The sequence below is a fragment of the Phoenix dactylifera genome, chromosome 9 (assembly GCF_009389715.1).
Source record: "Phoenix dactylifera cultivar Barhee BC4 chromosome 9, palm_55x_up_171113_PBpolish2nd_filt_p, whole genome shotgun sequence".
In the NCBI taxonomy this organism is placed as follows: domain Eukaryota; kingdom Viridiplantae; phylum Streptophyta; class Magnoliopsida; order Arecales; family Arecaceae; genus Phoenix; species Phoenix dactylifera.
This window is the reverse complement of record NC_052400.1, coordinates 14,304,046-14,375,204: the sequence shown is the minus strand read 5'-3', so window position 1 is coordinate 14,375,204 and position 71,159 is coordinate 14,304,046. Positions and strand designations below refer to the sequence as shown.

The following is a 71,159-nucleotide window of genomic DNA, read 5'->3' as shown; positions in this document are numbered from 1 at the left end:
TATATGATTATTTATATTTTCACAAAATTAAGATCAAGCATGTGTTAGCAAATGATTACATGATTTTAGATACATAGCATCTATCATTATTATTATTATTATATTATGTACACATGATTATGATGATGTAGAAAGATGCATGGAAAAAATAAAGTTTTCAGCATGATCATGAGTTTGATTTAGCATGATGCCATTATTCACTTTCCAAAGTATCTATGAGAAAAGATTTATGAAAAACATGATATGTTTTAAGAACTCTCAGATCGCTATGCACGACCCCCGCCAGTGGGTAACAGTAACTAGGCATACGACCCCAGCCAGTGGGAAAAAATAACTTGGCTTTACGACCCCCGCCAGTGGGTAATAGTAACTGGAAGATGACCCTGCAGTGGTAAAGGCCTTGCCGTGGGAATAAGAGCGGCCATAGCTACACTACCATATGAGAGTATGAATTTCAAAGTATAGAATAATGGCAAAAGTTTTATAATGCATAAATGGCAAAAGTTTTATGATGCATAAATGGCAAAAGTTTTATGATGCATAAATGGCAAAAGTTTTATGATGCATAATTGGCAAAGGTTTTAAGATGCATAAATGGCAAAAGTTTTATGATGCATAAATGGCAAAAGTTTTATGATGTATAATCATATTTATGAAGTTGCATAAATGGACTTGCATAGTTTTATGACTGGTTGGATTATATGAAATATTTACTTTATTACAAGCACAGATTTCAAAGCATGAATAATGACAGCACAGCTTTCAAAGCATGAATAATGATAAGTACGGATTTCAAAGCAAGAATAATGATGAGTACGGATTTCAAAGTATGGAATAAAGACAAGTTTTAAGTCTGGTTCGATTATATGTTGTATAAAGTGTTTACTTTATTACAACCTTTAGTTTCTTAAAATAATGCACTAGTATGAAGAATATTATGCTTGATCCGATAAGATTATGCTTGTTTACTTACTGGGCTTTATAGCTCACATTATTCTATTTATATCTTTACAGATGAATAGGAGATGCTAGGAACAAGGAGCGTAACATGCTCCAGGGTTATGGGAAAGATGAATGTTAAATGTTGATATTGTTTTTAGAAGCTTTGTATGGATTTTAATACATGAACATTTAATAACTTTCATGAATATAGTTGTTTACAATTTGAAGATTTAAAGTGGCTGCATGTTATTGTATGCTTAACTTGGCAATAACACGGCCGTGTCATGAACCGAATTCGGGGCGTGACAAGTTGTACCAAGGATTTTATAATTTAAGATTATGTTATTAGCAATGAATTATTAATTTTGATTAGTTGCCATATTGGTCGCGTGACTTAGAATTAGGGAGCGCTCAAGAAGGGTGGTTCTCTCGTTCTTTTGGTCTTCATGTTAATAACTGTTAGCCTAGGTACAATTCTTCACCACATTGAGTCTTGCATTTGGAGGAATGATTTGTACAGTTTCTGATATGCATAATGATATATTAGTGCTTTGCAAGGTTGATTGAATGATGGAGACTTATGATGGAAAGACAAGGATTTAATGTTCATTCGTAGGCATTTTTTTCATGACTCAAAAACATTCTAAAAAGCATAAGGGAGGCTGATTTTTTTTGAAATATATTCTTTTTCTTTCTCATTTGATAAAATGACTTTAAGTCATTTGGCTCCGTGGACTTGGTTTTAATCATGTTACTGGTATGGTAAGAGTTGATGTTTCACGTAGAAACATGGATTATCAAATTAAATATTGTATGCCACTGAAGAGTGCATTTCATTTCCTAGGCTTCTTAATTTCATCTAATGTTGGATGCACCGAAGGTGATCTCTTGTTTTCACTTAAGTGATAGTTAAGCGCATGGAATCTCGCCGTTGGGCCTGATCATAGAATCTGGTGATGGAAAACAAATGGGTTATTCTTTGTCTAATATATGGATAGATTCCTTAACAATGGAGAGGTTATTTACCCATTTTCAAAATATTTATAGAAATCCATATCAACTTGCTAGACATTCAAAATGTTACCTAAATGTAGAAGGGGATGAACATGGTATCCTGGTCACTCTTTGGAGCTTGTAGAGAAAATAAGTTTCTAGGTTTTTACTAAACAAATCTAGAAAAACACCATGGTTTTGGAGTAATGACTAACTTCCTGCTTTCCAGATAGTGGTTGCTTCACATAAAAAAAAACCTGGATTAGCTTCCCCCCCCTCCCTCCCCCCTCCCTTTACGTCTCGTTACATCATCCACTCAAGTAATTATGTGTGCATAACTAAAAAAGGGTTTTTTGTGCTCGCATATAAAATGTATGGAAATTCATATCCATTGTAACTTGCTAGATCTAAACTTTCCCCAATATCAGTGTTACTTGCAATAAATGAAAGTGCAACACACACATGAAGTACTATAAATCAATAATATATTCAGATTAGTATAATTAAAGTCCCTTTTTATCCTCCAATACTAGCACAAAGAGTTGTACCCGGGCATGCAAGTGAGGCAAGATAATCAAATGATGATGTTCAAATTAAAGTTGATCGTGGGTCGGACCTTGGGCCTAAACATTATTTATTTTTAACCGTGCTTCTAGCCAGACTAATATAAAATTTGATATTTTCTATATCCAAACCGGACCTATGATCAGCTTTAATTCAAACATCATCTCTGAATTTTAAAGACATACGACTAGCCCTCGTTAGAAATTTCCATCATAACGTCATCATCATCTGTGCTAACTGGAATTCTAATGGAAATTCTCACCTCCCTGAGTTGCAATCCCAAAGACATTTCAAGGAACCAACATGGGCAAGAAACCGACCACCAAATTAAGAAATCCATGCCGAACCCAGCCCATATAGATAAGAGCGTGCCCAATCAATTGTGATATGGGAACTTGCCCACTGGTAAACAGAAGAAAGGACGAAGAAGAAGAGCTCTCTCTAATCTGTTTTATGGCTTCCACTGTGCGCTCTAATAACATCAAAAAAAAGGCGTGATCTCATACGTATCTCTTGTAGGGCGCCGTATCGAGAGAAGTGTTTGTCGTCATTATTGGACTCCCCGTACCCAAGAATTATGTGAGAATAATGCGCTGTAATTTACGAAAAAGCTATGCTTAGCCTAGCCTTCAACTAGAGCCAGTCCAAATAGATTTTTGGTTGGGTACATTAGATTATAGAATACTATAACCATCTATAAGAATTATTTATTTGAAAAAAATAGTTACAGATTATTTATTATATTTTGTTAATAAAAAATACTTAAAAATGATATCAAAAAAATACTATATTTAGTTAGAAATCATAAATATTGCTGAATTTCTAACAATATATTTTTAAAAATAATTTAAATAACAATATTTTTTTGGTTTCATTTGTTAGCTATTTATGGCCTTTCTAAAAGCTTTTCTGGTCCCTCCATTCAACAATGACATCATAATATCATTCAACTTGAACTTGTTCCCTGTTATACTTGTTATGCAATGGTAATGACACGGGTGAAGGTAAACAACTCGACAGAAGAGAGAGAAGGGCACCTTTATCAAGATTAATTTTTAAAGCCTTCAATTGCACAGCTATAGAACTGAATCGACCAACATGCTTCCAGAAAGACAACTTATGGACATACATACAGTTCTACGCAAATCTAAAGCCCTTAGGTGTCATGGATATATAGTCGATGCTAGAAGAAAATCAGTGAAAAATCGGAACAAAAATCGGCCACCCCACAAAAGAGAGACAATCAAACCATGATATGGTTTGAAGATAAAGCCTTATTAGGTCTGCCATGTCGAGTATGTATAGCATTCTCTATGGTTACAAATTAAGGTAGTGGCCTGTACACAACAAGTACCATATGTTGTAGGTGGGACAAATTTTGTTAGGTATAGGTGCTTTCCTTCTACTACCCAAGCCTCTTTAGTTTTGGGGTGTATATGATGCCTGGCCCCTCAAGGGAAGGGATGCTAAATGAGGCTATTACTTCTAAGTGACCTTCCACCAACAAATGGCTCTCAATTAGCACTTAACATGGTAAAAGTTGTCATTGATGGATCCAACCGTAAACTCTTTCACACAAAGTTATGTAACTTTTTAGTGTGAGGTTTTTCAACGGTTTTAACAATTTCTAAATTTACAAAATGCACCCAGATGCTTTTTAAAAATATTAAAATATTTGCAGAAGATGAAGCAAATAAGAGAAAGAGAGAGTGAGAGAGAAAAGTAATTTTATTTTTCTATTCCAGCATATTCGGTATATCTCAGCGGCTATATATGCGTGTGGACAGACTCCATATAAGAAAAATAATATAAGATGATATAGGATCATATTAACGGAAAAAAATATTACTCGCTGATATAAGTTGTTATGTGATTTTTAAAATTATTCTGACAAAATTATACTAATAAAAAAGAATAATACCGACAAAGATAGAATCACAATATAAAAAAAAAAATTATAGATTAATATAAGTTGTTCCGTGATTCTTAAATTATGCTAAAAAAGATTTATTTTCGAATGGGCCGAGATTGTCCACAATGCCTTGTCTAATTTAAGCTATAGTATAGCAATTGCACTTTTCTCCAAGGAAAAGAAGTCTCACCCCAAAAGCTCCGTACGTTATTTCCAAGCATTCGACAGAGAAATTTTGAAGGTCACATGTCATCGCATGATTTAACAAATGAAACCTGCAGGTGGATGGTAAAAGTTGGCTTTTTTTTTTTTTTTTTGGTGGAAGATGGTAAAAGTTTATTATGTTAACATGCCTTCATGCAGCATCAAAGGCTAACAGGCTTGCTCTAATGATCGTATCTCTGCCTGGATGAGAATCTAAATAATGCATTTTAAATATCAAAATCTAGATAATTATGATGAAGGTTGAACTCCATATTAAACCAGGGTTTGGAGTCCCAGGTCCATTAAATAACACTTCGATTGGGCAATTTCAACCATAGAGTCAACAAGGCCTTTTCCCGGAGCCAACCGCTGCAGTCATTTCAACACGCCAAAGCTTTCGCCATCCCCTACGTTCACTGCCGCCTTGGTAAAAATTAGATAACGCGGTCTTTGAGGTCGTACGCCGGGCATCTTGCCCTCGTTTTCGCCAGGTCCGGGGAACCCATTCAGTAGGAAGTCCCAAAGTCCGAAACCATGGGCTATCCGGCTCATGGCTTATCGTAGTACAAGCGAGCGACGCGCGCAGTACAAAATAAAATAATGTACATTATTCTATTTGAAAATGGTTAGCCGGAGAAGTACAATTTTTTGCTAAATGATTAATACACGCACAAGCAGGTCCAATGCGAACAATAAAAAAAAATCGCAATAACCTAGGTACCGTATGGATCCATATAAACGTGTATTCAGTCGTAGATTGATTATTTACCGGATAATTTTTAAGTACTTATATAGAATTAAGCAATCTAAATATATTTTCTAATTAGTATTTTTGAATAAGATTCTGAGTTGCTACAAATAATATTGAAGCGGATCTGATCTGTGATCTACGTGGATAGATTAGAACACTGCAGCACATGTATATTTGAGCTGATCGTGATATTCGTGATTGGATTTGAATCTTAGCATAGCCAGAAAGAACTCGTGTGGGCGTGTGTTTAGTCCTATGACGGTTGTTTCGTTGGGCAGATCTTGAGTACTCATACATAATCCAAATAATATTTTCCGACTAACCTTTTTGGATGAAATTTTGGGTTGTTATTGGTATAATAAATTTTTTTTGTTTGTACAAAACATGCTTAAAAGGAAAACCAAAAGTCATTATAAGCTTAATATTCACCAAGCACGCTTTTGATGCTAGAAAAAATTTAAGTTAAACTTTTATATAATTTAAATTAATAGGACATCCATTAGCTGACGAAGTAGAATGACTAGATTCCTCCCCAACAAATAAACGGGCCAAAATCTCCCAATGACTATTATTATTATTAGACAAGAAGAGGCTCTAACCCAATATGCTACTCATATATAGGTGCCTTGCCTTAGTTCGAAGCTTAAGCTCTGAGGTAGGCCAAGCTTGAACTCGCAAAATTAGGACTTTGTTTCATTAGGGATCGAAGCGGGAGTCAACGCCACTTGAAATCGAACTTTCCATCCTTTTGCCCAAGGGGCAAGGGATAATACCACCGATTAAGCACTTGGTGGTTTAGAAGGTTAGCATGAGTTCGTAGCAATCCTGTAAGCCTACAAAGATTTTTGACCGATGAGCCATCAAAACTTGCAAATGCTTGAGACATATCGTCACTTGCACCTTTGTAGAGTTTGCTCATAATTAAGGGGAACCACATGCCCATCTACTTAGGCAATCAACACTAGCTTTTTGAGATTGTGTGGGGTCTCCTTGTCATGATTGGAGTCCATTCTCAACACTAAGATGATAGCTTCCTTTAATTTGTAATAGGATTCATGTACAATTATCCTAACTATTAGTGGAACTAAGCCATGGGTTGCACCCTTCTCATAATTAAGGGGAACCACATGCCCATCTACTTAGGCAATCAACACTAGCTTTTTGAGATTGTGTGGGGTCTCCTTGTCATGATTGGAGTCCATTCTCAACACTAAGATGATAGCTTCCTTTAATTTGTAATAGGATTCATGTACAATTATCCTAACTATTAGTGGAACTAAGCCATGGGTTGCACCCTTCTGCCACATCTGAAAAGTCATCTTTCAAGAACCAACATCTCCCATCATATTCAAGTGCATATTATGGATCTTAGAATAATGATGTAGGTGATGATAGAAGCACCTATCCAGCATTCATGTCCAATTAAAATTGTTGTATTATATTAATTGCATGTGATAATTTGCATTTTTACTCTCAATCAAGGCGAAAACTAAAAATTCAATATTGGCCTTTTTGTTATCATCAATCTAACATTACAAGGCAGACATCAGAAATTGTATACTTTTTGAATTTTATTATTTTTTATTAATTTCATCAATGTCAATAGCGAGCTATGATGCAACATGGGATGAGATTTGTCTCTACGAAACATAATATACAACAAAACTAATGAGTCTTCTGAGGTGCAATCCTCCCCCGAACGCTTCTACTTCCAAGATATAAATCAAATGTGTAATTAATCAGATAAGAAAGCACAAGCGAAACAAAGGTGAAGCTTAATATCAAAAATCTTTTCAATGACATAAAAAAACCAGAGTGAAATCGTTTTTTGAAAAAATTAAACAACTCAGTTTAATACAAGAATGAGCAAATGTATCTAAAAAATGTAACCATGAGATTGATTCTACATGGTGATGTAGAAGGAAGGAAGACTTCAACGAGGAGACGAGAAGAAAATTGGGATCCTGAATTAGAATAAACAGGTGCAGTGTATATCTATGATGTTAGCGAATTTGCAGTAGTTGTCAACAGGATGGTTGTATTATGATACGAAAATTGTGCTGAAAAAGTATTACATTGGGGAACAAGAGGTATTGCTATAAAATATTTATGCATATGTTTGTTTGTCACAAGATGAGGTTACTAATGATGTAGAAAAGTATTGAGTTACGGGCCATTGCATTTTTTGTTTATTTCTGTTGCTGTTTCTGATGGTTGTTGCAGAAAACTAATCCTTAGGATTACGTGCTAATAATAAATAAATGCTTTGTAGCAAATAAACCTTCACATGCCTTTAGAGACAACACCATTGTTATCCTTTAAATATATAACTATTTTAGACATGCATATTAAAATTATCTTACCAAAGCGAAAACTCAATAAACAAGATAGGAAAAGGCAAGGGCAAAGTTGAGAGACGAGACATGGGGGATGAATATACCCATCCAGATGCGCTAGAAATATACCCCCTCATAGATATCTCGATGCATCAGCTACCGTCCGAGTGGGAGAATGGGACCACTATCTCACGGAATCTCAGGCCTCCGCATGGAAAAATCTATGCAGGAATCTTACATCCCACCGTCCATGATGTTCCCAAAGAAATCTACCCATATCCCGCATAAATGGGCGGTAGCAACCATCCGCACGCAAGTTTGGGCCGTGACGGTAGCGTGTAAGAAACCATTGGCCCATCCCGTCGGGCGCCCACGGACCGGGGCCGAAACCACGTATCCGGAAACCGGCCTACAGGGGGCGGCAGTTCCCTGTACGAGTCCGAGAAAACGGGGAGTTTTGGGGGGGCCTTTTCTTGAGGGCGCCCGCAGCGCTGGGTTCCCCCACCCCGCTCCTGGAGATGTGGCGATTCGGCGGTCCCCTGCCACTTGAGCGTGTGCGCCACGCGCCACCTCTCCATTACTCCGCGCCCCCGGACGCCCCACATTCCTCGCACGACCTCCTCTTTTAAACCATCGCACTGTGATAGATTTCACGATTTTATTAACACTGCTAAGGGTAAATTTGGACTGAAGGGTATCTGGTCCCCAGCTTTCTTTTTGGAAGTATACCGCTTTCCAACCCTTTCTAAACCGCCGGTCACTGAGGAAAACCCACGGCTCCGCCTCCCGATGCCATATAAACTCCCACCTTTGCACCCCACCTCTCGCCCCAGGTCCCATCCCTCCTACCGTTCCATTCTATTCTCGTCTCTTTCGATTCCTCCTGTTCCCATCTCCCCTTCCTACATTAGCTATCCAGAGGGTAGCGCCGCCGTCCGTCCGTCAGCCATGAGGATGAGCTGCAACGGCTGCCGGGTCCTCCGGAAGGGGTGCAGCGACGACTGCACCATCCGGCCCTGCCTCCAGTGGATCAAGACCTCCGAGGCCCAGGCCAATGCCACCGTCTTCCTTGCCAAGTTCTACGGCCGCGCCGGCCTCATGAACCTCATCAACGCCGGCACCGACCAACTCCGCCCTGGTCCGCAGAAAACATCCCCCCCTCTCTTGTTTATTTTGTTGTTTCATAAAATTTTGGATCAGATCTGGACCCAATTTTGCGGTTGTGTTTGGTTTATTTCAGCTATATTCCGCTCGCTGCTGTACGAAGCCTGCGGTCGGATCGTGAACCCGATCTACGGCTCGGTCGGGCTGCTGTGGTCTGGAAACTGGTCGCTTTGCCAGGCCGCCGTGGAGAACGTTCTCTGTGGCGCGCCCATCACCCAGATCTCCTCCGACTCGGCCGCGGCCGCCGTCCCACCCACCAAGGCCTACGACATCCGCCACGTGGCGAAGAACTCGGACTCCGCTGCGGATCTACACAAGGTCGCCAAGCCCCGCCAACGCTTCAAGCGCTCGGGCCATGTCATCAAGCCCAAGGCCATGCCCGGCTTCATCGCCGCCGAGCCGGGCGGGGACGATCCGGCCGTGGTCTGGCCCGGCGGGAGCTGCCCGGTCGAGCCGGCGAATAGAGGGGAGAGCCGGGAGAACGGGAGCGTGTTCTCGGCGGAGTCGGTGGAGGGGTCGCACGTGAGCCAGGCGGAGCCGAACGACAGCGCGCCGGAGGCGGAGGTGGTGGAGCTGGATCTGACCCTGGGACTCCGGATGGCGGTCCGTCCGGTTGAGGGGGCACGGCTCCAGGTGGGCGCCTGTGAAGCTGACGCGTGTCCGGTGGAGCTTGGGCTCGGCCTGATCGCGTGAGCTGGTGCCTGCTCCTGGATGCCGATAGAAACATCCAGTAGCCGATAGTGGCTACAGTAGCGGGGGCGCGGCGATTTTGTCTGTCTCTTTTTTTTCTCCTAATCTTTTATTTTCTATAGAAATCCGTTGTAATAGTCTTTTGTTCTCTTTTATTCTCTCTCCTCTGTCAGCATCTTGGTACTTACTTTATAGCTAGGCTTTCAACTTTAGGTTCCTCCGCCCTTGTATAGAGTGGTATCTCGTTATTTTCATTAAATAGAAGAGTCCAAATATTTCCACCATCGTTATCTCCTGTTCTCTCTGGAAATAATTATTTTTCTTATCATTTACTGTGTTATTGTTATCATTGTTAGCGGTGCGGTGCACCTCGTCCACTTATTCATCGTCATATAAGTATAACGTGCGTTGCCATACTATGCATGAACGGGATGAACGCAATAGGTGAATTCTTCCTTGGCAATTGGTTCATGCCATTTCATCGTCCGTGGGATCTTATATGCGCCTTGGCTTCTGCATGCAAGGTGAAATAGTGGAGATAAAGGAAATATTATTTTAGGATTTGTTTTTATTTGGAGAGGGGTGGCATGCGACGGACGTGGAACTCGGCAGGGGAAGACCAGGATATGAACTTGTATGGAGAGTTTTAACCATTGGCTCTGTTCCTTAATTTTCAGCACAACAGGTGCTTTGGATGGGTTAAGGGGACTCGATTCAAGGGCTTCTTGCGATCCCTAGAATGATGTGCGTGCTTGGTGAGTGGGATGATGAGGTCGAGCGTTCCGGAATCTGAGCAGCCGTCGGTGCCGAGGATGAGGAAAGATTCCCAGCTCCGGAGTAGGGAGCATCTCAACATTTTTCCGTTTCTTTTTCTTTTTTGCTTTTATATCTATATTATTGTGATGGATTGAATTTAATAACCTTAAAAAAAATCCAGTAAAAGTAATGGACAGAGCAAAACCTTGCAGTAAAAAAGGGTGCAAGAAGCTTCCTGACCATAAGGAAATCCAGTAAAAATGAAGATTAATTACTTTAAGTATTAAGAAACTAATTAAAAGGAGGAGGTCCGATGAAATTGGTTTCTTGAGAAACGACTTTTGGCGCTACTAGCCGGTTCCGAGATTAGATAACTAGCTCGTTGCCACAAAACTGTTCCAGTCCAAGTTTTGTCTGTCTTGGTGCTTGTATGATTAAGAAAATTTTATGCACTAACACTATAAAGCAGATATGGAGCATCCCCATCACTCTTTCGCACTCTAACATCGTTTAGGATGTTATTATATGCACAAGCAACATGAAGGTCCTGCGCCAATCGAACTTTTAGCAAGAGAATGTTTCTTTTAGTCGCTAATCCATTTCCAGTTTTAAGTTATCAATGATGGTTGATCTCCATACTTTAATAGTGTAAATTTTTGGAGCGGAAACTCCATCCCTATGTTTAACTCTCCTTTTTCTTCTCCCAACCTTTTCTTGGAAGGCACATGCGTTCTACTTTTGTTATTGTCAAGATTGTCTTATAGAAATTGCAACTAAAATCATGCTTAGCTACTTTTCTTTCCATGCAGACGGCAATACTAGAAAAAATTCTTGTGCTAACAATGGGATCAAATAGAATGAAAGCATACTCATATAACGCAAATATTGCTTCTTAAAAATGTCCTTTTAAAATGGAAAGCAGATTTTCAAAAATAAAATGATCCTAAGATTAAGAATTAGAGTTTGTATTTCATATATGTTTCTTCTTAGCATTTATATTTTTCTATCTTAAAAATCTAAGAATGATAAAAATAACGTCAGATTAACAGATTTTACATTGTAATATAATTGGAGGTAGCATGGCATTTAATTATTTCAAGTTTACAATCTGCTGATGATTATTATTTTGTCAACATTTCTTTTTTAGTTACAAAATTTGTTGGCTTATGTCAGAACATGAACTATTTATTGGTTCAAAAAAGCTGTTTTTCTGTAATAAAATAGATGGTTCTATTTTTTTGAGATGAAAAACAGATGGTTCTATTGATCGCCGACCACAATTAGAAGGCACTAGAACTAGCACATGGCAGGTGAAACCCAATTTGACACGACCTATATGCTATACTTGAAAAAGAAATCAAACATCTACTATAATAAAATTGACAGATAATATTCAATTAGTTTTACGTTTTGATAAAGTTAAACTTTGTTTAAGGAACATATAAGTAACTCTTGCATGTAAACATGTTTTGTTAATTATAAAAAAGAGCACGTACTCAAAAGGGTTTGATTGCCTAATATGTATTAACATAATCCTTTGATTAGATTTATAAACTCTCTTAATTAAACTCTAAGATGTGTAGTTCTCAATAAATTTGATGTATTGAAGACAAAAAAAAATGGATATTTTAATCCGTCAAACTAGAAATCTATCATTGTGACCATGTTTCGTTATGAATTAATTTGTAGCCGATCTTTCTTTTTTTTTCGTACAAATATTTGTAAACCAAACATTAATTTCCAACCATTTCATCTAACCTTGGGATCTTTTGATTATATAAATAGCTTGTTTTAAATTATACACTTTCTCAAGTAAAACTGAAGTACTGTAGTTCTTAATAAATTTGATGTGTTGGATATTAAAAAAAATATGAATCATTATTAGTTCAATATTGATCTATCAAACTAGATAGTCTATCACTGCATCCATATTGCATCAAAAGTAATTTCGTAACCAATCCACTTTTCATTTATATTCATTTGTCTACTTAAATTCAATTTCCAACCTTTCCATCTATTTTGGGACCTAGAGCAATGAGAATACTTATGGTCATCACATTGGGCTGTAATTATTGTTTTTTCTTTTTTTAAAGTTTGCTCACTATATATATGGATTCATCTTGTACATGTCACTGGTGCAAGATTTAACTATTCTACTTTAGCTAGAGATTGTGGACATATCATTGCTTTCTAGACAATGGGCATGAAGAAATCTTAGATTTGTCCTCAAAATATGAGTAATTTCTTATTCAATTATAAGTTCAAGTTGTTATTATTAAATGCCAATTGTCTAGTGTGCGCCATTGTCAATTGTCTACTATGTACTCCCCATGCAAATTGTATTAAATTAATTGGAAAACTTTTCCTTTAGCCTAGTGCATGACACATCAAACTTTTTGTGTAAAAATGGGAGAGATTCCAATCAAGGTGTAAGCATTAAGTATATATATCAATCTAGTATATATTTTACCGTATGGAGTAGTTTGGATGTAACTCATAACCCAACTTGCTTATTAATATCCTTTATTACTAAGTTAATTGGACATATAAATATTAAAAAATGCAGTTTAAGAACGAAGTTTAAAAGATTGTATTTGCATCAAAGGACCATAAATTTTAAGCAAAACTGCATCCAATTCCTCACTCAGTACCAAAGAATTTTTCTTTCCCTTTCTTCTCAATTATTGAAATGATCTTAAATATTTTACATGTCCCCTTATGAACTATGGACTATACATCTCCTACGCTCCTTAAAAAAATTAAGCACTTATATTTCTTAATAATAGTTGATGTACTTTTACTATTATTTATGCATTTTATCATATCGAGAGGCGACATAGGATTTAGGAAGTGGCTAGCATTTTGACTTTGGAATCTCTTGCTCTGAGATAAAAAAAATGTTCTACCTAAGATTTCAAGAGGGCCAACAGTGTATATGTTGATAATTTTGCTAGAGGAATTGTATAAGACCGACTTCTGTCTCTGGCCCTCCCACCACCATCACACATACAAACACATCAACATGATTTAGAAGACATCCGGTCAGTTTTACAATTTTAAATATCCGAGTGTACATCCGTCCGCCTAAGCAATGGCATCAGCAAGTGTTATATTATTCCCTTAGTCCATGGAATCTCCATGAACTGTACGGAGCAACTCTTTCGATGCTCATAATCCACAGCCCCTTGTAGGGTTTCTTTGGAATGGTCATGAAGTCCGCGAGCAACATTGACGCTCGCTCGAAGATATTTCCCTTATTAAAAAGTTAGGCGCGTGGTCGCCACAAGGCACATCCCATGTGGCAAGAGTAGCTAAAGCCTCTTTATTCAAAAGCATTAATTTAAAAGTATGAGTCTCCCATCAATTCTGACCGATGAAGCCATTCCTTGAACATATCAAATCACGCAAACGTGTACTAGATTAGTCGTTCCCGATTAAGAAAATTAATCTACGTACGCACAGTGCATGAAAGCACAGTGCATGCAACCTAAGCATGGCACCAGAGCGCATATGATAAGATTCTCCTGCAACGATATATTTTGAGTATGAGTGCTTAATTGGAACTTGCGCTATGTTAGTCCTGGCTTTCATTGGAGTAGCGGCCACGTCACCTTCATTTGATGTGTCAGTTGCTTTTGTTTTGTATGCTCTTCCCAATGTTCGATTTTATATTATATAAGATATGTGCATATGTTTGCATTTTCTTTTATTCTTTGGCCTGCACTCCTCCTTCTTTGTTCCAGGTGCAATGTTGTAACATTATTATACTTCTCAAATTGTTCTAGAATATTCTAGAGTGGGGCCCGGCAAAGGTAGACGCATCTTTTGGGTATCTGGGTTCGTACTTCGTACTGCAGAAGTGGGGACAACCAGCTGTGAAGCAAGCTGGGGCACGTCAGGGGTGACAATTTAGGAAGGGACACTCCTAGCTTAGCGTCAAGCTAGGCTAGCGGTATTTAGGTCAAATGACTCCAAGGAATAAACAAATCGCTGCCACGTCGTATGAACAACCCAAGATTCCTCCACCGTTTTCTTTTTTTTTTGCTGGAAGATTCCTGCATTCATTGAATGATGAAGCATTTGCAGCTCGCGACGTAAGACTTCGGACACAAGTGCAGTCTTAGTAATTCTCGGATGCGATTCACATCACGGAATTATGATGTCCGTAGATAAATCACATGGCTTCAAAAAAGGAGAAGCTTGGATATCTGTTCAAACATAATATGGTTCATAGGAATCGATGAGGCAAACTAATTTGCTTATATTCTACACTTGTGGGCCATTTTTTTTCATGGATGCGAGTTAGCAACACCAGCTAGCTATATATATATATATATATATATATATATATATATATATATGCCTCACAAGTCACACCCATATCATGATGCTTCAAAAATTGTTTTGAGTCACATTTTCCAATTTCATTGGTTTATTCAATGCAATTAGCATTTCCAAGATAAAGCAGGCGGGAGAGCGATGCTGGCAAAACTTTAAAAAAGGACAGATATAGAGAATGACTAATCTAACCTATTTTGTTCCACAAGCATTATATTACTTAGGATTTGTTTAGCTTAAGGAGTAGTATGATGTTTTCTAAAAATTATTTATTTTACCATATTTAATTGATAAAAAATTTATTTTGAAAAATGACATCAAAAAAGATTACTATATTTGGTTAGATGAAATCTGATATAGAAATATTGCCCAGTTTTCCATAATATTCTTAAACAAATTGAGATAACAAAATTTTTTCTCTATCTATTTGTTGGTTAATTATGGTCAGCTAATATAAACATTATCAATATTAGCTATTTCAAATATTAAAATATATTTATATGAGTTAATAAATATTTTAAATTAATTATACATATATTATAAAATATATTTCTATTATAAATTAATTTTAATACATTAAATATATTAATACATTTATAATATATTAATTTCGTATATATTAAAAATATTAATGTAATTAATATAATATAAGTGAGGGTATTTATAATATATTTTCATATCACTGTCACTCGGCAAACCTGTATGGAAAAACAAATACTATTCTCTAGCGGTATTTATTTTATCTTCTCTCTTAGAAAAATGGATATGAACTCCATCATTTATTTTACCATCTTCCATCATTTATTTTTCATGCGAGATTATCCGCAACCAAGTGACCGCTTAGAACCATGAATGTCATATTGATAAGAAAAAATAATGCATTGGTTGTTAGTTGTATTCTAAATCCTTTCACCTTTTATTAGTACGATATATCAGATGAGACCCCAAGTTGATGTTCCTTCCATTGAAAAAGTGGAAGCGACATTGATCGTCCTCTAAATTTATATCTTCTTTTTGGTCTTTCTAGTATTTCTCTAGAAGGCAAAGGTCCTATAATATTTGGCTTTGGGATACCACAATACTGGCTGAGGAAGATATCCCACCTCAGATTACCGATCCACGTTTTGTTCAAAGGAGACAATTGACCACTTCTCTTCAATAGATAAAATACTTCATAAACGGGGAAGTGATAATGCTATGGGATCAACTTGCACTTAATTAGGGGCGGCAAACTTTGTCCAATACATTCATCTGATTGAAGGAATTAGTTATTTCGTCCAGAATAACTTAAAACTGATCAGAAATTTAGGAAATCTATATCATGATAAGGTTATGATTGAGCATGCAACAGGTATTTGGAACCTTTTCCTCCCTTGCAGAAGTAGATAACTGGGTAATGACCAAAGAGTCATTGATCAAAGTGGGTTAGGCCAAAGTGGGTTAGGCCAAAGAGTCATTGATCCGAGGTCCAAGTCTTGTTTGATCTGAAGTTCTAATTGCTGGTCGTTGTCTGATGTAGAACCTGGCTTGGAATTGGCTGGAACCACGTATTCTGCCATACCTACCCTTAAGTAAGAAAAGTTTTGGTCCTCAAGACACCAAATCAGGACTCTCTTTGTGCCTTCCAAGGTTAATTGGCAGACGCAGTCAGAAATATGTGACTCCTTTTTCAGATATCACATGATCCGGTGCTTCCTTCGTTGAGAAAGCCAAATTTTCTCGCTAGTCCTCGGCCTTTGGTATCGAGGATTGTCCGCTTACGTCGATCGAAGACTTTAGGCTGCACTTAGCATGCAGACTCTTAGGAGGTTGCGTTGCAAAGTTGGTGTCTTTGAGATTTCCAGCTGGTTTCCATCACAACAACCACGGCAGACATGAGACCAAAGGGAAAACTATTTTAGAAGAAAAAAGGGGAGTATCGGCCACACTCCATTTGCACATGATATCAGCACAACACTGAGCTCGTTGACTAGGCGAGAAGTCAGTCTTACAGAGGGAAATAGAAGTTTGTCAGAAACTCTCAAAAATAAAATAATTCGACGCAAGCCTCTTAGAATCTAAGAGGAGCTCTTAGAGCTGGTTTAGTCCAAATTATCGAATCAAGAATACTTTATGAACCCACTGCTTGCCACAGAATGCAGATTAGTTTAAAATTAACCTCCATCTGATGGTGGACCATACATGCATTATGGGCTTATTTGGTTCACGGAAAGCATTTTTCCTTTTAGCAATATGATTTCTGGGAAGAAAATTTCTAGGAAGAGAATGCCTGGGAATGTACTTTGGCATGTTTGGTTAAACATGGAAAAGTGACAGATTTCCAGAGTGCTTATGTTTGGTTGACCATCCACTGTCCTGAAAAAGTTATGTGTAATTCCTATTATACTCTTAATAAAAATTAGGTATTTAATGCCTCTTTAATGCTGAAGGTCTTTTTGAAAAAAAATAAAGATGGAGTAATTTCCACCTCATGGGAAAGTTACTTTCCCATGTTTTGAATCATATTTTCATGGGAATACAACTTTTCGATCTCTCTTCTTTGAAAACTCCAACCGAACAAGAGGCATCTCATTACTTTCATGTTGACCACACTTTCCCTCCTTTTTTCGTGAACCAAACGAGCCCTATGATTAACATGCCTATGTATCCTTGCACCAAAGAATTTGATAGTTATTTGATCATTTTGAAAATCCATAGGGATTCCAAGAATGGCCGATGGACAACGATGCATTTATTAATTTGCGTTCGGCATGAACACGGACAATTCGCGGCCACTGATTGCACCGCTTAAAGTGATGGGGGGTAAGGTTTGAGCACGAGCCAGCTACTGAGACGGCTTGCATTCTATGGTTTGGAAACCATCTCTTTTGATGTAAGTTCGGAAACCGCACCCAATTTTAAATATTATTGGAGCAAAAAGCTGGAAACTAAACGGATATTGATATCTCAGTGCAACATATAATTTTGTTAGACGAGATAGTCTTCTAACAGCCGGTGACTGACCATAGCTCGAAATAACAGCATCAAAAGTGGAAAGCCAACTTCCAGAGTGCTTAGAAACTAATGGTTCTAGTTTAATTCTTAGGTGATGTGCTTTCAAAAATTAGAATTAAAAATATTCATAATAAGGTACCAATTTAAAAAAAGAAAATTCAAGTTGGACTTTCTCGACAAATTTTTATTTTCTCTCGTTGTGTTTGACACACAGCCTCAAGTTTACGTGAGGCTCCCGATTGCACGGGCCTTCCGTTTGCCCATCGGCACGAGGCTGAACAGACCATCCAGTCCCAGCTTCTGACGAACGGGCCTCCAGGCCCATGCTCGGTGAAATAGGCCCACCACAGAAATAGGCCGAGAGCCCAGAATTTGAGGACCAAGGCCGGCCTACTGTTGGAGAGGTGGCTCGATTCAGCCTCGAATAGCGATCAAAGATAGGTCTCCATGGCCCCTAGGTGTGGGCATATGGGGTCAGCCCATCAATTGTCCGTGGGGACATGCAATAAAGCGAGACTATATCTTCAACTAATTCGAGTACAGCACATTGATTCAAAAGCCAGGTCTAAGAGAAAACTCCAATTCATCGAACCTGAATTGATACCAAACAGATTGACTGATGTCTAACATTTAAAATATGATATGTCAAGCTGATTTGGGGTGGCATCTTGGCAAGTAGTTCGAATCAAACCAATCTGCCTAACCAAAATTACTAACTGATCTTGAGTCATAACCTAGCCAAACTACTCTCAAGTGGGCAGGATGGCGGTCACTCTAGACCTACAACAATCTCTGTTGGGGAGGGCTGTATGAGCGGTCTTTTATATATATATATATATAATGTTGATCATTGAATCGCACCTCTCGAAGCACCGGAAACTCCTTTATTCAGTTCTCGAAATGATGATGGCATGATGATTCAATGGTAGATTTGGATACGGCCCTTGTCCATCTCAGTCACTTGGAACTTTAATAATAGAAGGACAAAAAGACAGCGACAGCTTTTTAGGGCGCATAATATAGCTGGGTATTATATGGGGGTTGGAGAGGTCTCGCAAGCAAGGGAAAAGAGGAAGTGGACGAGCACAAGGTGCCAGAATGTTCCGAGGAGAAGGCCGCAAGGTTCCAACTATCTGACGCCCAGGCTTTGAGATGGCATAAAAGCTGGGGTATGGGCTTTGGAAGGACACGTAGCCTAGGCTTTAAATTCTGGACTCGGGCTCTCTTTCAAGACCTCTTCTCCATGTCCGACAAATGAGCAGGCTAAAGCGGCCAGAAGACCTCAGCTGGACGGATTCGGTTTGGACGCTGATTTGGTAATATGATTAGGCTTCTTTCCTAGATGAGCTCCTAGAGGCACTCTTAACTCGCTTGAGACCATGCGGCCTTTGCTTACCTTCAAAAAAGTTAAAAGTTTGGCCGCATCCATGTCACCGAGGAGAGGATAATCGAATGTTATTTCTTTGATCCAGTAAACCCAGCAGCAGCCTTCCACGCCATCGGCACATCCACTGCTCCAGACAGAGGCTAAGCACGCCTTCACACAACTGAAAACACACGCTACACAAGAACCCAACTCCACTCGCCACCTAAGACAAGTGAAGGGATGCACAGACAAAGTACCGCTTGGTGGAGTTCGGGAGAGGACAGAGACGATCTACAGCTGCATAGCAGCACATTCATATCTGCCGCCATTGTACCCAAAAAAAAAAAATGCTAACAAAATTGCGGCATTGGGCAACCGCAAAAAGCCCACAATCTTTCACTATTTTTACCTTGATGGATGTGACTTTGAACCTGACCTCACCCATCTTGTACTTTGAGAATGTTGGTGACTATGCCCCGAACATGGCTTGAGTTATGTCTGGCACATCTCAATACTTGACGTCAAGGTCTCTCTCTCTCTCACACACACATTCTGGCCAACTGCAAATTGAGTTTCTATAAGCCAGAGAATGAGTTACCATACTCAGGGCTACCCATTTTTAACCTAATTATATGATGTAATGGCGATGGAGGGAGATCAACGATTAAATTGGAAAGAAGATCCATACCTAATGCAACTTGTCTAGAACTGATCCAACTAGAATTCTACTTGAAGGCTACTAACTAACTAAGTAAAATTATCCTGCCCTCACCTCATTTCATCCAGAATTCCACTCGTCCTATTTCTCAAAAAAAAAAAAGGTACTTAGAATCCCAGGATCGCTAAATTGTACTAGAAAGAGCCCTTTCTGACCTATCCTACCTCCAGGAACAAGTTCGCAGGGCTTTCCAGGTTGCCACCGTGTTATATGATGTCCAAACTTTGGGATTAAACCAGACTACATGCTGAAGTCTTATGATCACCCCCCAACCATTGGCCATTGAGATGTCTCCTTGCTGGTTTGCAAGACTGCTGGCTCTAGAAAAGGGTAAACCCAGCCAAACCCAGCCTAGGGATCTCTGCGGGGATGACTACAAAAGAGAGAAAAGATTTCTAATTAAAAATCCTATATTAGCATCGTAATGTTATAATTACATGCACAGGAAAAGCAAATTCATCATGATCAAATGCATGCTCGAGGAATGGTGGGCCAAGAAAAGAGTGTGAATCACTCACTTCTCTCCCTGATAGAAAACCTCGAAGAAAAATAGTAGTTAGAGAACTATGAGATGCTAAATGCATGCATGAGAGGATTGCATGAAAGGATGAGCACGGCAAAAAAGGATAAGAGTGAGAGAAAGAGATGAAGTGTCTCCTCCAGCTTGGGGACATCATTGATCAAGAACAGCTCCTCTAGTCTCCTCACTCCGTGCGCATCAACAAAACGCTACTATATTCTCACTCCACTCAAGTAATCGAATGCTTTGCCAGATGAGTTCTCACTGCGTGTGGCTATACACTACAACAAAAATAATTATTAGCAGGATTTTTAAGTACCATTATAAGCAAAAAAAAATGCCGCAAATATTTTTATTCAAAATAAATATTGATAAAAATCTCTATTTTAGTGCCCTTAAAATTTCATTCCCAGCATTTTATTCAAATATTTAGCGACAATTACATATACAGATTAAAAGTTTTTAAAAATAAACAGTATAACCCAAAATTTGAATTAAAGGAGAATTAGAACCAGTGATTCCTTATATGAATGGCAAGCAGTTAACCACAAAGATACGACTTGTATTATTATTGCATCAAAATTATTTATTTAACTTATTAACATATATTGATATCATTAAATAATTATTTGATATATATCTTAATATTATATATTTTAATCATTATTTTTAAAAAATCCTTATCTTTTTCATAAAAATAAAAAATGAACTTACTATATTTTATCCTCTTTGATATTTTCAAATTTTTATTGCTAAAAGTATTTAAAAATTAACTTTTGTGTGCCACTACATTCATAAATATTTTTTCAAAACTCACCAAAAATATTTAATTCATGATTATTTTTATTTATGCTATAATAAAAGGTAATAATAAATTTTGATGCAAAAAATATCAATATTCTTGCATTATATTTTATCTTAAGTAGTTTTTGATTCTTAATATTTTAATACAAGTCCGATCAAAGCAGAAACCCAGATATAATAATGCTAAGAAGATATGTTAACTAGTTATAGATATTTTTACCATAAAGGGTTCCAATCATCAGAGATCCAACGACTGCCATACTGTATATGATAATATATTTGTTGGCCTCAGTGTAACGTGATCCAAATTCTGTATAAAAATTAATAATTTAAGGTTTATTGGAAGAGAGCGGTATTTATACTAAGATGTAGCAAAAAATAATTAACGACATATAATAAGGAATGTCATAAGCAATGGAGTGTCCAAAAAAAAGGATCAGGCCGTGAGAGGTCAAATATGAAAAGTTGGTTCAAACTGGACGGGATTAGTTGAAATTAATGGCGTTCCGATGGCAATTGACTGTCATCCAAGAACCTGGATGATGGAATCTTGCTGTTAAAACACTTTGATAGCCAAAGGCTACGTTTGGGGCAATCGAGATTTGTTGCACAGTTTTGGTGCTGATGAGAAGGATCTCAAATCAGACGACAACAGCTCATCGTGGGGATTATGACTCAACCAAAGACTAGAAGAGCTGCTGAATCTGATGAGCTAAGCCGGGTCGAGCACCAGGTTGCTAAGGCTCGGCTAAAAACCAAATGAGTTGCTCAAGCTCACTTGAAATGCGAGCCTAATTCTGCATAACTTGTTTGAACTTGGATTGGCCAAGCCCTAAGCCGAGCTTCAGTCGGGCTAAGCTTAACTTTTCCACTAATTTTTTCTCCTACACTGCTCAGCACACCGATGGAATTCTCTGGACTCGGAAGTCGGATGTTCCTTAGGCATTGAGTAGTCTACTTTCTCTTGATAGTGTTGGCTACATTCACGTAAGATTAGTATGAGCAACTGATATGCCAAAAAAAAAAATGTTCAATCTCGGCTCATTTTTATGCTAAGCTTTGAAATATATTTGAGTTCGATTTGTTTATTTCCAAGCTGACCTTAGCTCAAATTAGTTCCTAGCGAACTGAGCACAGGCTGCCCATGATTAGCTCGATTCATTTGTAAGGGATTGCTAATTGAATTTAATAACTGTTAAATAGCATGGGGTTTTGAATTTGGGGTTTTGATGGCAAAACTCTGCTGTCAGATGGCTTGGACGGCGGAATCCTGTCGTCAGAATGCCCAAGTAGAGGGAATGCAAATGTGGTGCTGAAATGCATAAGCTTGCTATACTTTTATACTTCAAGAGTGCAGTAGATTCCGAGTTTGGGACATCATATAGGAGGACATCCCTTTGTGTGTGCAGGTTGCCAAAAATAAGGTGTCCACACCACCCAAATTGCATGCCTAGCTGCAAAATACATCAGACTTTATTAGGGTAGGAGAATCTCATCAATTAATAAAATTAAATTACCAGGAGGGTTGGAAAAACTTTCATGGCCCTTTGGATTCATGGTATCATGCGTGTTAGGTATTCCCCTAGTTCCACTGCAATAATACCTAACAATATGTAGTGAGATACAAAAAAATTATCTACATTTCAGGACAATACAGATGGGGTTTAAAATCAGGGAACTCGACGCATGCAGATTTTTCAACGATTTGAATAATCCAGTTGGATTAGTGACTACATGCATAAATTAACTCCCTAGTCAATAGAAAATTAATTTATTATAAGTAACATAAAAAGTCTAGAAATTAAAGTATTAAGCTAATAACAAAAGAAAAGTTATAAAAAGTGCATGCACAAAAAAATTATAACGATGATAAAAAAAATTAATATACATGATATGATTGTGACAAGAGTAGGCATGGAAACTTAGCCAAGTTGGATTATTGAATCATACAATAGCTTAAAAAAAGTTTCTTTCGTTGGACCATGGAGCTTCCAAGCTAGATGGCTAACTTGAAGTGACCATAGCCTTTAAACTTGAGTCGGCAAAACACACGTGGAGTCACATGTTAAACAGTGCTCTCTCTGTAGATACAATTATACGCATTCTATGCCTACCCTAATCTACCTTCGCTCGCAAAGAAGCGCATCGTCACCTTGAAATGATGTCAAGATGGACGGACGAGATGTTTCTCATGAGCGAAAGCAACGGCAGAGTCACCGCCCCCATATAAATTTCCGTGCGCTCATTCCTACGTTATTTTTGCAAGCGAACAGCGACGCTCTTGGCTTCTCTCAAATATAACATTACAGACACCGCCCGCCTTCTACGCGTCCGTACCGGCCCGACCCAAAGCGATGGCACGAGCGTTGATTTAATCAAGAGCCAGGGGCAATTGCTTCACCGCCCCCCCTCTCTTAACCAGCCTCCCCCTGAGAGCTGCAGCACTCACCCACCTTTCTTCTTTGCCGCTACGTGGCCGCACCCGAGAAGAAATCCTCTCCTCTCCCTCCGGCGATGCAGCTGGACCCCGGCGAGACGACGAGTTTTCCGGCGATGTCGGCGTCCAGGGGGAGGAGGAGATGGCCCCTCCTTTGTCTGGCGATCCTGTACGGTGTCTGGGTGCTGTGCTTCCACTGCCGGGCGGTGGCAATTCCGATATTTCCTTCCAAATCCAGGGCAAAGTCGCGGGACGAAAAGACCTTCCTCGGCCGCAGGCCCGCCCCCTCCGACTGGGGCTCGCCGGCCGGCGCCGGCGATCGGTTTCACGACAGCAAGCGACATATCCCCAGCTGTCCCGATCCCCTCCACAATCGGTAATAATTATAATGATATATTTTACTATCACTCCTGTTGCTATTTTTTGTCCAGTGCTTTCCCAACGTAGCCCGGATTACCGCTGGGTGAAATGGGTTTGAGACAAAAATATATAGCGGTATTTTGGGCGCAGCAATGTGTACTTTTTTTCCCTCTATTTTCTTTGTTTACAGCTGGAAGAGAGGAAGAGAGGCTCTGTATTGAGGGAATCTCCTGCCTTCATTTTGTTGTTAATAATTTCCAGTAAAACGTGGAGCTATAATTAAGCTGAGATTCTTGGTTAAATGATTAATGATACAGATCTCGATTGCTAGATTTTGTACAAGGAAAAGTTGCACTCTAGTGTGATTTTTCTTTACAATCATAGGTTATAATATTTATGGTGGACATGTTAATAGTTGCATTCTACGCAGAAATTAGACATGTTAATTTCTGCTTGTTTCCAGTTTTTTTTTTTTTTGAAAAAAAAATTATGATATCTAATCTACTGTTGCGGCGTGGGGACGTGGAAGAAGATTCCAAAGTTGGCAACTGCTAAAACGGGTAAAAGAAAGGTAAGAAACTTTGCGCGCTTATCTAACTTTCCATCGATGCCGCTTACATTTCTTTTAAATTGTGGTGTCTCGTCGGAAAATCGAATCAGTCTGTGTCTGAAACATGCATGGGAGGAGGCGCCTGCCAGCTACTGTATTTAAAAGTATATATAAATACAGGAGTAACAAATATAATATACTTTTGTACTCCTCTATAATTTTTATTAAATTTAATATGACTTGGAATATCGACATATCGTTGCTTAATATAGACATGATCAATATGGTATCGGCATTAGTATATCTCTGGAGAGGACCTTTGGATCTTATGGCCTAGAACTGAACTTGACTTGATGGATAAAAATTTGGATTAAATATCAGATCGGATCCCTTTTTACGGGCCTAAGCTGAGTTGGAAGGTATGGCCTTCAACCAACCAGACAACGTTTCGGATATCTTATAAAAACAACAAAGAATACCCATCCATCATGGAACCACATTTGCCTTGAACCCATAAGGAGATCTTAAGGCTGAATTTGGAGTAGAATGGGGTTTTTCTAAATTGCCTAATGTTCTAGCATTGCTCGCATTTACAATGATATATTGTGGTTTATCACTTAGATATATACAATCTTACACTAGGAAATTTCGCCTACATAAGTAATTTTTGCCTTTTATCTATGTGGTTTCACGAAGGTATTTTCAATCTCATCCTAGATATCAGGCAACCGATGATTATCATTTCTTATACCCATGATTTTTCACTCACACCATTGATGTCAAAATGCAAGCTTATGACTCCAATTACTTAGCACTATTTTTACTAAATTTATTGTTTCTTCTTTTATGTGCTCGTCTCAGGTCTTTAGTATTGTGGTTACTTTAAATATACACAAGATAAAGTGCTCAAGCAAAACTATGTATGCTGTTTATGGTTACTTTAAATATACACAAGATAAAGTGCTCAAGCAAAACTATGTATGCTGTTTATATTTTATATCGCTTTGTACGTCAGTGGTTCCAGCCATCAATGTTATGCTGGATGCTATTCAATAATGCACCTACCCCCTTCAAATTAGTACTATCAGTGTAATAGCGCGTAAATGAGTATTTTAATTGCTATTAGTGTAGCACATGTTACGTGATCAAAGTGCACCTCGACTGTTACTTCCTTTTGGCATAAATTTTTGTTTTTGTTGCTACTAAATAAAGAAGAAAAATAGAAGAAACGCATTAATTTGCTATGTAACTTTTTCATTTAAGTATTTTATTTTATTTTTTTATTTTTTAAGATCATTCATTCCCATGGTCCTCCCTAAATTCTCCTAAGGTGGCATTCAAACTCAAAAAAATCTTGGACAATTAACCTTTACAAAGACTTTAATTAGACCCGAGCTTTTTTCTTGGTTCAAGAAAAAGAAATTACCGAGTTACCGGGTCCCATATTTTCGTTCGACATGGGATTTATCGTGCTTTGTTTTCTGTGAAATTTAGTCTGTGCATGGAGTGGTCAGAGACGTGGCTCGAAGCTGCGGCGTAGGAGGGGCCTGAGGGCCGGGGTTGCAGTGTCGCCTAGCGATTCGGACTTGGAATCCCACTAAACTCTCAACCACTCCACTCGCCACCCTCCCACTCGCACTAAATGCTATCATTAATTATCATATCTATAAAAGACTCCTCACGCTGCTCAACGATCATCTCTTTCTTCATCATTCCTTCCTTCCTTCCTTAGGTGGCAGGAGGGTGGTGAAGAGAGTTCGAGTCTCGGCTTTTCTTATCGGGACCTCCAGCTATATGCATTTGAATTTCTAGCACAAAACTTTTCCTTTTCTTTCTGCTATGCTCGAAGAACTTTTCTTTTTCTGCTTTCGCAATAGAATATTGTTTAAGGAGTTTATCCTACGGCCCTGTTTGGGGGAGCTGTTGGCAGTAGAGCTGTTGGAAGTAGAGCTGTTGGAAGTAGAGCTTTTATAAAAAGCTGTTTGCTGTTTGGTAACTACATTTCTAAAGTGCTGTGGCACTTTAACATTTGTTTGGTAAACAAACTGAGAAAGTACTTTTGTATGACAAAATGACCATAAAGGACATCATTAGTATTATACAATAGTGCATAATAAAATATAATATATATTAATACATAAATATATGATATAGTATAATATTAATGTAATGTAACATAATATTATTATAATATAGTACTATAACATTGTATACTATAGGATAATAATTTAAAATAATATTAAATTATTTAACATAACATAATATTATATTATATTATATTTATAGTATAATACAATAATAAATGTATAAAATATTATAATTATTAGTATAAATTAATTTTTTACTCTTTTGATGACCATTTATTTCTCTAACAAATTTTCTAACTAGGTGAAAAAATTGGTTAAATAATTACTAATATTTTTATTTATTTATTTATTTATTATTTTATTTCATTGAAATATATTTATTTATTATTTTATTTATTTATTTATTCATTCATTTATATACATATTTATTTATTTATTTATTTTTCTTTATTTTTCTTTATTTTCCTTTTCTTTTTTTTCTTCTCTTTTTTTCTTTCCTTTTCTTCTTTTTTTTTTCTTTTTTTTTTTCTTCTCTTCTTCTCCTTCCTTCCTCTCTTTCCTTCTTCTCCTTTCTTCTTCTCCCGCGAAGCCGGCGGCGCCGGAAGGGGGACCGGGCCGCGGGAGGGGGGCCGGGATGGCGGGCCGCGGCGGCCGCGGGAGGAGGGGGGCTCGGGACGGGGCCGGGACAGCGGGCCCCGACGGCCACGGGGGGAGGGGGGGCTCGGGACGGGGCCGGGACGGCGGGCCCCGACGACCGCGGGGGGAGGGGGGCTCGGGAGGCGGCCGGGACGGCGTGCCGCGGCGACCGCGGGGGAGGGGGGCTCGGGAGGGGCCCGGGACGGCGGGCCCCGACGACCGCGGGGGGAGGGGGCTCGGGAGAGGGCCGGGACGGCGTGCCGCGGCGACCGCGGGGGAGGAGGGGCTCGGAGGGGGCCGGGACGGCGTGCCGCGGCGACCGCGGGGGAGGGAGGGCCTCGGGAGGGGGCCGAGACGGCGGGCCGGCCGGGGAGGCAGCGGCCATGGCGGCCCCTTCCTCCCCTTCCTTTTTTTTTTTGGCTGTGTGGTGGGTCGCAGCGGCGGGGGGCTCGGGTGGGGGCTGGGGGGCGCGGCCACGGGTGGCCGGCGTGGTGGCTGCCTCCCAAAAAAAAAAAAAAAAAGGAGGGCCGACGGCATTGAGGAGAAGGAGATAGAGAGGAAGAGAGAGAGAGGGGGGGGATGGTGAGAGAGAAAGAGGCGGTGGGATTGAGATTTTTGGAAGGAAAAAGAAACTTTTAAATGGGGGTATTTTGGTCAAAAATACAGCTTCCCGACAAAGCTGAAAACAGCGTTTTCGGAAAGCTCTAAAATTGAGCTTCTGCCAAAAAGCTGTTTTCAGCTTCCCGCAAAAGCTGAAACAGTTTCTTGGAAATTTTACCAAACATACTTTTTTCCCTAAAAGTACTTTTGGAGGGCCAGAAAGTGCTTTTTGGCCCTCCAAAAGCTCCCCCAAATAGGGCCTATGTCACGGCCCATTATTTATTAGCGTATCTAAAATAGAGTTCTTTAGTAGGATTATCAAATTTAATATAAATTATTTTAGCCATTATGGATAGAGGGCCAAATCAAAAAGCCAAATCTCACGATAAATTTTGGGACATCATAACTTGATTATGCAATACTCAATTGAGATATTTTTTTAAAAAAGATGAATAATTTTTCAAAATCTACAATATGACTTCGTTTCCGAAGAGGAGTCACTTTTCTAGCGATTGAGTTTAAATTTCATCTTTTAGAGTCTGATACGGGTTGATCAAGCCAAAAATAATTTTTTAGCAAATTTTTTGATCGGATGTATCTTCTAATTCAAAAGCAATTCGGAGAAATGATAGAAAATAAAATTGATGTAGAAGTCGAGATCTATCTCTTGTACGATGTTAGCTTTTTCGAGCTTATTTCTACTGGTCATATTTATTTTAGAATATGAGTTCTATTAAAACTAAGGGAAGAATCTGACTCAAATTGTAGAAGGATGAATCTCATCATTATAAATAGACTCTATATATTTCGATTTTATGATCATCAAGTAAAAAAAAAGAAGATATGAATTTTACTTTCGCAATTTTTTTATTTTTTTAAAGATTGGAGCTGTGAAAGATTTTTGTTTTCTCATGATCGGATCATTTTAAGTTATTTCATGAATTCAGTTTTGATGCAATCGTTGACTCAGAAGTCTAAGACATAAAAAGCCTCTTTCACTCTCTTTCTTTCATTTAAAAAAGGGGGAAGGGGAAGTTATCATAACCACTAAATAGCACTTTCTGGCAGCCCAACGAGCCAAAAATAGTTGTTAAATAAAAAAAAAACATATTGACATCACTGGACAATAAAATCCACTTTATTGTCGTAGCATCCACTTGGATTTCTCCATCTAGTTCAACACCATCTCCACTGCAGAATGCACCGCATGGAAGTGTGCCAAAAAGGCCCTTAGCTTTATTCTCTCTCTCATCTCTTAGCATGGATGCGTGGGGCTTAATAGCATGCCAAAATTAGTTGAGGGGTTGGGTTGGGCCTACCGAGGCCATGGGGAACAGTGAGAGTGACTTGGATGTAATACTTACACTTCAGAGAGACGAGAGTGAAATAATCGCTATATACAAATTTGAATTAGTTCCAACAGCGTGAGGGGACTATTTCAAGCATTGGGAAAAAAAGCTTTTTACAAATTGCAAAAAACTTCTATTGTGTTTAGTATGAACTAATCCGGCCACTTCGCGTGCCGTTCAAATTTGACTTGGACATTGTTAACCCGATTAGGTTCTCGTATATTCATGGCCAAAAGGAAGTTGCTCTTTTATTGCATGAGAGGTAGAGAGTATAAACCAGAATAGAAGTATTAGAGATTAGTCCCTCGAAACTTGTGAATTGATGAGTTAGAAAGGATAAATATTATTTATTAGCATATATATAAAAAAAAAGCATCCAATGCACAATCTTACACTTATATGCAGAACGATTATTTCTATATTTGAACATATGATATCTAAGTCATAATGGGGCGATCTAATTATTATTTGTCCTTATTTATTATTAAAATATAAATAAAAAATAACATAACGATATTATGTAATTGCATAACTCAATCCTTCTTCCTTTTCAATAAACACGTCCTATATCCTCAAATCAATTACGAAAGAAACCATCAAAAAGGCTTTTTTGCTTTTTCTCATTATAGGGTAAAGTTAGGTGCAGCAGCATTATCTAACCTGGTTTCATTAAGAAACTTAAAAGCTGGTTATCAAGAGCACGCACCCACCTCAATTCAAAAGGACTAAAAGCCCGCAGTCTTATTATGCGCTGCTCCTCACAATTGCTATCGAATTCATAGCTCCATCTGCTTGTCTCCAGCTTTGACAGGTCCTATTATTATCCTTGCGATAGATTTGAGGATCATGGGAGTCCTTGATGATAGGTCTAATCGTTCAAGGATTGGATCTCCACCCTTGGATGAGGGTTGTCAGATCACTCTCAGATGACTACATTTAAGATGGCCTGCAGAGTCACAGCTGTCCGTGCTGTTGCCCTTGCTCGCCATGAATCTACCATTGGATGCTCCGCTAGTCTCCAAAGCTGGTACACGAGATCCTTGTCGGCTCCCCTCAATAAAAAGCGAGCACGTGCTGGCGCTTAGTCCAGATAAAAGGACCCATTTGAATTTGTCTCGATCTAACTGAGGTCGGGTGAGGCCCCATCCATCAACCTCCTGCATTGCCCCCTACCTCCGTTGAAACCAATCATCCACAGGAGTCATAGATTATCCAAACACTCGCTAAAGTATCATTTTTTTGGTTTTTCATGCAAATATTTTGGAAAATATATGGTGGAAATGCCACCATTTAGGTTTTATTTGCTTACCTCCCCTAAATGAAAACAATATCCGCGTCAATTAGTCGGCTCAAGTCATTGTATAAAAATATAAATTACATAAGTAAATCTACTTCATTCTATCAGCTTGAGTTTTTGGGACAAATGGTGATTTTAACATGGTATCAACGCAGAGGCCATGAGTTTTGAATCATATGGAGCCTTTTTTGTAATGCGGGAGTGAGAAGAGAGGTCGTGAAGCTATTATTATTATTTTTATTTTACTTTTAGAGGGAATTTGAGGAAAAGCCGCTTGCGCAATAATTGGCTAGGCTCAGATTTTTATTAATGCACCATTCAAGAATCAAAACTAAAATTTTTACTTACTAAGCAAAGGGTGGTGACCGCAGGACAAGCCTCAATTTGCATCTCTTTTTTATTTTGAGAAAATAATGAGACCCAAAATATTGGGCCTGTTAGAAATTTGTTAAGATCATGAAGGAAAGAAGCATTTGAAGTTTCGAAAGACTGAAACTTACCGTCGCAAAACAATATTTATGCATCCCATAAGCAGTAGATTTCCCTGATCAGCAAAATCCCGAGCCTGGACAAATCCATCCATGCATTTTTCCACCAAATGCATGATGTCCGAAGCCATGTTATGTTTCTTCTGGATTATCTTTCTTTCTGCAAACACCCCGAAAAGAAATTTAAAGAAGGTGATCTTCTTCTTATTTAATTTTATCCTTGAAGAATCTCCAGATTTGCAAAGAACATGGGCCTCATAGGAACAAATGTGGAGCAGCTTCCTCCCTGTTATGACAAAGAACATAAGCTGGTGACATGGCCAAGATGTCTTTATATCATCAGCAGTCAAGATTCTTCTCTCAGAAGCCAACCAGACAAAATATTTAGTCTTTTCGAGGACGAGGACATGGCTTTCCATGCATGATTGAAGCCCTTATCCAACTGCCCACCAAAATTTATGAATTGATAATAAGAGTTTACAGTGAAAATATTATGAGATCTCCAGCTCCATTAAAATATTACGAGTTCATTAAGAGAATCACCGGCAAGAGTCCTTCGGAAAGAAATGATCCTAGAGTGAATATTATTGTCGACAGCGAACCAATACGAGACTACAATGGCAATGCGACATAAATTTGGCAAGAGATCAGAGAGAGAAAAATCATCAATTCGCCTATCAAGCCGAAACCCGATTCTTTGACCATCACCCAACAAGAAAGATGCAGCACACAGAGAACCATCTTTAGACCTAATGAACTACAATATTTCTGAAAAACCAGAAATCCAAAGGATTTTCTTCTATAATAATTATCACTTCACATTTCTTTTTTTTTTTAAAAAAAAATTAATGACTGGTTATGCCCGTGCCATTGTTTCGGTAAATGACATGTTTAAAATCCTAACGTCAGTTCTACGTACCACGGCATGGATTAATTCCAATGGGAACAGGGGGAATCACCGCCCACGTCAATCCTCGTGCCATTGTCACAGTCTACGAGTCCCACGTGGCAGTGCAGGATTGGTGCAGTACACGAATAGATGGGTGACCACTGCGTAGGCATCTGTGGTATATATGAGCAGTGATAGAATGGGCGATCTTTTAGAAGACAAAGGATTGCTTGAGAAAAAGGATAAAGGTAAAACCCTGGTCATTAATTTATCTTGAGTTCCATATATAGTGTTTTGAGTTCAACATAAGATTCCCATATTGCGTCCCCCCCAAGATCATTCCCACCTAGGTCCGCGTTCAATCAAAACTCCATAAGTAGCCATGTCCTAGTAAATTCATATGCCACTTTTTTTGCCTTCAACTTACGCTAGGTTGTTTCCTTGACTCCATGAGACATTGGCCCGTGACAAGCCCGCAGACATCGGCGCTCAGAGTGCAGAGCAACTCCGACTAATGGTCATTGGCATCAGAGACAATGAGCTGTGAGAACACTGGTAGCTAGCCAGGTGGCGCAGGGTGAACAACATCTGCTCTCAAGTTCCAATGAGTAGACCAAGACTTTGAATAAGAGCCGAGGCTACCATACCATCTGAGCCGGAACAAGCGGGTCCTTCTGGCTGAAGCGGTTCAGTGTTCAAGAACCTTTGAGCGAATGAAAGGTTAGAGATTTACCTCACAGAAAAAAGAAAAAGAAGAAGAAGAAGTTATCCTCCACTTGATAGCTAGCTCGTCTGGTAAATGGTAAATCCAATCATAAACAGTAACGTTGCCAGGTCGGTTGCGGCCGAGTAGGGTTTTCAAAGTTCTTTATTGGCCTTGCATGATAAAAAGGAAGTCGTTCTTTATTTGGCCCAACCCATTGGTGAGAACCGCAGCCCCTGCATTCCAGCAAAGAAGCGATAATGGCAGCTATGCTGAGGAAAATGTTGTTGATGGAGAGAAGGGAAAGGAGGAGCTAGGAGACATGCAGTAAGATTGGACAAGATTTTGGGGTAGCCTTTGGAATCTTTGGGATGCGTGGCCATGATTGTATTTGTGGGTGAGATGGCTCGCCTATGATTCGGGTTGGAATACTGCAAACAAGCCCCATCCCCAATGATTGTGGGTGAGAAGTCTCACTGAGGCTGTAATTTTGCAACCTCCTTCCAAATCTAGTCACATGTGTCAGGTATGTAAGTCACACGAGTCAGGCACATAACACGATGATATACTGCAGAACTTGCCATGCCATGCCATGCAAGGGCTCAAAACCTGACAATTGATTTATATCAATAGCGAGAGCAGTGTAATTAGATAGTTTTCCAATTAGATAATAGGTTGTGACCAATATAAGAGCAGCTAAAATCATAAAATACATAATTAAATACTTGACCAAGAAAAGTCCAAATACCCATAAGTGCCGTAGACAACATCTGCGTTACGACTATTCCATGTCTTAGAAGAAATAACTATTACTACTCACATGATTATACTAGATAGAATGTCTATGTCAAAACCGAACTACAAATATAAAATCTAGTCCACACTACAGAACAACCATCTTGACCCTTTGTTACATGCTCAAATCATAATTTCGCCAGCCTTTCCATCTCATTATATCTGGAATGGGGAAAAAAACAAAATATGAGTTAACAAGTTTTCCGCGCACATGTACCCAAAGATATATTTAGAGTCAATTGATATGCATAAGAAAATAATTTTTTCATGAAATACTATGTGAAATATGATTAGATAAAAGAATTTATGCACTTCTAAAGTTCTAAAACCAATACTAAATTCCATCATTTAATAGTACAGATATCAAGTCATATTATAAAAACCATGATGTTGGACTGATAGAGTGTACTGGAGACATGGGTTTTGTCATTAGGGACCATAATGCCAGACTGATAGCGGCTGGGGATCGGTGGATCTTCGATATGTCTATAGTCGGTGCTGAGCTCAAAATTGTATGTGCGAGGTGGGTGCTGGGTGCGGATCACATTCTGCTCGAGGAAGACTCGACCATGGTGATTGAATGGATTCGGGGTCGGAGACTCGAAGTGGACTCTAGCCCGTTGCTACACGATGTTCGTAGACTTTTAGATGAAGATGATCTCTCATGAGCTACACATGTCTATAGGAAGGCGAACAATGCGGCTGATTGAGTGGCCTCATTCGTGGCTCACCATTCTGAAGGCCTCATTTGGGATGACCACATATCGGTGCCTCATCCTCTGTGTTATTTTAATTCTTATAATTTTGTTGCCTGCACTCACGCCCAACGTGTGTGACCAGTCCACGTTTACGCCCTATGACTGTATCCACAGTTCACGCTTTTATGCCAATGCCTTGGTATCCATACTTACACCCCATCACATAGTATCAGCAGTGTCACACTTGCAACTCGTTCATCTTTACGGGTCACTTCCATGCCCTGTGCCTAGGTATCCGTAGATCATACTTACACCTTGTGACTATGTATTACTAGATCATAACTAGATAACAAGATTCAAACCCCAGCCATATACACAATCAAATATTCTCATTCACACTCAAAGACGATCACAACTAGATATCCAATTTACATAAATTGAGTTATAGTTCAGTAAAAATATTAATTTCTTTCAGAATATTCCAAAGTAAATAGTAATTCAAACTGAGAGCTTACTGAATAGTGCAAGCACGGAATAAGTCATTATGGTTTCATCGAGCTGTCGTGCTCTCAATTTAGTAAGTAGTAAATAAAGTTTACTATTATTTTTAATCATTTCTGCTGCTATGATACTATTTATCAATTAGATTTGAAGATGCATTTATTTGCTATATTTACTAGTCATCATCAAGATCTCATTGAGAGTTTATTATACTCTGCACACGAATGAGTCATCCGAAGAAACCTGCACTAACGGGAAAATAATCTAATAGGTTCTTAAGTTGATGAACGTAGCATGCAAGATAAAACATTAATTGGACATTTCAACATATGACTTACCCTCAACAACATAAATATGCAGCCGGATTATGCACAATTCTTCCTCTCTCTTTCAAAATCTCCTTCATCGTTGCAGCCTCAACAAGAGCATACAGGCTGCAACCTAGTAACCGAAAGGACACTAATTCTGGTGCCAACCGATCGAGGAGATGAACCCCAAGAATGCGCATCCAACCCATTTGATCGCATCTGCACCGCAGAATCGCTGATGATGGACGACCTCTCAGTCCCAAACCCATCTGGAGTATGCATCTTGCAGCAAATCATAACAAGCTAGCAATACTTGTGGAAAGGAAAATAAACGGAAGCAGGAACAGGAGGAATAGGAGCCAGAGTAGCAACCCAAAGACACTCAAAGCATCTGCAATTACCGGAATCAAACACAGCCTTTTCAAACTCAGTTGCAGGTAACGAGTCAAATATAACACGATATAAGAGATAAAGATGTAGCATTTGTATAAACAGCTATCGCTGTGCAGTTTGATTTGGCTGCGATCAAGTATAACCAGCCATTCCAACAGTCGAGCTAGCCTTGTTGGTTTTCCGAGCAGCCTGACTTGCAGCTTTCGAAAAGTACATGTAGTAATACACATTAAGTATCATGGTGAAGACCGCAAAGACTGCTCCGGCAATGAATACTCCTTTCCTCAGAGACTCACACGTCCAGTTTGAAGCATAGATCACATGCCTGTACTTTGTGTGGTATGCATTCTTCGTCGCACCAGCTAACAGGCATGCCTCAGCAATTAAGAAAGTCAGCCTGCCAAAGATAACATGCTCATTTCCGTAATGCATCCCAAGGTAAAAGAAAGTTGTAATTTTATAACTAGAATAACGAATTTGTGAGAATATGGTCCCATAAGAAAGGAAAATCACCATGAAGAGGAAAAATATATGATCGACCAGGCTCGACTTCCACCAGGAGCTAAAGGTTTGCCAAAGCACATACACTTTGTGACACCCATAAGCAGAGTTTGACTTGAGAAAAGAAACAAGAAAGCACCAACTCCATAGCCAGTTGCGACATCCGAATCATAAACACAGTAAGTGGCATTTAAGTTATCAGTAACAATGGTGCCCTGGCATGCAAAACAGATAATTTAGTAATGCCGACAAACAAATCCTGGGTTAAATAGCTAGTAGATATGGATGTCAAATTTCTCTTCAATCATATGGTTTGTATGTCGATTGGCATTTGTATCCAACCACAGCTTGCAACTTTTGCAGGAAATGTTAATAAATAAGTCTGGCAAACCTCTGAAAAGACTTGCAATGGCTGCACCCAAGCCCAAGGATGAAAAAAAAACCATGAACTGTATTAAGCAAGGTTTGTTGTATCCGTCGGTACTGTACCATACAGAACGTACCGTACTATACCAGTATCAAACCAATACGCAGTCTCATACCGTACCAACACTCGATACGCTTCACCGTGTTGTACTATATCGCATAACAATACTCTAATAGGATGGTACCGGTATGAGGTTTGGTATCGAGACGGCAAACTTTACTATTAAGAACTATGGAAATGGGCTACTATTGACTATTTGAGTTTCACTCCTTACAGAGAAAAATTGGTTACCAGGGGTGAGAAGGAACCCCAAAACAATGTCCATCCCCAAAGCCAAGGCCCAACAAACAAAACAAGAAAGATAATGAGCATAGAATAGCCAAAAGGCAGTATCAATAATCCAGCAAGTTGTGGAAACATACTTGCTTCCTCATTTTTAATTATTGTTTTGGTGACCACAAACCAAGCCAGTTGTCATCCTCACATGCCTGTAGTGGGATGAACAGAAGCTGGGGCCCAGAATTACATCTACTTTGTGACATCCGCTTTAAGCCCCTCCCTTGTTTTTATACCTAATTTCTAACTTCTGCTGATGTCATATTCTATTTCAATTAAGCTTGCAGCAGACTAAGAAAGTAAGTTCATCAATTTAAAGATTTTTATTCTACATAATTCCTTAAAAGAATCCACTTTGCGAATGATCTCATGTAATTAAATAATATATAACATTGTTATATGATACTTCAATATTCTAAAAGAAGAAGAAATCTATCTCAAGCCATTTACTCTTGAATATTACTAGCATCCATTTAACTTTTAAAGAAGGTTATATTGGTTAAATCAAAGAAAATGTGAAAGCACAACAGTTTGAGTACCCATTTCCATTTGTGCAAGTAAACTATATATATTGGATAAGAAATAACTTGATAATAATCTAAATGTAGAAGTACGGTCAAAAAACATAAACAAAATTTTTTCAACAACAAGACTTACCCACAAAAGCTGAGGTCAGGTAAAACATTATCCTTTTCCAAATCCAGATTCTCTGTGGCTTTCCACAATTTCAAAAATATCAAGCTATTCAAAATAGCCCGTTTTGCCTCACACTGAAGTCAAGCTCCATCACATATTAAGCATGCCCAGCTAGACCCAACAAATAAGCTTGATTACACCACTAGACATCAGTAATTCAGAGGGCAGACTTTAAGCTATAATCGTGATCATTTGCCAAACTGTTTACACTGCTAAACACTAGAAGAGTGCAAAAGGATTGAATTGTCCTATGTATATCTTCATAAGAAAGTGTGAAAACTTCATTCAAACACATATGTAAATTTTGGCATTGCACAAGAGCTCTTGAATGTCTCTTTACATAGATTTATACATGCAATTTAACATAAAAAAATTGTCAGGTGCCCAACCCAAGAAGAGCAAGGCCAGAGAATGATTAAAATAGTCCTAAACCTACAACTGCCATATGATATGTATGCAGGATGGCCTAAAGTACAAATATGGAAGATGAATTCACACTTTCAGAATCCTAATGTGCCAGCATGCACTAGAAATATCACAAACATCCAAATGACAAAGTCATTGCCAGATTCCAGTTACATCCCAGATTGAAAATGGGTACTTATCAATATGCCACAATGTGCATGCATGCAGTAGGGGGGAGAGGTGTTTGGCGGAATCAAGCAAAAGCCACAAATACGATGCAATCTGATGGCGACAAATCCAGAATGACTATTTGGTTCAAACCATAAATCTATCATCATTAGTTTAATTAGGCACAAAAGAACACAAATTACACGATAAATTTGCACCGGCAAAGCCTTCTCTTGGATGTGGTCAACCACCAACATAAAGGTATATGCAAGAGCAACGTATAGCTGAAAGAAAGCACTGTAGTCATAAGTGCAGGCCAATGCACCAGCCGTCAGTACAAAATTCATCTGCTAGTAGGAATACTAACTCAGAAGTACAAAATAGACCTATAGATAACAACTTGTTGCTTGTATTTTATCAAAAATACATGCACACAATTTGCTGTTTGTAAAGGAGTAACCCTATGGGGAAATAAAATAGAACAAAATAAAAATCAGAGAAGATTCAACAATACCAAAAAGTAACTGGAATTCCCTAGTATTTCTGTCAGGTTGCATGGGATGAATCGGACAACTCATACACCAAGCTTGTCCATTTGCTGACAATTAATTACGTTTTAAAATGTCATATCTAAACCTTAATCAGATAGTCTTCTCCCATTTCCCTGGCGTAGGTTTCTAAAAATCCTTGCATAACATGTGTCATCCATTCAATCAAGAGCTAAGTTTCTTGTCCGCTCTCCCCCTTTCAAATGATCATTTAAAATTACAGCCAAGGCCAAAATTTCCATCTTCCATTCAGCAATATTGGAATTTTAATGCAAATTTAAACCTTCTATGCCGATAGTCGTGTTCTGTTACTACATTGCAAATGACCGTAAAAGATCCATATTCTTTTCTAGCCAAGCGTCTATAAATTAGGAAAAAAAAACCAATCAACTATCAACTAATAGATCAAATAAGTACTAAATTCACTGATTCACCTTGTCCCATACTTCCATCTACGGAGACCTTTCTATCCCACTTTAAGAGCAGGGATGGCAAAATTTAAGCTCCTGGTCTAAACCGACATCATAAAACCCAATGGTTATCACCCATCCCATAACAAGTGCATACTCTCCATATCACAGCAAATACATACTTAATATCGACTAGAGTTGCTCCAACTTACAGCGTGACGACCAAAATGCAAGGTTACACACATCTCGGTCTACAATTCTAGAAAATTAGACCTTTACACCCACAACTGGAAACCCGCACGTAATGGCCAAAGAAAGAGACGCAGCAAAATCACACAGATCTTGCTGGAGAAACCCCTCCATCCAACCTCAAGCGAATGAATCCCTACTTTACCATGACAAAGAAGAAGGTAAAACGGATAACAAGAACGGAAATGAGGGATTGGAGGGCTTACGGTGCTCCTGCGGCGTTCGGCGGCGATGGCGAAGCCGAAGGCGGTGAGACTGAGGGCGACCACGAGGATGTGGACCAGCGTAGAACTCTTCCCCTCTCCCATCGCCCCCCGTCTCTCTCTCTCTCTCTCTCTCTCTCTCTCTCAAGAAGTAGGAAGGAAGGGAACCAGAGAGAGAAGAACAGTGTGGAGTGGTGCGCGGTGGGAAGTGTGAGGGCGAGGGACAGCCCGGACAAAGTTCTTTTGGGAATAAAGAGACCGGCAGCAGTGCGTCCTACTTTTTGAACTCCGTGTTCTTTAATTGCCCGTAAAGATAGCAGGAATCTTGGGGCATGCCACTGACCTCTTGCTTCCTGGGCATTCATGCGGTATTACTATATTAATTAATATTTTTAATGGAAGTTAACATTATTTAAACATATTTATTAATTACTTGTATGTTAATGATGTTATAGATCGTTCTTATTCTTAATTTTGGATTGGTTTTATGACTCAAAAACTTGGAACCAGCATATTTGGTGATATGTTTATGATTATTTTTTATAATATTAAATAAGTTTCTTATCTATTGAAAAATTGAAAGTTTATATCTATTATAATATATGTTGTATTTAGAGGATACATTGCAAGGGTCGGAGACGCTTGAAATGGGCTGGAAGCTTCCGTGGGCTGCAAGTCTGAGAAGCAAAGCTCCCGACCCAAATTTTTTATGATAATTGTATTATTTATAATTTTGTCCTTTATAGAGTTTGGCAGCTACCTCTCTGGGAGTGCGGGTGAATTAAAAGCCTTAATATCAGAGATTTTCTCTCCTCTGTTCTCTTTCAATATTAGTGAGCTTTGTTTGATTCTCTGTCAAGGCTAAACTATATAAATCCTAATATCTTTATATATATATATATATATATATATATATATATATATATATATATATATATTCTTTATTTGCTTGAATAATCCTAGATCTACTTTCTTTGTGTAATAAAATCAACCAAACTTAGCCCAACTACTACCTATAGGCATCTCTCTGATCTTGGAAGTGTTTTAGATTCAAACTATAATAATAGTGATGAGGAGAATGTTGCTCATTCCGATCTCATGTTGATTCGACCTTTTTGACATTCACCTTAATTGAGGTAAATGACCTCGGTAATGGCCGATGTACCATTCTGATCGGCTTTGCTCAATAGTAACATTAGAGGTCATCGAATAAGTTGCGATCATAGTTATGGCAACAGTTACACCAGTACCACGGTAAAAACACGATCAATGCAATTCTTATTACATATTAAATGTGGAAAGCCGTTACCATACAATTAATGCACGATTAGCTGTTATTGTATGGTTATGGCGAAATCAAGTGGCAGGTACTACTCTTATCCTATATAAAAAAATAATTGGAGGATCCTTAGGTAAGCATTCTTAAGCTCTCACTTTTCTAGAGCACTCCTTCATACTCATTCTCTTGATTCTAGATCTCCACTGACCTAAGCATTAGAGGATTCCTCGCCGAAAACCTTCAGGCAAGTAGACTTCTTTGCCAGTCGTGCTCGCCTTCAAGCTTCATGATGTAAAATCTTCTTCATTCTCTCGACTAACTTTTTTTCTTTTACCTTGGATCCGCTGATCTTAGCATATCTCAGGCGAAAACCAACCTCAACCTGAATTCTAGCAGCAACAAATAGTATCCTTATCATATTTATCATTTACTGCTATTTGTATCTTGATACTCCATGAATTTTTGTTACTCTTTCAACTGAGATCAACTAATATATTTGTCCACATTATTATTATCTAACCCACGCGATCCCCCGAAAAATACAAAATTAGGTGGGGCCAAAGTGTCCTTTAGGATTGTCCTCGGAGAGCCTGGCGACCCTTTTGGAAGATGGCTGAATTGGCGACCTAAGGTCCAACAATTCCATGCAACTTCATCAGATCAGATCATCTCTGGATCTCACCGGCAAAATACAGCGTCGAACCTACTTGAGAGTCATTTCAGGAAGAGAGCTAATGCTGTGAAAGCAACATGGAGAAAAAAAAAGGTAGTACACAGACCACAATTTATAGTTCCAGTAATCAAACTTTAACGACGGACATATCAACTTCATCTACGATTTCTCAAGAAGCTCGAGAGACATGCATATTTCAACTTCATCTACGATTTCTCAAGAAGTTCGCCGATCGCCATGAGAACCAAGACCAGACATCTAAACACTTAGACGAGTAATATGAGATGCACAATATCTTCAACCAAGCATCACACCTGCAAAAATAAATATTCTATTTAAATTTTAAAAAAACCCGAAAAAAGTTTCTGCAAATTGCTGGATATAAAGAAGAACTATTCATTCAAACAGGACACGTATATGTTCCATCAGTGCGTAGTGCAAGCTCTTGCATTCTGCAACTAGCAAAACATTGGCGGTATCCCCCTCCAAATTTAGTGATATCACACCTTAGTCTTGTGTTCAGGCCTATGAGTATGTTCAAAATCTACATGTACAAAAGCACGCTCAACTTCCGGCAGCTGTTCAAGTTTTTCTTGGAGCGTTTCACCAATGTCGTGTGCTTGGCTCAAAAGCATGTTCCCAGGCAAGACAATGTCCACCTCGACGAAGTATTCAGAACCGAAGGTATATGCTCTAACCGTAGCAATATGCTTGATTTCTGCATGGTGATTCCAGATGAGGTACGTCAGCTTCGTTAAGAACTCGGGTGGCGCCGTTTTCCCAATTAATGACCATACGTTCTCCATAACAGTCTTTGCCCATGTACACATCGTGTACAAAGCTATCTGCAACAAAATTCAATACTCCATGCGGATGGATCATTACTGGCTTCATTGCTAGAAAAGTTGTGGGATAGGATTTAGAGACATTATAATAATTGATTCAATTCTACAAATTCACTTCTATAGAAGAGGTCGAGCCTTGAGCAGTTATATAAAAAATTTCTTTGGAAATAGTACTTTAGCTTATGGATTTTCGAAGATTAGAGTGCTAGTGTACTTTTTGCTTGTTAATTCGGGTATGCATGTCTGCGCAATCTTGCATGTATTTGTATTTGTCGACGGACTAGTTCTGTTATGATATATGAATGGATGTGCTTTGTCATTTAGCTTACCAGTATTGCTCCAGCAGGATCCATCCACCAGTAGAATCTGATGGCAAGCAAGGCTGCTGCTAGGCCAATGGAGTTAGTCATGACATCAAACGAGTGATCTTGTGCATAAGCTCTAACAATTTCATTCTGGAACTTACGGCAATAAAGCACGAGCACAAATTTCGCAATGGTCGCCGAAGTCATGATGCCAATCATCCATTTCTCTTCATTCTGATCGATAGCAGTGTGGGCCTGCAAAATGAATAAATGATGATTGATCATAAAAGAAAGATTAAGTAAATTGGATATATCATAGTTTCATATACTCATGTACTGTAAAAATGATGACTATATTAAAGATAAGCACAGGTTATTTTATTTTGATATATTGTTGTTTACAGGAAAACAATCCATGTCCTATTTGGTCCTGTATATGAATCAAATGATTGTCATCTTTTCTTGAGAAAACCTTAATGTACAACTTAAAGGTTAATAAAAACAGAATAAAGATGGAAAGGGCATGTTAAATATATCATGACATGGATCAGTTAAGAAATATATACCTGCATAAGGAGCTGTCTGCCAGACTCTAATAGTACTTGCAGACCAAGAGTAGCCATCACAGAAGCAAAAACTATAATACCCTGCAAAGAAATAGCAAATGGATGGGCTTAACTTTCACAAAAAAACAAAGGTTTTATTAGCCCCATGTCACTGTTCTATACCCTGATTGAGTCTTCGTCCTATTCATCTAATGTTACCTAGGCTAGACAGAGAATGCAAGCAAGATGTAAGTCATTGAAATCACTGTTTTGAGGGTGATTTTCTGTATTTCAAAAATATTGAAGTAGTCAGAGCATCTCTGTCAAAATTCCTTCTTCATATGAGGAGATGCCACATAGAAGTGGTACTCATCATCTATAGAAGCCCTTAAATATGTAGCCATCTAGCAGTAATAAAAGTTTTTCTAAAAATGCAAAATCCAACAGTCCCCCTGCGGAATAATTAGAACGTTTTGTTCTTTATAATTTGATAAAATTAGGATAGATGACCTATCAAAAACTGGAAACTTACCACTGGTTGCATTCGTTTTTTTCCAATTGGATAACTGTATCGGCTAGGCTTCTTCATGGCATACGACGTAAACCAAAGAATAAGTCCGGATAGAAGATCCAAAAGAGAATCTAAGGTGGAAGCAATCACTGCCATGGATTTGCTTTCGATCGATGCATACACTTTCGCCACAAAAAGGACAAGATTAGCTATGTTTGAAATGTTAATTGCCGTCCTTTCACTGATCGCTAGCTGTTTTAGCTCATCCTGAAAATTCGAAGAAAGATCAATTAATATGTCACATACATAGAGGATTCATTTATAAACATGAAAAGTGAGTATCATGTCTGTATTTAACATTGTACAAAAGCAATTATTTATACATCCCCCCTCGAGCTTTTTTAATCATACATGTATCACTATCATTACATGCTCTGTTATCACTCAAAGTTAGCAACAAAGCATAAGCTTCTTTGATGATCTTGAGATGATTTTTTGAAGAACATTAGACTTAAGGTGTACACACAAAACATAAATCTTTATACAAAAGGTTAATAATATGTACCTCTGTAGGAGCTCCCTCTAAAGAACCTAATTCGGTGAAGCTTTCCATTTCACCCAATCCCTCCAGAAGCTTCTGTTGCTTCTTATAGTACTTCGCTATTTTATTTTTCTTACCTATTTAAAGAAAACAGAGCAGGTTCATCATAGCAATTAACAAAACATGCTAGTCCCTAATCGATGATCATGGTTTTATATGTATCAACAAATTGAATACATTAGTACTCCATAATGTAATAGTCAATGCTCATCAAATGTTCAGTCAGAGCATGCCTTTTCTGAAAGCAGTCAGAGCATTAGAATTTGAATTATGACAAGTGGCTGTTTAAGTATTTAAAATTTCAATTTAATACAAACTCAGGAAGCATGAATGTTTGTGGGACCTTGTGGTCTCCCTCTTCCTAAAAATAAAAAATAAAAAAAATCAGGAAAGTTAAAAATAGACATACAATGAAATTTGAGTCTTGATCTTTTGGAACCTCATAGACCAATTAATTGGAGAAAATGGCAAAAATACTGTTATATTTGTTCACAGGATTTCAGAATCTAGTGTTGGAAAACAAATGCTATATAAAGTGTAAATCAAGTAACTACAAAAAACCATCACTATTATTTTTCTAGATAAATGACCATATTGATTTGCTGTAGCATTACCTACTGGAGCATGATAAGCCACACAATATTGAATCAGACGATACAAAATGTACCGTTCTATGCTGGTTCGATACTGATATATAGCATAGCAGACGTACCAATACTTGATATATCAAATTGGCCTCCGTATTGAATGTACTGACACGGTAACAGAGTAGTACCAATGCGGAGCCTAGTATCGAGACGGCGTATGTTGTACTGGAGATGCTTATGCCTAAATAGGAATGTCCAATGTTTAGTAACTAAATGAGGAAGGCAACTAAAGAAAATTGGAACTAATGTGTGATAAACAATTGGATGTGAGAAGTAATGAAGGTTGAAAAAGTTGCTTGGTTAATCTGTGGTTCAGCTGATTTAACCTGGACTTCCCACTCACTATGTTAACCTAATATTCAATTCAGTTTTAATTAGAATTATTCATATTTCATTAGGCCTTGCCGCCCCACTTTCCCGAATAAGTTTTTCACGAAACGTAGTGATGATTGAAAAATCATTCAAAACTGACAAATTGGATAATATATACCTTAAGAATAACACGGAGATTTCTATTTCCATTGGGCCCAAAGGGCAGGAACAAGTAACTGTCACGGCCCACTTCATACTGCTACCGTATCTACTTATATGGATGGGTCGGTCCTGGTCCGATTATCTATAGACACCTTGACCCACTGACTTAATTACATTAATTTGCAGCCTATAGAAACCCAGTTAGTTATATTTGCTTTCATGTGTAATGTATGGATCGCAGCGTTATATCGCTTTAGTTATTGTTCTCTTTATTAGTATTCTTTTCTCTTTGCTGAAAAACTGAGATGCGATTTGCATCACCTTCGCCTCTTTTATTTTCAAAATTAAAAAAATATAACATATTTGGCATAATTAATTAATAATAACGGTGGAGCAATGATACATTAGTGCGACCATAACAAGAAAGATGATATTAATGGCGGGGCATGGCAGTAAACTAGGGAATACTGCAGTATGAGTTTATGGAATCGGACCACCGATTGATCATGGTGCTTATGGTTATATTTGAATGGATTTGAATTCTTAACCTGATGAGGACGTCAGTGCTTGAACATGGGAAGTATGTGAGGACCCGTGCGGGTGTATATTTAGTCTCATATCAGTTATTCGCCGAAAAAATTTTGGATATTTATACAAGACTAAAAAATCCAAAATAGATCTTCCGACTAGCTTTTTAGATGAGGTCAACAATAATAATACTAATAATTTGGTGGAAACAGTAACGATGGGACAGCAATTGCAGTATATTGGAGCGTAAGCTTTATATATATATATATATATATATATATATATATATATATATATATATATATATATATATATATATAATTATAATTATAAAAATATTTTATAAAATAAAAATTTTAATTTTAATTTTTTATTTTTTTAACAGGAAAAAAAGGGGAAAAAAAAACCCGATGCCAAATGGGCCTAAGAAAAGCCGAAACATGCAGTCGATTCTCTTTCCATTGAAAAATGGTGAAAAATAAAAAAAGAGTTGGACGAAGAAGCTAGAAGATATAATTAAGAATACCTACCGAGAGTCATAGGGAAGACGAAGGAACCGAAGGTGGGATCTTTGGGAACTTGTGGCACCTCGAAATCACTTACGCTGATCCTCCATGATGGTTGAGTGGACTGCATCATGATGGCTGCTTCCACCCTCATGGGGGACAGGAGCTCCATCCGATAGTCCGTGGACTCGCTGCGGAGATCCATTGCCATTCCTTCCTCTCTCTATGGACTTATAATTCTTAGTAGATGAAGAAGAGAGAAGCACAAGCTAAACATGCTGCTCTATCTTCGCTATATAAAGCTTTCATGGGGGGAGGAAATGGGTTAGGTGGAGGCAGCATGAGAGGCAGCATGGTTTCAACAGTATGAGATGATGGACAGCATGCTGAGAAAACGGAACAGATGTGGGGGAGGCGAGCTTTTAAACAAAACTTTATGCGAAGGTGGGGAATGTCGTGTGGACAGGGAAAAGATTCGATCAAATTGGCCTTATGTAGAAGGTCTGGACAGCAAGATTCAACCTGAAGTTGTCAACCAAATGATGGAACGATGCAACCTAACCCATCACAGGCTATTCTAACATTAAACAATAACGGTGATGATAGCCGTGACAGAGACACAACCTGGCCTAGTTTAAGTTGATGACTTTATATCTTCACAGGTTGAACGTTCGTTAGTGCAGTCCAAACATTTGGGACAGTTTGCATTGAGAACAATGGGAAATGATTTCAAGGATATGATCGATGCAAGAATCATTGTCTTCTCTTTGTATTGTCTTTGGCGAATATTTATGACCAATTCTTGGAAGGTGGTATGCTATTTATGGTCTTTCACACATGATACAAACCAAAAAAATGCTGTATGAGATCAACTAACGTTTCAAGACTGCAATGATAAACATAGCCCGAGCCAGTCTCGTGCAAAATTGATAAAAAAACTACGTCTCTGACCCAATAAAACTTGTTACTCTCTCCTTTATTTTTGTGTGTCTGCAGCTTGTGGGGCATAGGGGGATCTAATAATTCATGCAATATGTAACAATTCGGGATCTCATCCAAAATGGCTAATAGAATTTTTTTTTTTTGGTTTACTTAATTATATATAAGTACCCAAAATCTATCCAACAAACAACCGATACGGAACTAAACACACGCCCGCACGGATCCTCACATACTTCCGCCGTTTAAGCTCTGGTTCAAATCTAATCACAAGCAGCACAATCGACTTGCGGATAGCCCTAATGAATCCGTATTGCAGTATTTCCTAGTCTACAGAGGTTATGAGGCAGGTCCGCTCTGATATTATTTTTAACAACCTATAACTTTATCCAAAATGGCGAGCCGAAAGATATTTTTTTGGATTCCTTGATCCTGTATAAGTACCCAAAATTTACTCAACGAATAATTGATGTGGGACTAAACACACGCCCATATGGATCCTCACACAGTGAAAAGGAGAACCGATCCTTTATCCATGCCTCCTGTGAGGACTCGTGCGAGCGTGTGTTTAGTCCCACATCGGTTATTCACTGGGTAGATCTTGGGTACTTATACAGGATCAAGAAACCCAAATAATAACTTCTGGCTAGCTATTTTGGGTGAGGTCCTAGGTTGTTACAAATGGTATCAGAGCGGACCCAACCCATAACCTATGTGGACTAGGGAACACTGCAGCACAGATCTATTGGGGCTGACCACGGGCCAATCATGGTATTGTGATTAGATTTGAATAGATTTGAACCCTTAGCCTGATGAGGACATCAGAGCTTGAACGGGGGGAGTATGTGAGGACTCGTGCGGGCATGTGTTTAGTCCCACATCGGTTATTCGCTGGGTAGATCTTGGGTACTTATAAAGGATCAAGAAACCCAAATAATAACTTTCGACTAGCCATTTTGGGTGAGATTATGGGTTGTTACACCTCCACTCTTCGCATCTTTATTTTGTTAATTTTAAGTAGCAAATAGTGAGATTGGGTTGCAAGTCTAGGGTGGATACTAATCGAACCTCACTAAGTAAATAAGGCCAGATGGGAAATTGACCAATATATTGTGATTCCGGACGCAGCCTTCTTTAGCTCCCAAGGCAATGCTTATTTTGCTGGCCAATTTTCAGGTGCATTGCCCCATTTATACAAGAGTTTTTTATCTTAATTTTGCAAATCCGCACAAGCGAGCAGCCCATTTAGCCCTACTACCTTGCATTTAGATCTCAACATTCGAGCCCATAAAATCCATGCCTTCTGGAACGGCTCCTTCCCTCTTTCCTGAAAACGATGGCGTCTCACCGCTCTCTCTATGCCACTCCTCTTCTCGAGTTAGAGCAGAAGAACATTAAGGTGGAACAGAGGACCGGAATCTCCTGGTGAAGCTGGCTCTTCTCAAATCTCTCGCAAATGAGAAACGGTCGTAGCCTTACTACGGCCCAAAGTTCTCAGCTCCATCTCCAGACCCCGTTATTTCCCTTTCGCCCAATTAGTTCGATAATTCGACCAAAAAGTAGCCTTGCTGATCATCACATAGAATGGCCTGCCTTCTATTTTAAACTGCTAAAAAGCTGAAATTTTTCTAAGAACCTGATATCCACTGGATCATCTTCAAGGTAACTTTCTTAAGGAATAAAAAAGGCTAAACCGAATAGACACGGAAAAACATCCATTAGACACAAAGTACAGAATCGGCGATCATTATTACCATCGCCTTTAATAATTTCAGACCTTGGTCTTTTATAATATAATACAGTATTGTACAGTACAGTACAGTACAATACAATATAATATATATTTTGTTATAGTATAATATGATCTAATAATATTAGTGATGGTAGCTTTACTGTAGTTACTCCTTTATATTGGATAGGAACCACAATTGTAATTTTCAGATATAAGAAACCTAGGCTTGCACTTGCAACGAGAAAAGCAGATACCCAAAGAGCCTTTTGAATGAGAAAAGTAGGCAACTAGCGAGCCATTTTATATAAAACTAAATATAAAAAGAAATCAATCGAATAAAGAATTGGATGTTTAGATCCCTCCCCCCAAAAGAAAAAAAAAAAAAAAAAAAGCTACCACGGCTCCAGAGAAGTTTCCTCGACATAATTGTAAGGACCTGAAATTTGGGCCCATTCTTGGGCCCAATGAACTGAAGTCGGCAATGGATGCCGACTTCAGTCTGTTCATCGTGGTCTTCCCACGATGAACACGCCGGCCGAACGGCCAGCGTGATCTCCGCAAGCCCCCCCTCTTCCCTCTCTCCCTCTCTCCCTCTCTCCCTCTCTCTCTCTCTCCCTTTCTCTTTTCTCTGAGAGCCCATCCCTTCCTCTTCATTTTTCCCTCTTCTAGAGACGGTCGCCGGAGCCGTAGGCGTCGCCGGAGCCGCCATCGTCGCCGGGGAACCACTCATCGACGACCGGAGGTGAGCAAGACAACATAGATCTATTTTTTGGATTTAAGGGCGAGAGAAACGATGGGGAATCAGTAGGTTTTATTTCCCCTGTTTCGGGGAAGTTCTTTTTGAGAGATTCGGCCGGCCGACGGCGGCCGGCCGGGGTCAAATCCGGCCGAAACGGGTTCGGCCGGAGGTGGGCGAACGGGGGGCCGGGCTTCCCAGCCCCGAGCTCCCTCTCTTCCTTCCTTTTCTTCCTCTCTCTCTCTCCTTCTTCTCTTCTTCTTCCCTTCCGTCGCCTGTGACCGTGGGGTGACCGACGGCGGCTGGCCGAGCGCCGCCGCCGAGGGCCACGGTCGGCCGCCGAGGGCCGACCGAAACCACCAGCCACCCCCCCCCCTCCCTTCTTCCTTTCCTCTTCTTCTTCTTCTTCTTCTTCCTTCTTCTTCTTCTCTTTCTTCTTCTTCTTCTTCTTCTTCTTCTTCTTTATTCGGCCTGGGTTTTTCCTTGCTTTGAGATCCGTGCCTCACTTGTGAACCAGACCTTGAACCGGGTTTAAACTGTGAACCGGTTCCACCTACTCCGTGAATTGGGTTTGATCTGGGTTTGAGTGAATGGGTTTTGATTAGGGTCTAAATCTGAGTCAGGAATTTGGGTTAGCCTGATGTGAGGATAATCTGGTTCATTAAGATTTGATCTGATCTGGTCTGATCAGATCTGGTTTGGGCTAGGGAACTGTTCTTGGGCTGAGTTGGGCCTGATTGGATCTGTGGGCTGGGTTGGTTTGGGCCCGAAATCTGATTTGGACCTGATACCTGGTTTGGTTCAATTGGGCCTAATCGTTTTGGGCCACAATTGACTTGGGTCTAAAGGATTCTGATTTTAGGGTATATGTTTGATCTTGGGGGCCCATTCTTGGATTTATGAACTTAGGAGTTTAAGGGGTTGAAATTAGTTTAAATTATGTTTCTTAATTAATTAAATAATTAATATTTATGTTTAATCAGGGGTTCGTGATATCTGTGGCAGGGATCTTTTAAGCGAACCCAGGTAGGTGACTTATTGCTTTTAAATCGAATTATAACATGTATCTTGCATATCTTGATGTTATGATTTATTCTTGGCATTATGTGTTAGAATTAGAATTAAATATTTATTTTTTTTATAAACTGTTATGTGACTTATTATTGGGAGCATGTTCATGGCTTTGATTTGGAAATTCACGATGTGGAAAATTTATTTATTGATTTTTAAAGACCGCGTGACTATAGTCTAGACCCCGCCAATGGGATGATACGTTGGCCCTGTCGACTTGTACTGAGGAACTGGTTCCGACACCGTGACCACCGGTGATAGAATAGTGGCGGCACAGGGGTGCGTTTTGCTCTGCGGAGCGGCTCAGTGGAGCGTGAGATTGGCACCAGGGGGTGCGGCACAGTGGTGCGTTGGCTCTGCGGAGCGTGAGATTGGCACCAGGGGGTGCGGCACAGTGGTGCGTTGGCTCAGTGGAGCGGCTCTTCGGAGAGTTGTATTGGCACTTCGGTGTAACCATGCCACTGGGTGATGTGGCCGTAGTCATGCGGTTTGATCTGTGGATTATGTTATGCGTGATATGATAGACTGAGATGGTATATATATATTACTTGAGTATCGGATTGGTTTGCGGATCATCATATTTATTTTGTGCACATGACCTGTAGTTACATTGCATATGCTTTAATACATGTTATCGTGACTTTATGCATGTTGTTACCTACTGAGCTGTTGTAGCTCATACCTGTTTTTGACATAATTGCAGGAGATGATTGATGGGGGATTCGGGAGGAGAGGACTTATGATACTGGACATAGATAGATTTAGATTCCTTTTGTCATAAGTAATTGATCTTGTAAATAAATGTTATCAACTTTATTTGAGACATTTGAAATTGAATTATTGATTTGATTATCATAAATGATAGATTTTTAGTATTGATATTGTGATCTGATGTTGTGACTTGAGTGTCTGATTATTCAGCCTTGCACGCCCGTGCGGTCCGCCGTGCGGGTGTGCGGCGTCTGGCGCGTCCCGGGCCTAGGTTCGGGTTCGGGGCGTGACAGATTTAGTGGTATCAGAGCTTAAGGTTAAGGTATCCTAGGGTTTATGTTCAGGTGAGTATCAGTGGAGAATTATGATAGAAAAACTATCAGAGATGTGGTTTATAATCACTTGAGATTGTAATAAGAATGATATTGTAATCTAAGATTTAAGACCACTAGGGACTGTGGCCTTAATGGCACTAGAGTTTGACGTTTAAGACCATTGGGGATAGTGACAAAATTGAAATTTGAGCATATGTTTAAGATCACTCGGGATTTAAGACCACTGGGGACTGTAGCATAAGTGGCATCAGTGTTTGTGGTTTAAGATCATTGGGATTAGTGACAAAATTTGAACCCAAGCCTAAGATTAAGATCACTTGGGTTTGCGACGGAAATATATCATAGCTTAAGGTTATGATCACTTAGGACATGACAATTAAATTCAGTGCTTAAGCTGTAAGATCATTGGGCATTGTGATAAAATGTATGCATCGGATTTGGTTTTCGATGAGTGTGGAAGGAAAGTATAAATTATCTTTGATCATGATAAGAGAGGGTAGACCTAAGGCATGTATAGGAAGGTTAGCCTTGGCATATTAGTTATATCATGTTTAGATGTTGTGTAAGTGATCTGAAAGTTCAAACATGATATGGGTGCAGATGTAATAGTACTTTTGGTTTTGTTGGTAATTATTAGAGTAGAGTTTGTGCGTGGATCTATTATAGCATTGGAGTGAGCTAAGAACGATTTTTCATAATATTAAAGCAAATTGTTCTTCGAGGTTAAATCTGTATATGAAATTATATTTGGTATTGACATGTTTGGATATTTTAAATAGATGTATTTCTATTGGTGGGTTAAATTTTTAGGGCTAGTAAGCAAATTGGTGGAGAATTCTAATTACTTGAATATGTATATTCAGATTGGGCTACTGAATTTTTCTTATAATTGTTGGAGACTATTGGATGTGTTAATTTGAACTCAAGTCTCGGTTTATGATCTAACTAGAAATTTTTGTAATTGTAAAATACAAAATTGAGTAGAAATTTCGATTTTGAGATGCTTATGTGAGTTATTATGTGTAGCATTGATCATAGACATTAAGAATTTTGGTGAAAAAGAATTTGGAGGTTGATAGGGTTAATTCCTACTCATAGTGATATTGGCTCAACAGTTCTAACCCATTGAATTTGAAGTAAATTCTGTTGGAAGGAAAATCAATGTAGATTTTCTGATTAAATTGCTAAAGGAATACAAGAATTACCCCTTTAAATTAAACCTAGATATTTTTGGATTCTAAGAAGGTTGTGGAGATCACGTAGTGACCTTAAACTTGACTAAAGGATTGGGGGTTAGTTATGGTAAGTATACTCTATATAAATTGAGGACAAAAAGATCTAGAGGTTTTGCTCTAGTTCTACTTGGAAATTTGAAATTTGGAGTTTTTTTTAGTCTTAATGCAAAGTGATACTTTAGTCAGAAATCATTTGTGACTTTAGAGAATTAAATGAATTAAATCAGAGTGTGCAGCGGAAGTCTGGTGGTTTGACTTATTTTGAAACTGGTTAAGATCATTAATATTTGATCTAAAAGGCATTATGATGAAATACTTGAGTTAGTTTCAGGAGAATGTTGTTGATTCTATGGATCTCTTATTTGTTGGGATGATGTGGGGGAGAGGAAAATTCTGGGTCCAGAGATTATTCAGCAGACAGTGGAGAAGGTTCAGCTGATCAGAGAACGACTTCGGGCAGCTCAGAGCAGACAGAAGAGTTATACTGATATCAGGAGGCGGGATCTGGAATTCCAAATCGGAGATCATGTTTTTTTCTCAGAGTGTCCCCTTCTAAAGGGGTAATGCGATTTGGAGTTCGGGGTAAGCTCAGCCCGAGATATGTGGGACCATTCGAGATTCTCGAGAGAGTTGGAGCTGTTGCTTATAAGCTGGCACTTCCACCTGCCTTATCGGGGGTCCATTCTGTTTTTCATGTCTCTATGTTGAGGAGGTACATTGCTGATTCCAGTCATGTGATTGAAGTGGCACCTTTGCAGCTCCGCGCAGATCTTTCTTATGTTGAACAGCCTATCCGTATAGTGGATAGGAAGGACCAAGTTTTGAGGAGGCGCACGATTCCTTATGTAAAGGTGCAGTGGAGCAATCACAGTGAGAGAGAAGCTACTTGGAGCTGGAGGAGGAGATGAGAGAGAAGTTTCCTGCCTTGTTCTCGGATTGAGGTATGTTTTAATTTCGAGGACGAAATTTTTTTTTAGTTGGTTAGAGTGTAAGGACCTGAAATTTGGGCCCATTCTTGGGCCCAATGAACTGAAGTCGGCAATGGATGCCGACTTCAGTCTGTTCATCGTGGTCTTCCCACGATGAACACGCCGGCCGAACGGCCAGCGTGATCTCCGCAAGCCCCCCCTCTTCCCTCTCTCCCTCTCTCCCTCTCTCCCTCTCTCTCTCTCTCTCCCTTTCTCTTTTCTCTGAGAGCCCATCCCTTCCTCTTCATTTTTCCCTCTTCTAGAGACGGTCGCCGGAGCCGTAGGCGTCGCCGGAGCCGCCATCGTCGCCGGGGAACCACTCATCGACGACCGGAGGTGAGCAAGACAACATAGATCTATTTTTTGGATTTAAGGGCGAGAGAAACGATGGGGAATCAGTAGGTTTTATTTCCCCTGTTTCGGGGAAGTTCTTTTTGAGAGATTCGGCCGGCCGACGGCGGCCGGCCGGGGTCAAATCCGGCCGAAACGGGTTCGGCCGGAGGTGGGCGAACGGGGGGCCGGGCTTCCCAGCCCCGAGCTCCCTCTCTTCCTTCCTTTTCTTCCTCTCTCTCTCTCCTTCTTCTCTTCTTCTTCCCTTCCGTCGCCTGTGACCGTGGGGTGACCGACGGCGGCTGGCCGAGCGCCGCCGCCGAGGGCCACGGTCGGCCGCCGAGGGCCGACCGAAACCACCAGCCACCCCCCCTCCCTTCTTCCTTTCCTCTTCTTCTTCTTCTTCTTCTTCCTTCTTCTTCTTCTCTTTCTTCTTCTTCTTCTTCTTCTTCTTTATTCGGCCTGGGTTTTTCCTTGCTTTGAGATCCGTGCCTCACTTGTGAACCAGACCTTGAACCGGGTTTAAACTGTGAACCGGTTCCACCTACTCCGTGAATTGGGTTTGATCTGGGTTTGAGTGAATGGGTTTTGATTAGGGTCTAAATCTGAGTCAGGAATTTGGGTTAGCCTGATGTGAGGATAATCTGGTTCATTAAGATTTGATCTGATCTGGTCTGATCAGATCTGGTTTGGGCTAGGGAACTGTTCTTGGGCTGAGTTGGGCCTAATTGGATCTGTGGGCTGGGTTGGTTTGGGCCCGAAATCTGATTTGGACCTGATACCTGGTTTGGTTCAATTGGGCCTAATCGTTTTGGGCCACAATTGACTTGGGTCTAAAGGATTCTGATTTTAGGGTATATGTTTGATCTTGGGGGCCCATTCTTGGATTTATGAACTTAGGAGTTTAAGGGGTTGAAATTAGTTTAAATTATGTTTCTTAATTAATTAAATAATTAATATTTATGTTTAATCAGGGGTTCGTGATATCTGTGGCAGGGATCTTTTAAGCGAACCCAGGTAGGTGACTTATTGCTTTTAAATCGAATTATAACATGTATCTTGCATATCTTGATGTTATGATTTATTCTTGGCATTATGTGTTAGAATTAGAATTAAATATTTATTTTTTTTATAAACTGTTATGTGACTTATTATTGGGAGCATGTTCATGGCTTTGATTTGGAAATTCACGATGTGGAAAATTTATTTATTGATTTTTAAAGACCGCGTGACTATAGTCTAGACCCCGCCAATGGGATGATACGTTGGCCCTGTCGACTTGTACTGAGGAACTGGTTCCGACACCGTGACCACCGGTGATAGAATAGTGGCGGCACAGGGGTGCGTTTTGCTCTGCGGAGCGGCTCAGTGGAGCGTGAGATTGGCACCAGGGGGTGTGGCACAGTGGTGCGTTGGCTCTGCGGAGCGTGAGATTGGCACCAGGGGGTGCGGCACAGTGGTGCGTTGGCTCAGTGGAGCGGCTCTTCGGAGAGTTGTATTGGCACTTCGGTGTAACCATGCCACTGGGTGATGTGGCCGTAGTCATGCGGTTGAGATATTTTGAGTCTCGGATCGGGTTTACAGATTATTGTGTGGATTTTTGGATTTATGAGTTTAGCTGCTTTTATATGCATTATGACATGTTATATGATGACTTTATTGCATGATGTCGCCTACTGAGCTGTTAGCTCACTCCTATTATTTACATTTTTTTTTCAGGTGATGACATGTGATTATAGGGATTATGGGACGGAGTGATCATGATGTATTTAGCTAGTAGACATTGACTTTCCTTTTGACATGTGTATATATTTATGGACATTTGATATGGAAACTGGAATTTATCTTTGTTTAGCTATTGATGGTTGATCTGATTTATCTGCCTTGCGCGCCTGCGAGGTCCGCCCTGCAGGTGCGCGGCGTCTGCTCGCGCCCCGGGTTCGGGGCGTGACAATAATACTCTTCATTATCATTTTTAAAAGTACAGTTATCATTGAGCTCTCTCACCAGGAGAGGCGGGTGCCAACTAGTTGGGCTATTAGTTAATGGCCAGGTATTTTTCATTGTCTACAGCTATTTCTTGTGCTTTCAAATAAAATTGTCAGATCTGTCAATCCTTCGATTATGACCGATCCAAATTGGAGGACACCCATAATGTTGCTCTCTATACATAGAACATGAATCATGTTGGGCCACATGATATTTCGTTTATTTGAGTTACAAGAAGGTTCATCGGGAGGGAGAGAAACTATTGTTGCTAGTGTACTTGCTACTTCAATTGCCTCAACCTCGTTGACACCTCCTTCTCTGTCGATTGTTGTCTTCTATGAAGGAGATATTTGTTTTGGAGTGGTCCATTTCGCAGCTCTTAAAGGTGTTGTTTTTAGTTTGCTATTATTAATTTATACTTATAGATTGGCACTTTTTGTGGACCTACTTATTTTCATTTCATATTTGATGTCGTCATGTGGCTCCTTTTTGCCTCTTCTTTACTTCAAAAATATTTGAGGTCATCATATGTTGTTAAGGTCTTTGAGTTTCCAAATTCTAGAAAAGCAAAAAGATGTCCTTTTCTTCAAAGTGGAGAGAGAAAAGTAAGCAAAGCAAAGAGAAAAAGATTTTCTCTTGCAGCTATACATATCTTATTTGGGTCGCACGATTAATTAGCTCGGAAACCCCGTAGGCCAGACTAATCTGATTATTGTAAGACATCAGTTTGAGTCTAAATTGACTTATTCTACCATATATCTCTTGTAATCTTAAAATAAGAAAGTGATGGAGTATTCTAGAGATCAAATGTATTAGAGACCAGGGTTTGCGAAAAAATCTTCTACTCTATAATCTCTAGTTTCTATAAAGAAACTTCTGCATCGTCTCTGCATGTGAATCTAGGTTAATAGACATAATCATATAAATATTCCATGCTCTTGTTCTTTTTTCTATTTTGTTTTGTTATTCTTTCCGTCTGTCGCAACATAGCGCTCTATGCCCGACAGTCCATTATTTATCAAATTCTTCTAATTTTATGCACATTTTCTAGCTAGAGGATAACATGAACAAGAGTGATCTGCTGCGGACCTTTAAACAGAGCCAGTAGTTAACAACCATTCAAGCATCTCCAAACCTAGTCTAAAAGGAGTGGGGGAAGCCAAGATGTAATATAGCAAATTCTGAAATTAAGATTTGGCTTCAATGATTCTTCAATAGCTGAGCTGCTCCACCTCTCTCATTGGCTTCCTCAAGCCTAGCTTGCTTAGAACAGGAAGGTATCCTCCATCTAACCTTTCCAATCCCTAGGTTCATACCATGTAGGGAAACCAGAGTGAATAAAACGCTTTGGGGGATGGCCCTGAGCATTGAGACAAGACGGTGCGATCCGTGCACTTCATTAGAAGCCAAAAAATAAGGATTCTGATCGCGAGAAATTTTATACACCACAGGTTAAATAGCCAAAAGGATCAGGTAAGACAATCACATGCAGATGCTGAAGAACCAAGCAATACGGTTCTCACAACTAACTCCTTCCAACAGCTTAAACCGGTTTTCTCTTCAAAGTAGCTGAAGGAATTTACCATGTCTAAGTGGACCGTTCGTCACAGTTCAGAAGCCAAGCTTCAAGTAACGTTAATCTAATGCGTTCTTTTTTTTTTTGAAAGAAAAAACTAAATTAAGAAAGTCCCTCGCACTAGGAGATCATATTCAATATTTGTGATATAAATAACAAAACCAATTAGGAGAGTGCGTTATGCTATGATCATCCAATCCCATCTAGCAATAGCTGGAATTCACCATCCAATACAAGCTATAAATTAATTGTTCCTGATTGTCCATCATGTGGTAGCAATGAAGTTGAGAGATCACAATTTAATATCTAATTGCAGTTCAGCCTGACAATTAAGTACCCGATTGGATAATAGAGATGAGCTAGTATTGGTGGAAAGTGGCAACATCATTTTTTTTCTCCTAGAAAATGAAAATTAGCACCAATTTGACCATGAAGATCTTACTTCCAAATCGGTTTGTAGCTTTTGGACCATCCTTACTGTACTCTGGCAGTAAGTTGTCAAATAAGTCGCCAAGAGACAGCAGAGCTCAGGACCATCACTCATTTACGTTCATGGGGATAAGAACGCCAGCCCTTGACACGTGGCATACCCAGAGAAGCACCAAGTGATAAGGATGACATCCACTCCCACCCTTCATGTGCGGTGGTGGAAGTGAAATGTCACCCCCTCTAGATCCAATGGCCGAGACAAGCCACACCATCCACCTCATACGGAGTCCACCATTGGATGAAAAAAAAGCATCGGAGAGGAGTTCTCAGGTTATATATAGGAATGGTGTTGGAGCGATAAGGCCTCAAGCCTGCTGCAAAGTCCTTTCTTAATTTTTTTGAGGTAGGAGAGAAGTAGGGAGAAAGAGAGGAATGGCTTCCTCCATGACGGTCTCTTCTGCAGCCATTGCTTCCCGGGCCACCCCAGCACAATCCAGCATGGTCGCACCCTTCACCGGCCTCAAGTCAACTTCGGCCTTCCCGGCCACAAGGAGGGCAAGCAACGATTTCTCCAAGCTTCCGAGCAACGGAGGCAGAGTTCAGTGCATGAAGGTAATTAATGAAGAGAACAGGAAAGGAGGAAGCTAATTAGCGGAGGATAGAATCTTTAGCTATGTTTCTTCTATCGTTCTTCTGCAAATAACCATGCTTGCATGTGTTTTACTTCATATATAGGTGTGGCCGATAGAGGGTGTGAAGAAGTTCGAGACCCTCTCTTACCTTCCGCCGCTCCCCATCGAGGCTTTGCTCAAACAAATTGAGTACCTTCTCCGCAGTAGATGGATTCCTTGCTTGGAGTTCTGCAAAGTAAGTTTGTAGCTTCTTGTTAGAGAGAACCAAAGGTCCTTGCTCTAGGCCAAGTAAGAACCAGAGCTGGTCTCCTGGACTCAACTCAGGGTCCCCCTTGATGACATATCCCGACTCGACCAAATCGAGCATAGATTTGCGCAGTTCGCCGACTTAATTCAACCTGAATGGACCAACTTAGATTCAGCATCTAACATGCAAGCATGCAGATTGGCTTTGTGTACCGTGAGAACCACCGATCCCCTGGGTACTACGATGGTCGCTACTGGACCATGTGGAAATTGCCCATGTTCGGCTGCAACGATGCCGCCCAGGTCGCGAAGGAGCTGGAGGAGTGCAAGAAGGAGTACCCGGATGCATTCATTCGGATCATCGGGTTCGACAACGTTCGCCAAGTGCAGTGCATCAGTTTCATCGCCTACAAGCCCCCAGGCTTCTAAAACCACGAACCGATCGAAAGTTTCGAGTGTCCCCAGTGTCCGTCCAGTTCGACTCGGTTTTGGGATCTTTCAATTGCTTCGGTCCATTGTTCTCTTCTCTTCCTCGTCGCCTCTCTCCAACATATGAGAATGGACTAAGGTCATTGTTCTTTTGGTTGGTGAGGAGCATCACAGCTCCGGCTATGTATTGTTGTGTCCTAATTATAAACCTACATATGGATGGGGTCTGTCCGTCTTTTCCTTCTGCAACATGAGGAAACCTGTTCTCCATTTCATTCCTTACTCTCCTGAACATTATTTTGAGACTTTAAACATCAGAGCTGAGATGCAATTTTGCTGCAAATTGGTATTTTGGTACTGGAGATGCTATTGCTAGGTAATTGGATTTGCTCGATACTACTGCTGCAGGAACACAAGTTGTACGAAATTAATTACCCGAGTTGCAGCAGAGTAGCTATAATAGTCCTGTCCGGCTGCCCTCAGCAATTGGGGCTTTTGAAGTAAGGATTATTTATAGATTTCACAATTAAAATAAAGGAAGCTTCGGGATTACAGTCTGGAGTACTTATCATAATCTGGACTTAGGGATGGCAAAGATGAAAGTGGAGATGGTGAAATTTCTGTTTATAATTCTTCATGGGCAAGGCGCTATTTGTGCAAGAAAGCATATGAATATATATATATATATATATATATATATATATATATATATATATATATATATATATATATATATATATATATCAGCAAGAAAACATTATAATCTGTACATGACCCATTATGGTAAATGTGGTAACAAAGAAATGGAATACACACATTTATCATTTATTATATATATAATATATATGTATATGATGTATGTATGTCATATATATGTATATGTGCCAAACAGTATAATCATATTATATTCTTGATGGATCTCGATTGATATTCCCATATATTTCCTCTATTGCTTTTCATATTTGTGCAAGATTGATATCTTTGATTAGAGATTCTGTCGGAGATTCCAGCATATTTGACATGTGTGTCCATTCTCCAAGAAAAGTAGTAAAGCATCAACCGTGGGACATTTTAGTAACAGAGGTTTGAAGCAATAGTTATCTATGCTTATAAAGGTTGATAAAGAACCATTATAAAAGCACCGACCTGGAAAGAGTCAGGTTGCATGCAACTTAACAGCCGAACCTACCAGTAACCAGTTACTTGGAAAGAGCATGGTTACGCAACCTTGAAAGACCAATCACAGTAAACGTGTCATGACTCATGATCATAGCTTTTCTGGTTGAGAAGATGGACCTAATAATGTTGGTTTTGTGTTCCACCATGAGAAGAAGCATTAAGTTGTGTTTGCACCGTTGTTAGTAGTTTCCTTAATCCAGTTTTAGTTGAGATACTGCAAATGAAGTGCTTCAATTTCCAAATACTTCCTCAGAAGCTGTATACAACTTTGGATACCACCACACAGAGGGGCATTGGGTCGAGCCCATAGTTCGAACATGTTGGGTGAAAATGCTGATGGGCTGGACCTAACTTGATCTCAGAGTTACCAACGCAAGGAATGCTAGAGCAGTAGAGCACACTCCCCGCTCACAAGGCCGAGCTTGAGCCACAAATATTGGGCCGAGTATGGACCCAGCGTGGGTTAGATGCGTTGTAACGAGGGTTGAGCTTAAAGCCATCTTCGGCTTTGCTCAACCAAAGATTGGAGTGTGGCCTCCCTTGCATTAGACCAGTACTCATATCAACATATCATCTAATGGGTTTTTTATCAACGTATTTGGCTTTTGATGCATTTGTTCAGCGGAAGCCCACTCCTGTGTTGATAGCTCATACATCTGCTAGGTCTCTCTTCCAAAGTCTTATATCGTTGGAGAAGAATGTCTGTTTCACATTGAATATATTTCTGAGAAGCCTAATTTAAGCTCGCTAGGAACATCCTTTAATTCATTAACATGTCACACGGATGAGACATGAGCTAGACTTAATAAGAAAATATGATCAAGTAGGCATTTTGCCTTCTAGATTGAACACAACTTTGTGGAGTTAAAAAGGTTAGGTCGATCATGAATGTTGTGTGTTGATCATGGATGTCTAGCTTGGATCTAAATATAGGTCTCCATTACCTTCGTTTTACAAAGATCTTCAGCAATCTTTCATTAGCTCTTTGGTGAGATCTAAGATTGCGTGGCACGATGTCATCGATATCTAGCTAACACCAGGCCGAGAATTGCTCCTGAAAATTACTAGGAAAACTTTGATCTCATGTAGATGAGCTCGTGCCAGCCATAGTATTAAAGGATGCAGCAAGAACATTCGGCATTCGTTGCACTTGACACGATCATTCTGTTCATTTTGCTAAGTAGGACCAAGGCTGTCTTCAGCTCATCAGCACCCGTCGATGCAACAGTGATCGATCAACTTTAGGTAACATGGCACATGCATTAGCAATCATGTCACATGGCCTCTCTTTTGGTAGCTCAAGGCCAAATATGGTTCTCTCACCAAAAAATATTCAAAGGGAAAATTGTCCCGTTAATCGATCCTTTGGATTCAGCTCAGCTCCTCCATCTTCGCAGCTCGGCAGAATGTACAAAGTTGATTCTAAATTTCGGTGAGAACTCTTATCTTGATTCTGCTTTACTCTATATGGTTTTAAAAATTTGTGACTACAAGAACATTTTTTTCTTTTTTTAATATATTTGATGAGGGAGGGAGGGAGATCTATCTGTAGTAATATGACCATCTAAGTGTAAATTTATTGAGGGTTCACCACTGAAGAATCAAACTTGGAACCTTTAGTTGCTAAGCAAGGCGCGTGATTAGTAGGGCAAACAAGAATAAATGCGACCGCAAGAAATTTAAGATGGTGGTTCGATTGATTCAAGAGTAGCTGTAGAACCTGCAAATTTTCCATTTGATGCTAAATAAGCAATCCAAAGATTGAATGTTGAGGCAACTTTTTTCAGCAAAAGCTGGTCTTGAAATAATTATTATGTTGCAGATATGCCTAATTTCAATGCCGATAGTTCAGTATAGTGCCCTAACGATGTAATTTTATATTCTTTTGTGGTCACTAACTTGGTACACTTGAAAACTCTGGTTATGCTTCTTTTAATCCCGACAATTAGTATTTACGACCTCATTGATGCTGCAGCACCAACAAGAAAACTTCTCTCATTATTTAAGGGGAGAGAGAGGATCAGACAACCAATCACGCTAGATGTTTAATTTATGATTTTGCTTCATATTGTAGCATGGGTTAAAAATGAAGCCTAAATTATATGAAAAATAACATAGGATTGTGTTGAAAAATCAAAGTTGATTTTGCAAAAAAGAAAAAAGAAAAAAAAACTGAGTTCAAATCAAGATCAAACTTTGATACAAGGTTGAGGTCAAGATCTCTTTGGTTATAAAATTGGATTGGTCCTATTTGAAGCACGAGATTTGGTTCATATGGCTAATTATAAAATTGGAAATCCTGCCCCTTTCTTTTCTTTAGTTCCAACCACTTTCAAGCATGACACATTGATAGTTCTCTCTAACCAACAAGAGGCCACTTGGTCAAAGCCAGGCTGGGACAAGCTATGAATTCCCAACAACCGGATCCAATCACAATTCCCAAGCTTGAAATCCATCACCCTTGCCGTGCATCCTTTTGAATGGAATATTTAAGGCCGGTTCTTTATGGAATATTTAAGGCCGGTTCTTTAAGGTAAAATATTATAGAAAGGTCTGTCAGTTTTTTTTTTTTTTTGACCAACTTATATGTAAATTATAATCTCATGCTCCTCTTAAAAAAAAAAATCATTCTCCTACTTGGTCGACATTAATTTTGATGGTAGCGTATTCAAGATTGATGATTTGCATAGAGTAACTTTTGCCATCCGCAGTGTTCATGGTACTTTTATAACGGCATGCGGTGTTAGAATATTTGATACTATGATTCTAATAGCTAAGTTGTGAACGACATGGAAGGGCCTGAATTATACTGTTTAACACATTATGGACTTTACAATTTTATTTAGAGGATAATTCCATGACAATCAGATGGCTCTCTGATCCGTCTCTTGTTGAGAGTAAGATTCATCCACTTCTACAAATTGCTAGACTAATGCGATCATTATTGTTTATTGAGATTACATATTTATAGTGAATCTAATTGTGCTGCTGATTAGATGGCAATGTACGTGGCAAACCATATCAGATCTACTCTATGGGATTCCTCGGAGAATTTTCTTATCCAATTTTTTAATATTTTATTTTTAGACTTCCATAGATGTATCTATTCTCCTTTAATTTAAATCATCAGATTTACCAAAAAAAAAAAATAGCGTTGCTAAGTAAGTTTTCAATAATCATATTTATTCATGAAATAGGAAAAATACATACCCATTTGAGAGATGGGTAAAATAGTTTTCCATTAGACCGATAAAGTGTCTTATTTTTGGTTCCTAAAATTCCCTCTATATATTGAAACACTAAGAGACGCTGCACGATAAGTGTTCAAATTGTCCGGAAGCATAAATAGCATTACGGAAAAGATAGATAAATTTTAGCAACTTATTTAGAAAGTGGTAATGCAAAAAAATATGGATAATAAATTTAGAAAGCATTTTTCAATGCATAAAAAAAATATAAACAAAATATTTTTTATCAAAATATTGCCAGAGAAATTCATATCTCGGTGGGGGCAAGATTTCTCGGTAAGTTTGGTGTCCTACGAAGCAGAACGAGTCCTCAAGGACAACAGTTGGCGGGCAAAGCTAGATAAGTAATGCATCCAGACTTCATGTGATGATTTAAAATTCAAAAATATTATTCCGCGTGGGTTCTTACATGATCCGTTGCTTTCATGGACCCGACAAGAACAGACATCTCCTCTTCCTCCCTGAATCCAAATACTAAATACACGCATTAAATAATTCTATGCTCCCACATGAATAATAATTGCCTATTTTTTAATTCAACAAGAAAGGTCATGCTGGACCACTGATGGTGGATACCAGCAAATGTTGTGGATTTTTCCAAGGGTTCAACATAATACCCCCAGATCCGGTCTTAATGGGCTCAGCTGCCCCACTTGGTATTCTAATGGCCTACCATTAGCAGGTTGCTAATCAACACCCTCAAATTATTAGGCCCTATTTGGCAGAGTTTTTGAAGGGAGAGAAAGCACTTTTTAAGCGCTTTTAGATGAAATAAAGATATTTAGTAAAAAAAATCAAAAAGTTGTTTTATATATCTTCATTATTGTATTATACTATAAATATTATATTATATCATATTATATCATAATATATCGAAATATTATGTTATATAATATCAAATTATGTTATATTATTATGCTATGGTATATAATATTATATTACATTATAGTAATATTATATTATATTATAATATTTATATATTAATATATATTATATTTGATTATGCTCTGTTGTATAATACTATACAATATTTTTTATGGTTATTTTGTCAAACCAAAAGTATTTTTTCAGTTTATTTACCAAACACATATTAAACTCTCATAATACTTTAGAAATGTAGTTACCATGCAAATAGCAAAAAAAATTTTATAAAAGCGCTACTTCAAGAAGCTTTACTTCTGAAAGCTTTATTGCCAACATCTCTACCAAATGGAACTTTAGTCTATTTTAATCTGAAATATAGAGGTGAGCTTAAACACTTATTGTATGGATTCATCTACTGCATAAATTCATTTGAGGACCGATAAACTACGTATAAAACCATTTCTCCAGCTATGCTTATCCAAAAAAAAAAATGGAAAAAGAAAGGAGTATCGGAACCGAGTCGTTTTCTCTTTTATGCAGGTGGCTAAAGTTCTTCAGGCAAAGGCTACACACGGGATGCTTGCATTGGAAAGCACCAAGTAGGCAGAAGCATGTGAATCGCAGTGCTTTAAAGGGGTACGATGATACAAGCTCCCTTGTGACTATGGTTCTAAGGGTTGTGACTTAAAGGCTGGAGTTGCTAGTGCAAATGTGTGATACATAATGACCTTGGATGTGCAAAGATGCATCATAAAAATTTAGCTAGCAATCATTTTTCCTTACATTCGCTGCTGCCCATATAAGCAAGTCAAGTCATCTCTTAATTACAACTGTTTTTTTGGGATCAAAGTAGGAGTCATAGACTAAAAAGACATCACTTGATTACAACTTACTAATGCTTGACGTGTATTGTGCATGTGAGAACGTAGCTATGGGTGAAGAATTGGAGCTTTAAAGAGAAAACAGGCAAGCATGCATTTAAAAAGAACTTTTTGATAATATTTGAAAGGTGGAGATGAACTTCGATGTAGAGTTATTGTCCCTGGAATTCACGTTATATATAGAAAATAGATTCTAACATGATATGATTGTGCCAAAATTTTGCCTATATGCTATCTTTACAGATTATGGTAATTAATTGCATGAATTTTGCATTGTTTTACCCTTAAGATGTATATATATCGACCAACATCAGTGAAATTTTACATTTTATATATTAGAGAAGAAAATCATCTATAGTTTTTAGGAACCAGGTTTTGTTAAAATCTTGTTTGGCTTTCATGTCAATGACATGTTGATGACACGCAATTAGGAATGGAGGTGCAATTTGCATGATTTATAAGTGGTTATCGCCTACAAGAACTTCCAAATTGAGCTCATCCACAAAGGTTGTAATTGATAGATAGCACGTATACACAAATACACTGCTCAATATGATGGATGTTATTAAGAATTTTTCTTATAGAAAATTTGTCAAAATTTTTTCGACAGGCTATATCATGTAACAATAAGAAAAATGTAAAATGTGCCATTCATTCTACATACTTTACACCTAACTGTTAATATTTTTCTTGTACTCTTGGGCTTTGTCTACTTAACCAACACATGTATGAAATCTTATATGATTAGTTATATCTGGAAGTAGTATTTCCAATTTCATTTATACATGGTATTCTACAACTAATTTGAAAACTAACTTGCAATTTTCAAAATATTTGAGAGGGCATAATATAATAAACCTTTTAGTGTCATTCTTTCCATCCTTTCATAAACGCACTTAAAAATATATTTCTTATGATACAGACATGATGCTATTATGAGTCCAAACATCTTCGACAACACTCTAAAGACAATATAAATTTAGGTATTAATAATTTTTTATCTCAAAGAAAATAAATATAAAATATCCACTTAAGACAATGTTAGTGAATAAGTTGACGTGTAGATTCGATTTTTTTTTCCCCCAGATACCCACGGTTGAAATAAGATGAATTTCCACAAAGAAACCCATGATGATATATAACTCTCATATTTCCAGGGAAAAATGCTGAAGTAATAAGAATTCTTGCAGACAACCTTGAAAAAAATTCTCAGAATTAGCACCTATTTAGGCGGGTTGCTGTGCAATGGGTTTGATGTATATAAGTAAACTCTTTCGACATCAGTTCTTGTTAATTTAGCATTGCTTATAAAAGCATATATCTGGCCTAAGAAGACCATCAAGGATTTGATGTTTGTCTAGGAAGGTGACTTATACTACAAATGATTTGGTCACATCATTTAATGAATACTTTTGGGTGGTGCTTTTCAGTCTGAGTTGGGATCATCTCCTATTCTAGTTTGAATTCAAGAGATCTTGTTCAGCATCATTGGTCATCCATGGATCGCCCAATAGCTCGTGAGATTGATGAGTCATGCTTATTCACCTATAGTGGTTTATAGCTAAACGTTGCATTTTCTAGTCCAAAATGGAGACGATCCAAATTGAAACAATAACACCAAAAACTTTTTGTGCCAGGATAAAGTTGGATGGTTCAGTTAGCCAAAAATCATAACACACCATGATTAGACCAAATACACCTTTTACATAATTTAATTAGCAGCATATCATAATATTTTTTGCATGATTTTTTTTCGGGGGAGGGGGTGAGGGAACACCTATCTCCACATCTCATGCAAGAACTTAATTGTTATTTTCTAGCTCGCATGGGAAAGGATCCAAATTTAACCAATAACACCATTTTTTTTTTTTGTTCCTGGAAAAAAAAAGTTAGTGCAATCCAGTAGCACTTGATCAAGACCATAGCATACGATGCTTATAAAAGAAATTATATAATTTAGCAGTATTTTTTTGTTTTTTTTCTTTTGAAAAAAGAGGGAGGTAGGTGGGTGGCAGCATCTGTCTCCATTCTCATGCGAGGAGTGATAATTCGTTGGAAAGCCTACTGCTCAGCCGCTGGACCAGTGCAAGCAAGTGGACCAAATCCATGGTTGGATTTGGTCCGTAAGTGGAGGTGATCCAACTAAATAATGTACCCATGCAAAAAATCTAGCACTCGACACACTGAGTCAGAGCAATGGTCACCAAACAAGTCCAATAATAGCAAGTCCACACAAGATACAACATGTCCAAATGAAAAGCTGACGTAGGGCGGCCAGGCACGTGGCCTATATTTTCTTTTGCAGGCTTTGAAATGGCCGTGCGCTGGAAAAAATAAGAACGGGTGGGCACGCATAAGCAACAAGACCAAGCTTCGCTGGCCCGCAAAAGAGTAAGAGCCTCCTCTCTCCACCGTAATATACCAGCCTTTAATTATTATTATTTATTCTAAATATTTCTTTATAGTTTTTAGATTTTGTAGTTCTCTTTCCGCGGGAGATTCTATCCATAAACAGATGTAAAATAGTAAACTACTAAATTACTAATAATTATTTATTTTTTTATATTACAATATTTATCAAGAGAAAATTGGAATTATTATTTGCCCGGCATCCGCTTTTCTTTTCTTTCTCATGTTTTAAATTATTTTAATTATTTTTACGTTTCCTCCCTCTATTATATATCTCTTCCCAACCCTTTTCTTCCTCTCCTTCCTCTCCTTGCCGTCTCTACCCTTTCTTCTCTCTGGTTTTCTCCGTCTTCCCTCTCTTGGGAGACAGAGGCAGCTAAGGTACGACCTTTTTTCCTGTCTCCGACGCTTTCCTCGCTCCCCCTTTAGTTTTCCCTTCCACTTTTTTTTTCTGTTTTTTTTTTTATATGGAGCTTCTTCTCTTACAGATCGGAGCCTTTTAATTTCTCGTCTTGTGCTGTATGTTGTTTTTTGAAGCCAAGACTGGATTTTTTAGAGGTTCTCTTCCTTCTTTACTGCCTTCTGGAGCCTTTTCCAACAGATCTACAGATTTCGAGTTATTTTATTGGAATCGGTTTTGCTGTCCCTCGAATTAAATCAGTTTTTGTCCGAAAACCAGCTAAAAGTTTGATCTTTTCGTTTTTTTGAGATGCCCCGCTTGTAAGATCTTTCGATTCTTCTGATTTTGCACTCTCTCTTCCGATCCGAGCTTAACTCCTCCACATCCATCAAAATCCCCCTTCTTTTTTCCATTTGATCTGGCGTTTTGTTTGAAGAAAATAGCAAAGATTGATAGGCTTTATTACTCGGCAGGCGTTCTAACTGCGGATCTCGGGGCCTGCAAGGATGAACCACTGCGCGATGCAGCAGAACGCTTTGGCTGCCTGCGAGGAGATGCGGGGGGCCTTCTCCTTCGCCGCCGCCGACCGAAGGCCCCCTGTCTTCTGCCCCAAGCCCCGCCGGCTCGGCCCCCTCTTCTCCGCCGATTCCGTCCGCCCCCGCCGGTGGCACGCCAGGTAATTCCCTTCGCCCCCTTTTCCCCTCCTCTTTAGAACTAAAATTTCTAATTTTTCTGTATCCTTCTTTCTGATTCCATCTCCTTTCTTCTCTTTCTTTCTCAACAGTCATCAAGCAGATCTCTCGGACACGAAGGCCGGAGCGGAGCTTCTCGATTTGTTTCTAACAAAGGTGAGATTTTTTATCCTTTTCCCCAGTTTTATATCCATCAGTTAATAAATATTAAAATTATTTCTTGAAATAGAATTTTTTTTATCTATTTATAGTTGGTTAATTTTAGTTTTTTATGCCAAAAAATCTGTCTAAAAAGTATATTGAAATCTGTCTATTTAAATCTCCGGGCACACCGTCAGATCCATGATTGCAGATCTTAGCCGTTTGATTAATGATCGGACGGCTTTGATTACTGGATCTGTGATTTATATAATATATGCTAATTTTGCCAAAGCATGTGTGCTGGCATCTGGATTTCTTAAATATATGTGGATTAATGCTTGTTGAAAGATCGATGTATGTATCTCGTAACTTTATGGATCCATGATCTGATCTGCTCCGTCCATTTGGTGGTTTTCTACAGGGTGGGGAACAGGTGGCCTCGTCACCTCCGTTCTTCTGTGGCTCCCCGCCGAGTCGGGCGGCGAACCCGGTGGTCCAAGATGCCCGTTTCGGCGAGGACCGGCCGCCGGCCCCGATGGCCGCCCTTCCGGTCCAATCCGGCTCGCCGATGTCGCCACGGAAAGGCTGTGTGCGTGCCAAATTCGGCCTCAAGCCGGCGGCCGTGAGAATCGAGGGTTTTGATTGCCTCAATCGCGATAGCCGGAGCTGCAGCATCACTGCTGTGGCCTAAAAACCTTGCACGTGTTTATAACCCAAACCCAAGTGCTCCCTTTCATTCGGAGCACTTTGGGAGATAAGAAGGAAAAGGGCGAGGAATATTAACATCAGCAATCCGCCACTACATTTAGATGCTAAACCAAGCATAGAAGAAGAGTTGAGCATAAGTTAAGAGAGCTTTGGAAGGGAATCTGGAAAGGTGATTTCTTCTCGTATTGTACATTATTCGGCCCCAACAACCAATCTTTTCTTTTTGTTTCCTTATTGTCTGTAATCAAAAGCTGTTGTGTAGATACGGTTTTTTTTTTAATTTTAAGGGGGAGGGGAGGGGGGTCTCTAAGCTTGTTTGTAATCTTTGCATTGGATTTTAGTCATTGCTAGGTGGGGGTTGTGAGGGGTCGTTTTTCTGGGTTTTCACTATGGCTTTGGTTTTTTATGCCCAAGTTTCGGCCTGGAATCTGTATAAAGAATGTTAGGAAATGGGTCGGTCAGTTTTCAGTCATGGCATATGTGTACGTGTCTATTTTATGTATAAATGTATGGATCTTGGCGTCCATGATGGGTTTATTTAATTACTCTCCTGTGTCCGTTGATTTTGTGGGATGATGGCGCGTGGTGCGTCTATAATGAGGAACGATTCTCTCCCGGGCTTGTTAGGCTTGGTGCGGAGTAGGTGCTTTAAGAATCTTGTAAAGTTGTGCGAAGTTTTGACAGAGTTCAGAGGAGGAGTATTCTGCTAAGGCTGCTATATATGTTTTAGATGTGAAAATGTAATGAAACCAGGCACAAAGTGGAGGGATTGTATCTTTGATTCTTTTTAGCATACAGTTATGAGGCGGACATTGTTGCACCTCTCCAGGGGAATGCTTAAGACGGTTCTGTAAGACATCTGCTATGATTATCATGGGAACACACCATTAATGCCATTGGGATAATAGATCAATGAAAAGTATGTCACAAGTCGTGGCTGATGGAGGTTTCACGACTGTTATGATATGAGACTCATAGAAAGTTGGTTCGGGTTGTATTCTTTCAATCATTGAAAGAAAGATTGATGTTCGTTCTTTTGCGATATTGACTATTGGATCGTGCTCCATAAACATCTCAAAGCATTCCGAGTACTTTCATTTATTTATCTCTACAGTTTCATTTATTTATCTCTACAGATCACTTAGTGGATATACGGTAGATTTGCACGAAGAAAGGGAAAACGAAACGTACAACCCTTGTCGCTCTGTGATACCTTGAATCCAGCCACTGATTATTGTATGGCACCAACTCGCAGCTGCGGTACTCCGAATGCACCGAT

General features: G+C 39.1%; 5 protein-coding genes and 2 long non-coding RNA genes across 8 annotated transcripts in view; 5 read left to right on the top strand and 2 right to left on the bottom strand.

The window, feature by feature from the left end:
* Positions 1–1,305, top strand: part of LOC120111912 — a 4,306-nt gene extending 3,001 nt beyond the window's left edge. The window contains exon 3 of the long non-coding RNA XR_005513334.1: positions 1,015–1,305. This is a non-coding gene — a long non-coding RNA (uncharacterized LOC120111912). The remainder of the gene's footprint in view (positions 1–1,014) is intronic.
* Positions 1,306–8,209: 6,904 nt separating this feature from the next.
* LOC103719576 (LOB domain-containing protein 40-like) lies at positions 8,210–9,846 on the top strand. The gene is made up of 2 exons (XM_008808894.4): positions 8,210–8,840; positions 8,943–9,846. Exons 1-2 carry the CDS (start codon positions 8,492–8,494, stop codon positions 9,557–9,559), a joined length of 966 nt encoding a protein of 321 aa, XP_008807116.2. The 5' UTR covers positions 8,210–8,491; the 3' UTR covers positions 9,560–9,846.
* Positions 9,847–35,095: 25,249 nt separating this feature from the next.
* On the bottom strand, positions 35,096–39,328 carry LOC103719575. The gene is made up of 3 exons (XM_008808893.2): positions 39,090–39,328; positions 35,657–35,859; positions 35,096–35,540 (listed from the first exon to the last, which is right to left on the bottom strand). Exons 1-3 carry the CDS (start codon positions 39,189–39,191, stop codon positions 35,276–35,278), a joined length of 570 nt encoding a protein of 189 aa, XP_008807115.2. The 5' UTR covers positions 39,192–39,328; the 3' UTR covers positions 35,096–35,275.
* A 2,071-nt stretch (positions 39,329–41,399) lies between these two features.
* On the bottom strand, positions 41,400–46,229 carry LOC103719574 (metal tolerance protein 7-like). Its single transcript, XM_008808892.2, has 6 exons — positions 46,025–46,229; positions 43,810–43,922; positions 43,266–43,511; positions 42,755–42,835; positions 42,213–42,443; positions 41,400–41,883 (listed from the first exon to the last, which is right to left on the bottom strand). The coding sequence occupies exons 1-6, from the start codon at positions 46,209–46,211 to the stop codon at positions 41,539–41,541; spliced, it is 1,203 nt and encodes a 400-aa protein (XP_008807114.1). The 5' UTR covers positions 46,212–46,229; the 3' UTR covers positions 41,400–41,538.
* An 8,749-nt stretch (positions 46,230–54,978) lies between these two features.
* On the top strand, positions 54,979–55,911 carry LOC120111911. The gene is made up of 2 exons (XR_005513333.1): positions 54,979–55,074; positions 55,777–55,911. It is a non-coding gene; the product is annotated as an uncharacterized LOC120111911 (long non-coding RNA).
* A 2,432-nt stretch (positions 55,912–58,343) lies between these two features.
* On the top strand, positions 58,344–59,634 carry LOC103719573 (ribulose bisphosphate carboxylase small chain, chloroplastic-like). Its single transcript, XM_008808891.4, has 3 exons — positions 58,344–58,663; positions 58,787–58,918; positions 59,128–59,634. The coding sequence occupies exons 1-3, from the start codon at positions 58,484–58,486 to the stop codon at positions 59,356–59,358; spliced, it is 543 nt and encodes a 180-aa protein (XP_008807113.1). The 5' UTR covers positions 58,344–58,483; the 3' UTR covers positions 59,359–59,634.
* An 8,212-nt stretch (positions 59,635–67,846) lies between these two features.
* On the top strand, positions 67,847–70,425 carry LOC103719572. 2 transcript variants are annotated; one of them, XM_008808890.3, is made up of 4 exons: positions 67,847–67,921; positions 68,813–69,015; positions 69,124–69,187; positions 69,594–70,425. In XM_008808890.3, exons 2-4 carry the CDS (start codon positions 68,846–68,848, stop codon positions 69,861–69,863), a joined length of 504 nt encoding a protein of 167 aa, XP_008807112.2. In that variant the 5' UTR covers positions 67,847–67,921; positions 68,813–68,845; the 3' UTR covers positions 69,864–70,425. The 2 variants fall into 2 exon arrangements, with proteins under 2 accessions (XP_008807112.2, XP_008807111.2); XM_008808889.3 differs by lacking the exon at positions 67,847–67,921 and adding an exon at positions 68,195–68,320.
* The last annotated feature ends 734 nt before the right edge of the window (positions 70,426–71,159 follow it).

What these genes read in the sequence shown, in the direction of transcription:
- LOC103719576 (XM_008808894.4), top strand. Translation starts at nt 8,492, where the DNA reads ATGCCATATAAACTCCCACCTTTGCACCCCACCTCTCGCCCCAGGTCC. An exon ending in CACCGACCAACTCCGCCCTG is followed by an intron (nt 8,841 to 8,942) that starts GTCCGCAGAAAA and finishes GGTTTATTTCAG; the next exon opens with CTATATTCCGCTCGCTGCTG.
- LOC103719575 (XM_008808893.2), bottom strand. Translation starts at nt 39,191, where the DNA reads ATGGGAGAGGGGAAGAGTTCTACGCTGGTCCACATCCTCGTGGTCGCC. An exon ending in CCGAACGCCGCAGGAGCACC is followed by an intron (nt 35,860 to 39,089) that starts GTAAGCCCTCCA and finishes TTTGCATGCCAG; the next exon opens with GGCACCATTGTTACTGATAA. An exon ending in ATATATTTTTCCTCTTCATG is followed by an intron (nt 35,541 to 35,656) that starts GTGATTTTCCTT and finishes TATCTTTGGCAG; the next exon opens with GCTGACTTTCTTAATTGCTG.
- LOC103719574 (XM_008808892.2), bottom strand. Translation starts at nt 46,211, where the DNA reads ATGGCAATGGATCTCCGCAGCGAGTCCACGGACTATCGGATGGAGCTC. An exon ending in AAAAACGAATGCAACCAGTG is followed by an intron (nt 42,836 to 43,265) that starts GTAAGTTTCCAG and finishes ATTTCTTTGCAG; the next exon opens with GGTATTATAGTTTTTGCTTC. An exon ending in GCAGACAGCTCCTTATGCAG is followed by an intron (nt 42,444 to 42,754) that starts GTATATATTTCT and finishes TTCATTTTGCAG; the next exon opens with GCCCACACTGCTATCGATCA.
- LOC103719573 (XM_008808891.4), top strand. Translation starts at nt 58,484, where the DNA reads ATGGCTTCCTCCATGACGGTCTCTTCTGCAGCCATTGCTTCCCGGGCC. An exon ending in GCAGAGTTCAGTGCATGAAG is followed by an intron (nt 58,664 to 58,786) that starts GTAATTAATGAA and finishes CTTCATATATAG; the next exon opens with GTGTGGCCGATAGAGGGTGT. An exon ending in CTTGCTTGGAGTTCTGCAAA is followed by an intron (nt 58,919 to 59,127) that starts GTAAGTTTGTAG and finishes GCAAGCATGCAG; the next exon opens with ATTGGCTTTGTGTACCGTGA.
- LOC103719572 (XM_008808890.3), top strand. Translation starts at nt 68,846, where the DNA reads ATGAACCACTGCGCGATGCAGCAGAACGCTTTGGCTGCCTGCGAGGAG. An exon ending in CCCCGCCGGTGGCACGCCAG is followed by an intron (nt 69,016 to 69,123) that starts GTAATTCCCTTC and finishes CTTTCTCAACAG; the next exon opens with TCATCAAGCAGATCTCTCGG. An exon ending in TCGATTTGTTTCTAACAAAG is followed by an intron (nt 69,188 to 69,593) that starts GTGAGATTTTTT and finishes GGTTTTCTACAG; the next exon opens with GGTGGGGAACAGGTGGCCTC.